Genomic DNA, 72,089 nt, shown 5'->3' on the forward strand with positions numbered 1-72,089 from the left:
GAATGGATGGTAGCTGCCTTGGGTCTCTGTTTCTTTAGCTTCCTTCCAGACAACTCAGATTCTCCCATGGTAATTAAATTTCCAAATATCAGCATTGGAAAGGACCTTGGAAGCTGTCTTCTTCAACTCTTAAATGAACAAGAATAACTTCTACACTACATCCTACAACCTTTGATTAAAGCTCTCTAGTGAGCATGATCTCAATCCCTCCTAAAATAGCCTATTTCAATTTTGGCACACGCAAAATAATTGGAGAGTTTTTCCCCCTTAAGTCAAACTGAAATGTACTTCTTAGTAACTTCCATCCATTGTTCCAGTTCTCTCCTGTGGAACCAAGAACACATGTAATCCTGCTTCCATATAAGATCCCTTCCAGTATATGAAGGCATCAATTGTGATAAATCTTTTTTTTTTTCTTTCCCCTTCAGGAGACATGCTCCCAGTTCCTTAAATCGCTACATGCTATGATTGCAAAGTCTTTCACCAGCCTATTACTACTCCTCTGTTTATCAATGCCTTTCCTAAAACATAAAGCACAGAATGGAACACAGTTCTTTGGATCTAGTCTGACCAGAGCAGAGTAATGTAGAACTAGTACTTCCTTATTTCTGAAAGCCACAGTTTTCTGAATCAACATGATATTGAACTAGAGTTTTTGGCCACCATATCATACTGCTTATTATGACTTGTAGATTACACAGAAGGCTCATGAATTATTTGAGAGAAGAATTGGTAGATGCTGGACATAACATGTAATTTCTGTCTGCTTCAGTTTCGTCATCTGTAATAGAAGGATAGTAGTATCACGTACCTCTCAGGGTTGTTGAAAAGATCACATGACATACCTGTAAAGTGCTTTCAAAACTAGAAAGTGTTATATAAATTCTGGACATGATGAGAATGAGGATTATAAGCACCAATAACATCACAAAAGCAAGATAGATTATATTTTTCAAATAGTGAAAGACTTGTTATTGGAATTATCCCTGAATGAGCTGCCAGTATACATTCGAGCCATATAATTGTCAGAGCTAAGATCAGAATTAGTAAAGAGCAAGAGGATAGAATAATAATGAGAAAGATATGCATGTGATAGAAAAAACCTCAGTGTTATATTACTTAAACAAGTAATTGAAAGCAAAAACAGAATTTGACAATTTAATGATATCAACAGCAACTATAATACTTTTATAGAAGTTTAAGCAATGTAAATTAATTGCCACAACAAGGAGTCCAAAAGAGTCCAGAACATCCTTAGTCAGCAAACAGTTAATTCTCTTGCCAAATGGAGAGAGATGGCTGCCAAAGGCAACAGTAGGTTAGAATATAAACTCATTAATAAAAATCCTACAAAGAAGCATGATGAACTATTATGAGTAGCATCATCTCATAAAACAGAATTAGGCAGAGAACAGCATAAACAGTTGAAAGAAAGGCTGGCAAGATATCTCACTAGGAAAGTCCTCCCAAGGTCATTTAAGAATATAAATGGAATAAGGACATCAAAAAGAAAAATGAAAAAGATGTATAAATATTATAATAACATGCTGTTTTCTCCAATATGAATATGGGACTATCACCTTTGGACCTGAACATCATGGTACTGTATGTGCTTAGAGGGGAGGTTAAAATGTCATTAAAGAGAATAAACATAGCAAAACAAAATGAAGCCAAATGAAAAAAGCAAAAAATAAAATAATAACTGGATTATAACAAGTGTTTTATAGAGGAGAAGAGTGCATGAAGTATTACAATATTGAGATCTGACTTGTCAGTATACAAGGGAAAGGTAACAACGAAAAAATTGAAAACATCTTAATACCAAAGGAAAAGCTACAAGTACAAGGGGAGCATCAGTGACTACAAATGTATGGATTTACTGCCCCATCTATGCAGAATCTTTTAAAGAGTCATCTATAAACAAAAGGAGGACATCCTCAATGAGGGAATTAGTAGGAAACAAGCAAATTTTCACAATCTATACTCATCACTGGACAACTTTACCATTTCAAAATTATGAAAAAAATATAGAGTGTATAATATCTCATTATGGTTGGGTTTTTTTTTTTATTTTGAGAGGAGAGCAAAATACCATCTTCTAGGCTACCTTTCAACATGGTGACTCCCAAACATAAATCAGTCATTCGAGATTCCTTGAAAGATATATTAACAGAAATAACACTGTTCAATGACCCCCTCACCATAAATTTCAGGTGAGCCATAGAGCAAGGAAATGTATGCTAGTCAAAATTATTCACAGGTGTGATGGAAGAAAAGCAGTTGAAGAAGCAGTTCCTCTGAACAGTAAAATCCTTCAGATGCTCCTCCCAATGCCTTCCTTTATAGAGGGAAGAAACCAGACTTTTGATCTCACTCCACATTTCATCTGCTGCCTTGACTGTTTTTTTCAACTTCACAGAATAAGATATCCCAACTCTAGATATTCCCTGGAATCTTCTCTCTTCTCCTGATTTCCTGCCTTCTTTAGCGTGCTGCCTCTCCCCATTAGATCATAAGCTCCTGGTAGGTAGGAATTCTCTTTTTATTAATAATATTCTCAGAACTTAGCACAGTGTCTGGAATATAGGAGATGTTTAATAAGTGTTTGTTGGATGGATTGGATTACACAATACTGTGCAAATTATATTATGGGGCCTAGAACATTACGTAACTGCCTTATGAAGATATTTTAACCAAGAATTTGGCTTGACCATCTAGATAGGAAGGACCAAGTAGGAAATGGCTGTCTGTTGCCCAGATTGCAACATGAATTTAAAGAGTTAAACTTTGAACCTTTTTCATTAATATGTATATCTGAGGGGGGCAGCTAGGTGGAGCAGTGGATAAAGCACTGGCCCTGGATTCAGGAGGACCTGAGTTCAAATCTGGCCTCAGACACTTGACACTCACTAGCTGTGTGACCCTGGGCAAGTCACTTAACCCCCATTGCCTCACAAAAAACCCAATTGTATATCTGAAAAAGACTATGAAGATGAATAAGGAATTGAGCCCAAAATTCAACAAAAGGAGAAGAGTAGTGGAAATTACCTTTGGGAAATTGTGAAGTTTCTTGATTAATCCCAAACTTCCTACAAAATCAAAAGCCTATCTTTTTAATGCCAACATTCAAATGACATTAATGTATAGGAGTGAAACAGGGAATACAACAGCATCCAAAGAATTAAAAATGTGGAGTGTAATGGAGAGGTGCATGTTAGACCTGAGCAGGCTAACATACAACATATAACATATAACAACCATGTCTAACATACAACCAATGAGTAACTTTTAATAGGGACCAGAATAAAAGATGCCATCAAGAAGATGTATGATAGGAAGAGAAGATGGGTGAAGAATAATGAGAGATAATAGGTACATACTTTAAGTGTTACAGTGATACTCTTACGTTGTCCAGAGAAAGTAAGGACTCCAGAATGTTGGACAGACTATGTGTAATGAATTTATGAGAGGAGATGCATAAGAGTCACACAGGATAGGCAAGCATAGATGAGTTGCAACCTACCTCAATAGAGTAATGAGGTTAAAGATACATTTTAGTATTATATACTAGTCTCATCTCCAGTGTTTGGTCCACTAAAATATAAGATCTTTTCCATGCAAACTGTTTAATCACAGATCCCTATCTTCGAATTCTATGAAGTTGGGGCAGTTAGGTGGTGCAGTAGATAGAGCACCTGCCCTGGATTCAGGAGGACCTGAGTTCAAATGTGACCTCAGACACTTGACACCTACTAGCTGTGTTACCCTGGGCAAGTCACTTAACACTCACTGCCCTGCAAAAACAAAAAACAAAAACAAAAACAGAATTCTGGGAAGTTGACTTTCTGAAACAAGTATAATTCTTTACATAGAAGCATCCAGGAGGTTCAGTGGATAAAGCACTGGGCCCAGAGTCAGAAAGACATGAGTTCAAATCTCTCTCAGACACTTACTAGCTGTGTGACCCTAGGTAAATCACCTAATATCTGCCTCCAATTCCTCAAATGTACATAATAATAACACATATCTCCAAGGCTTGTAGTAGAATCAAATGAGATTATATTTATAAAAAGTACTTAGCACAGTGATTGGCACACAGTATGCAAATGCTTCTTCCATTTCCTTCTTTCCTACATTTGTCACAATTGCATTTCATCTTATTAGAATCAATCTAATGTTAGAGCCCTTCAAGTTCTTTTTTGCATCCAGATTCACTCATCTTACGTGTTAGCTATCCCTACGAGCATTGTGCCATTTGCAAACTTGACAAAGCATGGCTTTATCCAAGTTGTATATGTGATTGTATTACATGCACAATACAACAAAGTGCAATGCTATAAACCAGTGAAAATTAAAAGCAATGGCAATCTGTCACCTCCATCCCTTTATTTTCACGTGTTGTCCCTCCTGCCTGAAGTGCATTTCTTCTTCATCTATACCTTCTAGATTCCTTATCTTCCTTTGAGCCCCAGCCCAGGTACCACCTGTTCCCTGACATTTTCCCCGATTCCATACCCCACCTCCTACAAAAGCTATCAATGTTTCTTCCCTCCTCAAATCTGCTTAGATTTTTTTTTCCTGTCTGATGTCTCCTTTGATCCCTTCACTCCCAATCCCGTATTATACTAAGCTATGTTAATGCTATATCCCACAAGTAGAGTATCATTGAGAGTAGTGGAAAAAATAGAGAGAGAAAAATGTGTGTGTGTGTGTGTATATATATATATATACACACACACACACACACACAGATATATGTGTGTGTGTATATATATATATATGTATATCTGTGTGTATGTATATATATAGTCTCTATCCTCAGAATTAAAGCTGAAGATCTGTCAAAGGCAAACAGAAAAGCATATGTGAGTGGGGGCAAACTAGTATTATTGACAAAGGATAAGATGTGCAATATGCTAGAAAAGAAATGAATGACTAAAAAATAAGATAAGCTGGGCATACGGCCAAGTTCAGATTTATCTGAGGAATGGCTCACATGCTCCATCAATATCTTCTCAATAGCAGAAGATCATGCAGAAGGCCCAACCTGTGGAGTGGGATGGTATTTTGGGGAGGAAATGAACACAGGTCACACAGAATGGGCATACATGGAGAGGCAGGCATTAGCATTATTGGAGGGAAGGCCCATGTTCTTGAGATCACAGATCCATTGACGTACTACCATATTCCCATTACATAACTCTGCTGAGTCTTGCATAGAGTGTGGACTGAATAAATGTTTTTTTTTTAATTTATTTTTCTTTTGGTGGGAAACCTTAACAAGTGTTTAGTTTTGTTGCTAAAGGTTCCATTTCTCTTTTCCAGAATGGACTTTTTTTAAAAAAGGAAAAATAAAACCTTATTCTCCACTTCTTAAGTGAAAAAGCAAGGAAGATTCAAAAAGGGATGGTGTACTTGAAAAGCCCAATTCCATTAAAAGACAAGGATCCTCAAGGAAATGAAACATAACATAACATAACAAGACCTGAAAAACAGGGAAGATCCCCCTTTAAAGAGAACTCAGCTCACAGCGAAAATAGAAGCTTCAAAAGGGAGAATGTATTTGTTTTCTTCAATGAACTCGTCCCCAACTAGAATCTGGAGAGGGACATGGTTAGTTTCCCTGTAGCTTTTGGGTCATCTACCTGAATGATCTCTCAAGAAGGCAATCATAGAAAGAATAAGATATTCCTTGACACATCAAACAACTCATGAGTGCTAGAGTTCTACCACAGGGAGATTGGACTCAAGTGTCTCACCCATCACTTCCTTTTAGCCCCCTCTGATTCAAGAAAAAAAAAGAATTTACATAATATTTTATGTTTATAAAACCATTTCCATACATTACCTCAGTTGGGCCTCACAATGACCCCAGTGACAAGCACTACAGATAACCTTATAAATGAGGAAACTGTATCTCAGAGTGGCCATGCCCAGGGTCTCACAACCACTGACTTCAAGCTTATTCTAATTTTTAAAAAAATTATGTTATATGGAAATAGGTGGGGGGTTGGGATAGGGGTTCTCAGGAATTCCTCTTTAAAGAATTACACCCTCTTGCACACAATCCAATAGAATAAGATAATAGTTTATTTAGGGGCTGGGGAAAGGAAACCAAGAGAGAAATCCTTGGACTTCTCATGGGGAGAAGGCATAGCACAGAGGTGTGGCTCTGAGATACCTATCTCCTCGAGCAGGAGACAGGCAGATACTTTTATAGAGGTCTGATGGTGGTCATGAGGTGATCCTCTGACTGGAAAGTTCCTCTATTGGGGGAGGACCATCCCCCACCGGTGGTGGCTGGGGGAAGTTGGGTAAGGGGTGGCTGCAAATCTCTCAAGCCATCTCTTTCTCCTCCTCCCACCACAAAGGCAGCAGCCACACCTAATCTTATCTCCCCAGGGGTGCAGGAGACTGGAATTAAGGGTGGTGGTCCGGAAGCTAGCTCAGTCCCCATTGGGTGCCACTTATCTCTTTAGGTGTGTCTGTCCTTTGGTTTAGTTTCTCAAGGAGAAGGTTCTTTGATGTACCCCAGAAAACTTCTGGGGTGCTAGGCACATAACATTTTTTATCTACTGCTTCTAGGATAAAACATAAACTCTGCTATCTGGCACTTCAAGCCCTCCAAAATCAGGCTCCTATATTTCTTTCCAGATTTATTTCATATTTATTTCCATAGTGTACTCAGTAACCCAGCCAAGGTAACCTCTTTGTTCTTCTACATGTATGCCATACCATCTCTTTATCTGAGTAGATGCAGAGGCTGTCTACCATGCCTGGAATTCATGCTCTCTCACTTCACTGGTATCCTCCAATATTTATTTCAAGAACCATTTCTTTCAAGGGGCCTTTCCTGAATCCTATAGTTATTAGTTCTCTCTGGCCCACCCCTATGCTCCTGTAAAATCTATATAGTTATTGGCATGTGCTATATATTTACCTATCATTGTGTGTCATGTTTTTCCTCAGTAATGTAAACATGTTGAGGGCAAGGCAGAGACTATTTCATGAGGAACAGCTCATGCATCTTTAATTTCTTTGTTTTTATTATGTATTTATTTATCATTGTCTAAACTTCTTGAGGGCAACAATTATTTCCTTTTTTACTCATTTTTATCCCCATCTATTATATCAAATACAATAGCAGGATTAGGGGCTGGGTCTATGATTTACTTGGTACTGGGAACTGTCATGTGAGGAAACTCCCTCTAATAATGTAGGTCAGGATCATCTCTCCAATTTATAATCTTAGAAGAAGGTTTCTTTTTTTTGTTTTTTCATTTTTTGTGAGGCATTTGGGGTTAAGGGACTTGGCCAGGGTCACACAGCTAGGAAATGTTAAGTGTCTGGGGCCAGATTTGAACTCAGGTCCTCCTGACTCCAGGGCCGGTGCTCTATCCACTGTGCCACCTAGCTGCCCCCAGAAGAAGGTTTCTTAACCTGGAATCCATGGATAGATTTCAGGGAGATATGTGATTTTAAAAAAATGATAACTATATTTCCATATAATTAGTTTTATTTGTAATTCCATGTATTTTGTTTTTATGTCGTTACATAGATTATTCTGAAAAGGAGCTCATGAGCTTCACCTGATCCCCAAAGAGATACACAATGAAAAGAAAAAGGTCAGGGCTGACCTAACGGAACTTGCCGCCCATTCCACAATCTGTATTAGAGACACGACTTAACTCTAGCTCTTTCTGACTTTGAGGTGAGCTCTCTATCCGCCATACTCCTTCCTCTCAGTAGTAACTACCTAATAAATGCTTTCTGGATGGGATTAAATTAAGCAAAGAGTTGCTGATGAAGACAGTCTTCAGTCCCACTCATGATGGTGACTATTAAAGTAGAATGTGGTTTAAATGTGACCTCCAGTAGTGCAATTAGCCAGGGCATGGAAGCTCTGATATGCACTTAGCATCTCGTTCCAGCCCAACTGGAGGTCAGATTGAGGGGGAAGCCCCCATGATGAGCTAAATGACAAGGACCCAAAATGCCTGGAGCAAGGGGGCCTGCATTTCTCCTTCCCCACTTGCAATAAATTGGCTCTCCTGCTTTCAATCCTCAATGGGGGTGAATATAGATTGGTTTTCTATTTAAGCCTAATGTTGTGTACACTACCCCTACCGGCTCACTGTGCTCCTCTTGCAGGGGGTAGAACAGCAGGAGACCAATTGACCACTTTTAGTACTCATTTCTTGGCTTGGTTCTTCAATTGAGCAGATGAAAATGTCAAGCTGTTGGGAGGGAATTGGGAAGTTCAGTGCTGGGAATCACGGGGCCAGTTGGAAAACACATGTTTGTCTTATTTTACCAGTAAACAACCAAGAACAAAGTCAAAATAATTTTGGCTCAGTGATGAAGTAGAGTGAGCTAGGGCAGGCAGCAATGACCTAGACTGAGGATAGAGTACATTCAAAATTGGACAAGATCAAGGCTGGGCTCCAGGGTCTTCCTATTTTCTCCAATACAGTGAACAAATAAATTGTTTTGTTTATTTTTAGCTTCTAAGTAAGGGTTTTTTTTTTTTAATCAGGAAAATTAAAGGATTTCGGGAAAAACAATAAAACTGAAAATCATCCAGAAATAAACAAACTACCTTTCTGCCACATGGATGTAAATAATGCTTTGAAAGAACCCTGTGATTTTATCAATTTTGAGATAGCAACCCACCTAATAGAGTCTAGGAAGTGGTTTGAACCAAAACAGTTTAAGAAACATCCATGATCACACTTCTGGTAAGGTACAGACAAATTTATACACATGTACGTTTTATGTATATGTACATGTATGTCATATAAAATTGTATATAAGTAGAAAAGAGATAATATAAATATCTATATGTGTACATATCTTTCATTAATAGTCCATGAGGGTGGGGACAATTTCACTTCTGCCCCTGTCTTCCCAGAACTACTTTGGGCAGGCAGGCGATGCAGTGGCTAAATTTTAGGGCCTGAAGTTAGAAAGACTTGAGTTCAAATTCTGTCTCAGACACCTACTAGCTTTGTGATCCTGGGCAAGTCACTTAATCCTATTTGCCTTAGTTTCCTCATCTGTAAAATGAGCTAGAGAAGGAAATGGCAAAGCATTCTAGTACCTTTGCCAAGAAAATCCCAAAAGTGGGTCACAAAGAGTCAGACATGACAAATCAACTAAAGAAAGCAATAACAATAAGTTCTTGTTCATTGATTTCAATTATTTTAAAATATTAGAGTATTAACAGAAGCTCCTGCTTATAAAAATTGAGGATTGAAGTATCAAATCATTCTAAAAAAGTGCAAAGAATTGATAGATAGGTTTAATAAAATAGTAGTGATTATTAACCATTCAGCAAGTAATTCTTAAGATGAAGAGGCCGTAGGGCCCTAGGTGAAGAGGAGGCCTGACAGAGAAGGCTGATTGAAGTATATCTATATGAAGGTTACTCCCAGATCTCAATCTCCAGCCCCAGTCTCTCTGCTAAGTTTCAGTCCCACATCACCAACTGCCTTTTGTATCTTTTGTATCTCTGATTGGTTGTCTCAAAGACAACTTATCTAAAACTCAATATGTTCCAACTCAAACTTATTATGTTTCCCCCCAACTCTCCCCTCTTCCACACTTCCTCAGTTCTGTCACAGACGCAACCATCCTTCCAATATCTCTGGCTCAAATATTTGCATTATCCTGGATTCTGAAATCTCCCTCATCCTACATATCCAGTCATTTGTCAGTCTTGCCTTTCATACCTTCACAACTTCTCTCTCATCTGTCATTTTTTCTCCACTCATACAGTTACTGTCAGCTCAGGCCGTCATCACCTCTAACCTAAAATATCACAGCAGCCTCCTAATTGGTCTTCCTACCTCTCCTTATTCTAGCCCAACCCATACACAGCTGCTGCTGCTATACTTTTCCTTAAATGTTGATCTGACCATCTGACTACCCTATTCAATGAACTCCAGTGGTTTCCTTTCACTTCTAGGATAAAATATGAACTCCTCTGTTTAACTTTTAGAAGCCTGGCCCCTAGTTCTCTTCCCAGCCTCATTATTATAGACCTACCTCCTCCAACAACACACTCTATGATATTGATGAACTGGCTTTTCTTACATATGACTCTCAATCTCATGTCTCCTTGCCTTTCACTGGCCATTCCCCATGCCTACAATAAAATCCTCACTCCTTATTTCCACCTCATAAAGTCCCTGTCTGCCCTTAAAATGAAACTCAGAAACCATCTTTTGCACGAAGCTTTTCCTGATCCTCCCCCCATTTGCTAGTGTCTTCCCTCCCAAGTTTCTTTCTTTCTTTCTTTCTTTCTTTCTTTCTTTCTTTCTTTCTTTCTTTCTTTCTTTCTTTCTTTCTTTCTTTCTTTCTTTCTTTCTTTCTTTCTTTCTTTCTTTCTTTCTTTCTTTCTTTCTTTCTTTCTTTCTTTCTTTCTTTCTTTCTTCCTTCCTTCCTTCTTTCTTTCTTTCTTTCTTTCTTTTTTCATCTATCTATCTATCTATCTGCACACACATATACATATATGTTGTGTGTGCTTATATGTATATGTATAGGCACATGCATATACACATGAATGTGTATGTGTGTGCATATGTACATGTACACATACATGTATATGTGTATGTATATGTGAGTTTGTGTCTCCCCATTAGAATGAAAGCTCATTACAAGCAGGAATTTTCTCATTCTTTTTATTTGTATTCTCAGTACATAGCAAAGTGCAAAGTGCCCTGGTGGTAGAAGAAAAATACTTCTTGATTGATTGATTTTCACATAAGCTAATTGATGAGTTTTAGAATTTGAGGGTTGGCCAAGACTGAACTTGAACTAATTTCTGAGGTGATACTCTTCTTATAGAATATGGTAGTTAAGAAGTGATCATGTAAAAGCTTATTATAAAATGAAGAGACTATCAGAATGACATGAAATATGTATATTACTACTGCTAATTTTCATTTAACAGATAGGAACAATTTTATATAGACATGTTATCTGAATGTTACATGTAATTAGATGGTTTTCATTTTATTTTTTTATTTGAAACTAGGTGTCCCTATATCTCACCCTCTTTGAATATGCATTGACAATAACAAGTCTGATTCCACTGCTGATAGGCATTGAAGCTTGGATCTGTTCTGTTTCCAGTGTAAATCAGTTTGCCTCTGCTTTGGCAGCATGGGAGACCCATCCTGCCTCACCCCTCCTAAGATGTCACCATATTGTTGGTGAACTTAGTTCATACTTCTGGATTCTGAAACCCTGCTTCAGAACTCCTGAGTACAAGTGATCTCCCAGCCTTAGCATCAACCTCCACGTTAGCAAGGATCACAAGTGTATACCACCACACCAGGCTAACCAGAAAATAAAACAATAACATTTCTACTGCTCTTTAAAGTTGTTAATGTACACAGAAACTAGGAGGTTGGAATGTAGACAAAACAGCCTCAGGAAATAGGTAGTGCAATTGTTAGAATGGGGAAGAAATTGAGGCTCAGAAAGGTTGGGGATTTTCCACTATCTTGTTCAGTACTTCTTTAAAAAAGAGCAAATAGGTGCATCTAGGTGGTACAGTGGATAGAGCATCGGCCCTAGATTCAGGAGGACCTGAGTTCAAATCCAACCTCAGACACTTAACACTTACTGGCTGTGTGACTCTGGGCAACTCACTTAACCCCAATTTCCTTACCAAAAAAAAAAGAGCAAATATACGAGCAAATGCAGCCCAGTATCCACTATCATCATCTGCCTACACATAACCCAAGCATGACTTCTTGTGTTTCGGCATGTGCTGGAGCCAGTCTCCTTCACAGAAGTCAGTTGTTATCTTTCCTATGTGCACATTTACACCTTGGAAATCAGCAAATACTTCAAAATAGGACTTGATTTACTGTTACATTAATTGTCTAGACTTAAAAAGTGATTGGGGAAATATTAATAATGCAGATTAACCTTAAATGTGTGTTCTGCATGCATATTTTTCCAGCAATCTGGTTGTTATACATATGCCAGCCTACTCTTACTTGTATTCAATCAGAAGTCCTCTTTCTTCCTGTATTTGTATTTATGCCTTTCTGCTTGTATTTGTATTCACAGCACTTAGTGCAGTGCTTGATTTACCACGAGGGGCTTGAACTAAATGATCTCTAAAGTCCCATGCAGGTGTGACTGTCTGTGAGTGGTTCCATTGACAAGAGTCTTGAGCTTCAGTGAATGAATCATCAGCAGAAAACCTCAGTCACTGGATACCAGTAAGAGGAATGATCTGTGTCCTCTCAGAAACAGGCTAGGGTGCAGTTTGTTAATCCATGGCAGCTCTCCATTCTTGCCAGTTTCACAAAGGTCTAAACCTATAATCTCATTCAAGTGATTGATCTGAGCTGTGGGAGGAACAGGGCTCTGGAGACAGAAGACCTAAATTCAATCCAGGTAGCATGGAAGACATAGTATTGGGGTTGGAGTGAGGAAGACCTGAGTGTGAACTTCCCACATTTTCTAGTTTTGTGATCCTGGACAAATCACTTAATCTGAGTCTCAATCACCTCCTCATGACCTCACTAAATGGGTCCTCTATGGTCCCTTTCAGCATTGTCTTTGATCTTATGATCCTGTCAGTCAAATTCTTTTACTTTCGGTTTTTTCATCCATGAAAATGAAGGAAGGGAGTACTACATGTCTTCTCAGCTTCCTTGCAGCTCTAGAGCTTGGATCACCCCTTCCCTTTAATATGTTGTTGTTTTTATTATTTTAGCTTATGGAATGAAGGGCATGCCTCATTTGGCCACTCTTCCTTGATTTATCTCAGTGTGGTAGTAAACAGCATGGGCTGAATGAGTGGGAGGAGGGCCCCAGGCCAGAAGATCCAACACTTTGCCCAAAGGGTTCAAGTCCTCTCTTTGATACTTCCTCACCATCTGTGACCATAAACAAGTTGCTTAATTTCTCCAGGCCCCAGGCATCTCTCAAAAATTATAAATTATAGATAAATTTGGAATTTTCATCAGTGGAAGAAATTCCCACCCTGAGATTTCCCAATATGGAGAAAATCATGGATGTGGATTGAAACAAAAACTCAGGCACAACAGCAGTTTAATTTCACTAATTAATTAATTAATTCATTCATTTATTCATTCATTCATTCATTCATTCATTCATTCATTCATTCATTTAATTTTGTGGGGCAATGAGGGTTAAGTGATTTGCCCAGGGTCACACAGCTAGTAAGTGTCAAGTGTCTGAGGTCAGATTTGAACTCAGGCCCTCCTGAATCCAGGGCCGGTGCTTTATCCACTGTGCCACCTAGCTGCCCCTCAGCAGCTTAATTTTTAATGTGCCTTCATAACAATCACCCCCCCTCCCATTCCTGACATCTTTGTTCCTCTTGCTTTCTTTTGTTTTCTTTTGTTTCTTTATTTATTTTTGCCTCTGGGAACCAATTTTCCAACAACAGTGTTGTAAGAAGGCTGTATTCTCTTTTAAACAAAGTCAAAGTTATCCACAGACTACAGTCAATCACTGTGAGAAAGGCAAAGAAAAAATAAGAAAGACTCTCTATCCTCAAAGAGATACCCCCACACACACACACACAAAGTGGGAGAAGAAATGCAAAAATAAAAACTTAAGTATGAATCTAAGTCAGAATGTGACTGAGGGCCCCCAGAGGCACAGTCACAGTCAACTTTGGGGGAATTTGTAAAAGGGAAAGATCAGACAGGTACAGGTAGAGTGTCATTATTGGATAAGACAACATAAAGAAAGAGAGGAGGAGAGAGAGGAAAATTTCATTTATCAAGTACCTACTATAGTCCAGGTGCAGTGGAGAGATTGCTAGGCTAAGTCAGGAAGACCTGAGTTCAAATCCTTAGAAACTTCCTAGCTATGTGACCTTAATCAAGTCACTTAACCTCTGTTTGCCACTAGAGAAGGAAATGGCAACCCACTCTAGTCAAGAAAACTCCATGGACAGAGGTCCACAGAGTCACAAAGATTTGGAAAATGACTAAATAACACCAACAAACAACTTGAGCCCAGAACTGTGTTAAGCCCTTTTAATAAAGATTGTGTTATTTGATCCTCACAACAACTCTTCGAGGTAGGTACTGTTATTATCCCCATTTTTACAATTAAGTAAAAATGTTTCCTGAGGCAGACACAGATTAAATGACTTTTTTCAGAATCACACAACGAGTATGGATTCGATGCCAGATTTGTACTCAGCACTCTACCCACAAGGGGACCTTGGTTTGAGTCCTGATATAAATTTATCAAGAAATCCATGTGGGGAGACAGCAAGAGAAAACATTCAACTCATCAACAAAACATTTTTTAAAAGCTCAGAAGAAAATAAGCAAACAAACTAAAAAGGGACATCAGCAGGGTACTTTGGTCACTACCTTGCTAAATTGAATATACCCTTTAAAAATTGTATGCTTTGGGGCAGCTAGGTGGCACAGTGGATAGAGCACCAGCCCTGGAGTCAGGAGTACCTGAGTTCAAATCCTGCCTCAGACACTTAACACTTACTAGCTGTGTGACCCTGGGCAAGTCACTTAACCCCAATTGCCTCACTAAAAAAAAAAAATCGTATGTTTTAACAGAAATTCATGTTTTCATATATGGTGTTGTTATTATTGTCCAGTCTTGTCTGACTCTTCATTATCCCATGGGTCATAGCAGGTCAGTTCCTTCTACTGTCCACTATTACCTGAAGTCTGCCCGAGTTTATGTTCATTGTTTCAATGATGCTATCTGTTCATCTCATCATCTGATGTCCCCTTCTTTTGCCTTCAATCTTTCCCAACATCTTGGTCTTTTTAAATGAGTCCTATTTTCTTATGATGGGGCCAAAGTATTTCAGTTTCAGTATTTGGTCTTCTGGGGAATAGCCTGAAACAATTTCTTTAAGTATCGACTGTTTTGATCTCCATGCTGTCCAAAGGACTCTAAAAAGTCTTCTCCAGTACCACAATTCAAAAGTGTTGATTCTGCAGTGCTTGGCTTTCTTTAAAGTCCTCCTCTCACATCCATGCATTGCTACTGGAAAAATCAAAACCTTGACTATATGACTATTTACTTTGTAGGCAAGGTGATGTCTCTGCTTTTTAGTAAGTTGTCCAGATCTGCCGTACTGTTCCTTCCAAATACCAAACATCTTTTAATTTCATGGCTGCAGTAGCCATCTGCCATGATCTTTGAGCCCAAGAATATAAAATCTGACACTGCTTCGATTTCTTCTCCCTTTACTTGCCAGGAAATGATGGGACCAGGTGCCAAGGTCTTAGTTTTGTTTGTTTTCGATGCTAAGCTTTAAGTTGGCTTTTACTCTCTCCTCTTTCACCCTCATCAAGAGACTGCCTTCAGAGAGTTGTCATCTGCATAATTGAGATTGTTAATATTTCTCCAGGCAACCTTAATGCCAGTTCTGGATAACTTAAGAGAGTTTTCATATACAATCCTCTTTTAAGTTCTCCTCCTCATATTGAAATTCTTTGCATTTTTTGATGATTGTTAACAAAAAAGAATTTGTTCTGGGGCGGCTAGGTGGCACAGTGGATAGAGCACTGGCCCCGGATTCAGGAGGATCTGAATTCAAATCCGACCTCAGACACTTTACACTTAACTAACTCTGTGACCCTTGGGCAAGTCACTTAACCAAAATATCCACACCAAAACAAAACAAAACAAAAAAATGATTTGTTCAGTTTTGCCAAGCCCAAAAGACTCCCAAGTAGAGGTAGAGTGGTAGAGTGCTGGATGTGGATTCAGGAAATCCGGGATTCAAGTCTAGTTTCTAATATTTACCTCTCTGAACTTGAGGCTCCTTATCTATACAAAAAGGACAACAATGTGATTATACAGGTCATCTTGGGACTTGAATGAGATAAAGTTGTTAAAGTGCTTTGAAATTCTTAACAAACGACATAAATGACAGTTATTATTGTTGATGGGATATGAAAGGAACAATGTGATAGAAGGAGTGTATTTGAATTTGGGAATAAATGATAATTGGAGGCAAAGGCTCTGTCAAATCACCATCATCATCATTATCAAATGTTTGTTAATTAAGTGTGCATACTAGATTCTGAATGAAGAATGTCTTAAAAGTAAGCTGAGGGGCAGCTAGGTGGTGCAGTGGATAGAGCACCGGCCCTGGATTCAGAAGAACCTGATTTCAAATCCAGCCTCAGACACTTGACACTTATTAGCTGTGTGACCTTGGGCAAGTCACTTAACCCCAATTGCCTCACCAAAAAAAAAAAAAGTAAGCTCAGTTTGTACTTTATTTTCTGGGCTACTATCCTCTAAACATTTTTTAAAATTATCCTACCTTATCAGTTAAAAAATACAATCTCAATATTTGTATATTTAATTAATCAATCAATTAAAATGTATTAAGTGCCTACTATGTGTCAAGCACTGTACTAAATGCTGGAGATACAAAGAAAGGGGGAAAAGGAACAGTCTCTGCTCTCAAGGGTCTCACAGTTTAAGTATTTGTAAATTATTTACATGCAGTATATAATAAGTAAATAAATATGTACATTATAAAATTTGAACAAAAATATAAACTCAAGTTGTTTATGTAAAGAACAATATTTGATCCTTTTTGTCAATAGGAAGCCACTGAAGTCTGTTGAGTGAGGAAGTGATATAGTTAGGCTCGCACTTTTAAAAAATTCACTTTTTTCTTTAGTGGACAAATGGTCAAAGAAAGGCCATGAAGAGGCAATTCTCAAAGGAAGAAATACAAGTCCTTAATACATGTGACAGATTTCCCCAAATTGCTAATAAATACAGAAATACACATTAAAAACAACTCTGAAACTTTGCTTCATATCTATCAGGTTGGCAAAAATGACAAAAGATAAAATAGTCAATGTTAGAGCAGTTGTGGAGAAACCAACAAATGGATGTTGATGGACCTGTAAATTGTTCCAGACATTCTGGAAAGCGATTTTGAACTATACCCCAAAAAGTCACTTAATTGTGAATATTCTTTATCCCAAGTGATACCAGGATTAACCAAAACCCACAAAGGATTGAGCAAAGAGACTTATACAAAGGACTTATACAAAAATGTTTCTAACACTCTTTGTGTAGTGGCAAAAAAATGAAAACTAAGCAGGTGTCCACTATTGCCAATGGCTGAAAAAAATTCAGCTTTTGAATGTAATGGAATATCATTGTTCTATAAGATAACATGAAAGAGATCTTTACAGAGAAACCTGGGAAAGTTTTCATGAACTGATGCAAAAAAATTAATAGAACCAGGAAAATGACTTATAAAATAGCTGACTAATTTTGGGACATTACCAAGGTTTAGGTTGGTTTTGTTTGATTATGGTTATTTGTTACCAAGGTTTTATTTATTTTTGTGGTTGTTATTGTTGTTCAGTGGAAACTGAAGAGGTGGATTGGTATTTAAAAAAAGAAAGAAAAGAAGATCACTGGAATACTTAAAGAAAATCCAAAAAGAAATCAGAAGGTAATCCAGAATTTAACTCAAACAAGTCAAAGAATTTTAAAAAATATATTGAATGTGTTATATGCCTTTTAAAAAAGTAAGCAGGGGGACAGCTAGTTGGTGCAGTGGATAGAGCACCAGCCCTGGAGTCAGGAGGACCTGAGTTCAAATCTGGACTCATACACTTGACATTAGCTGTGTGACCTTGGGCAAGTCACTTAAACCCAATTGCCTCACTAAAAAAAAAATTAAGCAGTTTTTAGTGGTTTACAAATTCATACATAGTCATTATTTTTGTTCTACTATATTAAGAGATACAGGCATATGGAAATGCTACTTTTTTAAATTTAAAAAGTAGTGGCAACTGAGTGGCATATGGATTGGAAATAGGAAATTTAGTCAAGGAAATCAATTAGGAGGTTATTGCAATATTTCAAGTCAGAATTTATGAGACCAACGGCGGTGGTTTTGTGAATGGAAGGTTGAAGGAAGCAAGAGTTTTCCTGGAAGAAGAAATGACAATATTTAGCAACCGAATGTGTATGGGGGTGAGCTGGGCAGGATGACACCAAAGTTCTGAATGTAGGTTAGTGAAAGGATGGCAGGACCTATTAATAATAGGTAGGTTTGGAAAGGGGAAGGTTTTATGAGATCTACAATGCAGATTGCAACCCATCCATGACTACAAAAACAAAAAGTGTTGCGAAAAGGATCTTACTGCAAATTGACCTAGAATATGCTTCCACATTCATGGGAGGGGAGAGTTTGGGGCATTAATGGGTAAAAACAATGTGTGGCTATATTGGTATATTGGAAATAAATTCAATAATTGGATAGCACTTGGTGGGTTGAATTGAATTGAATTTTTTTGCCCTCTGAATTAATTCTATACATGAGTCATTCCATGGTCTTCCACTGAATGGGACTCCCAGTTTGGAGGTCTCTGCTCTAGCCAATTGAATAGGCATTGAAGCTTTCTGATCTATGGAGGGAAATGTTTTACAAAGTGTTCAGGAAATTCAGATATATGGTTTTAGATGCCTTAAAGTATTTGAAGAGTTGTCACATAGAATAGAGATTTGTTTCTATTGACTTTTCCCCAGAGGATAGAACTTAGAACTTAGAACAATGGGTTGAATCTGCAAAAAGGCAAATTGAGGCTTCAGGCTTTCAGGCTTTCAGGCAGAAAATTCCTGGATTTTAACTCTGCCCCAAAGTGGAATGAGCTATGACACAATGAGGTAGTAGTACCTTTTCCCTTCCCTTGAGGTCTTCAAGCAAAGTTCAGAGAATTGCTTACTAGGTTTGTCATAGAGAGGATTCTTGGTAAGGTACAGTTTGAACTAGATGTTTTCTGAGATCACTTCCAACCTCAGGATTAGTAATAGGTCATTTATAAAAGCACTTTAAGGTTTCTAAAGTATGTTCTATGAATTAGCTCATCTGAGTTTTTTGACAACCCTTTAATATAAGTGCTATTATAATGCCCATTTTTTTTTTTTTTTGCTGAGGAGATGCCCACATCTAGAATGTATCTGAGGCAGGATTAAAATCCATGTCTTGCTGACTTGACCTCTGATATGGTATCCACTATTCAAAACTGCCTGTAAGTAAATGATCTACAGACCTTTACCTATCAATTGGAGTGGGCAGAGACTAAATGCAGGGAGTCAGTTCACTGGCCAAGAACAGGATTTGGTGACCTGTTGGGCAGAAGGTATGAGACAAAGTGATGAATCATGTATCTCAAGCATAGTTAGCTTTTGTCTTGAGGCCATATATTTTATTCCCTTTAGAATTCAAGCTCAATGAATTCCACTTTGAAGACATCTGAAAAATGGGCATTCTGAGTGTTCAGTATAGTCACCTTTCTCATTTGTTCCTTTTTTTTTAAAAGTAAAACAAGTACTATCTTTACATGTAACAGAAAAAATAAAATACCTCATACATTAAAAAAAAAAGTAAAACAAGTGTGATGACCCCAGTAAACTTTATAAATCAATCATTGATTTTTTTCCTTTCTATTTTTCTTTCTTAACCTTAAAAAGATCCATCCCCAGAAGACCTCGAAGATCTTCATATGTCTATGCATCAGCGTGAGCCCCGCGTACAGGTCCAGCATCCCTGATTAACTCAGGTGGCCTGGGCCTCCTTCTGCTACAAACAGTATCCAAGGAGACAGAGAAGGAGTACTTGATGAAAATCCCAGTACACAATGAGGACACAAATATGTGGACACCTGCAAGGGAATCCAGGTACCAAGGTATTCCTAATCTGACAAATGTCCTTCAAAAACAAACTAGAAGGAGAAATACTAATAAGAATACTAGTCTGTGAGTGTTTCCACAGATGAGCTCAGAGGATTCGTTTCTCTTGTTGGCTCAGCTCTACACATAGAATTCCCACTGTAAGAGATTGCCAGAGGGATCATTTCTTTGTGAGGTGGAAAGCAGGCAGAGATTATCCCATTTAGCAGACGGGGAAAGGGGGGCCCAGAGGGTTTTACTTTACTTGGTCAAGATCAACTAATTAATCACTGGGACTAAATCATGGGTTAATAAAGCTGTGTGTCTGTCTATGGTGCCCAAACAGCCAATTGACAAGTGAAAAATTGAGTGAATGAGCCAGTTGTTTTGTCTACTGGATGGCATATCTTTGGAATGACAGTATGTCTATATTGGCCAGCTGTTTTGGTTACATTGTAGCAAACAATGGGTATGACAATTAACCCATTCTTCCTGCCAATTCTGTTCTCATGCCTTGTTAGAAATGGAAAAAAAGAAAAGATCAGGGCCATTGCGCCAGGATCATTAAACTGTTGTCTCTTTTAGCATTTGAACCACAACAGTAGAAAAGCTCATTCATTCTTAGCCATACATCAAAGCTAAGATATGGAATTGCCAGTAGTATTCATCCACTTTAGTATTTTCATATTTACTACCAATTATTAGAAAGACATGGAATCTAAGGGCTTTTCATTTTGCAAAGATTCATTGCTATGCACCTCTCTATTCCTTCATATCTGTAGTCCCTTTATGATAATTATCTCCTGGACGTTGGTTGGAATTGTAAAGACTGGAAAAAACACCAAAGAGACATTGAAATGGGAGCAAAATTTGAAGATATATGTGTGTATGTTTATATACATACACACACATATATGTATATATATATGTATATGTGTGTGTGTGTAAATCTATTATGTGGAAAGACTCATTAAGCCATGACTTCTTGTTGGTTCTCCAGCCAGAAATAGATGAGATCCAGAACATACTGGGCAGAGCAAAGCCTCACACTCAAGAAAAGCTCCATACTCACATATTCTGGGAGCCAGCTAGGTGGCGTAATGAATAGTGAACCAAACATGGACTGAGGAAGCCTCATCTCCTGAGTTCAAATCTGGCCTTAGACACTCACTAGACATGTGACCCTGGGGGAGTCACTTCACCATCTTTGCCTCTGTTTCTTCATCTGTAAAATGAGCTGAGGAAGAAAATGGCAAACTATTCTAGTACCTCTGCCAAGAAAACCCCACATGGGATCAATGAAGAATCAGACACAACTGAAAAGACTGAACAATAACAAAACATTCTGAATTCAGAAAAAGAGGTGGTTGGTTTTTTTGGGGGGGTAGGGGGTGGGGTGGGAAAGAGCAGGAGAGAAATGGTAAATATCCATTCATCTTCATAGTATTCTTATTTGGAGGTTGTTTTTACCCCATAGTATTCGATAATACTGGTTCTGGCATATATTTCTTGTGTATATAGCTATTTAAACTCTCCAGGTCTCAGTTTCCTCTTCTGTTCATCAGAGGTGTCATCCTCATTAACTAACAGTTATATGGCATTTACTATGTGCTGGGCACTGTGTTAAACACTTTATAAATATTATTTCACTTGATCCTCACAACGACCCTGGGAGGTAGATTTTATAATTATTCCCATTTTATAGATGAGGAAACTGAGGCAAACAGAGGTTAAGTGACTTGCCCAGGGTCACACAGATAGTGAGTGTCTGGGGTCAGATTTGAACTGAGTCAGGTCTTCCTGACTCTGGCTCTGGTGCTCTATCTACTATATCACTACTTCACTTCTCCAACCATGACCATCAGTCTCCTAATCTTGATATTACTACTAAGTCTCAGATCTACGTTGGGATTCTTGTTTTTATAAACAATGACTAGTACTTGGAGCTTAAAGTATCAACAAAGCACAATTCTCTGAAATTAAGAGACTCTGAATTATAATAATTTGGGGATTCTGACTCATGGGAAAAATTAATCAATGTTCTTCACTTTGCTTTGCCAAATTAGTAAATGGATAGAAGTGCTTTCAAATATTCATTGAATGTGTTTTCTCCCATTCTGAATTTTAAGCCAATGTAGTTTTCATTTTTTATAGCAGTATGGATGCTAAGGAGAGTGTGGGGTGTATGGGATCTGGGTTCTCATTCCATCTTTTCCATGACTTTACTAACCAATTTCCAAAAAAGCAAGTCACCTGTCAGACCTCAGTTTCCTCTTTGGAAAAGTGTATGGGTTAAACTAGATTATGCCTAGGTGACATGGTTTGGTGTCATGATGGCAAAATCTGAGAAAATGCAGGACCTCTATCTTAGCAGGTCTTTTGGAGGCTGATGGGTAAAAACAGTCTATAAACATTTTGTCTATGTAGTATTTCCAGGCCCTGTACCAGATATTGGAAATATAAAGGCAAAAACTAAACACTTCCTCTCCTCGAAGAGTTTACATCTTATCAAAGGAGAAAACCTGCAAATTAATACATTTCTACATACAGAGCAAACAGGAGATGGGAGTGAGACTGGTAGTTTGAGGGATCAGGAAGGGCTCGTTTAGATTTAGGTGAACTTTCAGGAAACTAAGGGTTCTAAGAAGCAGTGGAAAGGAGGTGCATTTCAGGAAAAGGGGATGGCCCAGACAAAGATGCAAAGAAGGAAAATGGAATGTCATGGGCATTTGGCCAGGCCATGGAATGCACAGAAAACAGTGACAGTCAGTAAGATGAGCACTGTGCTAATTGGTTTAGAAGATTTCTCTACCTGAAAAAAAGAGGGACAGACACTATATCTAACATCATTTCTAGGTCAATGGTTCTAAAAATATTCTAATGGGATCATAGATTTAGAGGAAGATGGGACATATCTGCCATCTCTAGATCTATGATCCCATTACCTTGGGCAAATCACTTAACATCCATGGGTCTCAGCTTCCTAAAGAGGGAGTGTATAGAGCAATGGGACTTGTATATAGTAGAGACTTCTTCCTCCCTCTCTCCCTTCCTTCCTTCCTTCTTTTCTTCCTTCCTTTCTTCCTTCCTTCCTTCTTTTTCTTTCTTTCTCTCTTCCTTTTCTTTCTTCCCTTTCCTTCCTTCATTTTTTCTTCTTTCTCTCCTGTTTTTATCTCTTCCCCCTCTTTCTTTCCCTCTTTCATTCTTTCTTTTTTCCTTTATTTCTTTTTCATTCCTTCCTTCCTACTTTCATTCCTTATTTCCTTCCTTTCTTCATTTTTCTCTCCTCTTCTTTACATCCCTTTCTTTCTCTCTTTCTTTCCTTTTTTCTTTCTTTTTTCCTTCTTTCCTTTAGTTCTTTTTTCTTTCCTTCCTTTCTTTTTTCTCCTTTGTTCTCTCTTTTTCCTTCCTTTCTCTCTCTCTTTTTTTCTTCCTCTCTTTCTTTCTTCTTTTACACAAGAAGGATAATGCCAAGAACCCTGCTCTCTCAGGGAGTTCTGCTCAGCAATGCTGTTACAGGAGAATGAAAGCACCATGCTTTGGGGAAGTTGCATTTTGATGTTAGGAGCTGCTCTATCAGGTCACTCTGTTAAAGCCACAGCTCCTTCCTCGGGGTGTCCTTGTCTGCTTCTGTAGAGAGGGTTTTCAGTCAACCCCCCAACTGCAGTGTTCTTTTTATTCATATAGATGAATAGTATTAATTTAGAGAGGGGTGGGGTGGAGAATGGAGCTGTGAAGAAAGCTTGCCTCTGTGATTTTTACTAGTGGCTGGGGGAGAAAAAATTTTAATCTGATATACAGAAAAAAGAGAAGGCGCTAATACATCATGTTCTGATAATTTCCAGGAGGGAATATATAGATAAATAAGGGTTTCAAAGAGTCCTACCCAGAAAGCTGCCAGCTTGCTTGTGTTCCCTTTTAAAGGACTGACGATTACAAGGGAAAGTATAAGAATGGCAGATCTACCCTGGAAGATGGGAAGACTAAAGATTCCAGTACCACAAATGCTATTTTCCTTTGTTCTCATTCTTACGATGTATTCCAAATCCCCAAGAGATGAAATGTAGTGGGGGATTGGGTTAAAAAGGGGTGGGACGGGGGTAGGGCTTGATTTTCTTCTGTCGCCAAATTTAGACCACATAGATATTTTCCATTTTTCCAGTACAGAACAAGAAAATATAAAACATCATCTTGGCTTTCTTCAGGAAAATGTCAAAGGGAGTTTCCTCTAACCAAACTCCATTTCCCTACTTCACTTAGAAATGGAATTCAGGCTGAAACTTTATTCCCTTGACGGTTTACTAAAAATGCAGGGGCTTTGTACAACTGTCCAAGGTTGATTTTCCAGTTCTACATCTTATTTTTTTAATGGACTGTTTCCTTGACATTGTTAAGTCAATCCCTGCTTTGTTTATTTCTGTACTTACTTTTTATTTCTCTATTTATTTGTTTGTTTCATTTTCAAGCTTGACTATGAATGTTATTAGTCAAACTCTTCAAAAGCTGTCCATAATTTCACTTTATTGGAATTTTATTGAAAATTGCTTGACTTAAGTGGGCCATTGCCTGGGACTAAAAGATCATAAAATCATAGACTTAGAGTTGAAAGATCTATTAGAAACCTTCCATTCCAAGTCATGCCTTTATCGATGAAGAATTGATGACCCTGAGATGGAAGTGTCCTGCCCTGTCCTGTCAAACAGGTAGTAGGTAGCAGAGGCTGACTCTGAGCCTGGGTCCCATCCTCATCATCTTACTCTAAAGCCAGTGTTCTTTCCATTATAGAATCTTGTTATTATCATTCAGAGATTCTCCATGTACCAATGTTGGCTGTGAGATCATCGGTCCATATTCTGGATTCCTAGTACTAAAAAGCTTCACCTTTTCACTGCAGATGAGCAGGATCAAGCAATGTCAGGGACCAAACTCCCATCTTTGAGGTACAAAGGATTTTTTTGTAACACAAAAGGCATTATCTAAGAAAGAACTATTCATAGCTCTCTGATCTATGAACAAAACACAAAATAATTAATATATGGATATTATATTCAAGTCAAGATAAAAACACAAATAATTTAATGCTAATTTATGGTATTCTTAACATATTATTTTTCCCCTCAAGAATATCTTTACGGTTATTCTAGCATAGCCATACCTCTTATATGTTGCAATTTTCATCTGTCATCTACTGATGATGGTGACCTCAAACAATGTCCTCTGTGCCTCAGTTTTCATTTCCTTTAAAGAGATAAAATAACAGCTCTGACCTCACAGGTGTAGGGGCCAAAATTTAATATATGGAAAGTTAATTGGGTGACTCGCTGAAATTTTGGCGTCCCGGAAATAATGAGGGACCTTTAGGTTCAAAACTCCCTCCCCTCTGAACTGCCCTTTTAGATATTTCTCCCTGGCCAATAAGAAAGGAGCCTTACAGCTTTATTTTCACAAAAAGATCAGATTTTATTACTTGGGAATTAATTAAACAACAAAAGTGAAATTAATAAAAATCAAAGATAAGGAAATAGGGAAAAAAGAAATACAAATAAATTCTCTTAATTCTAAACTAAGTATGCAATCCCCAGATCATTTCCAATTAAGCTAATTCAAAGGATTTTGTGTTCACTCACCACACCAGGGATGTCTGCAGTTGCTTGTGCCACTGAAAAGGCAGAAGAGAAAGAGAAGCATTGTTCTGGAAGGCCTTAGCCTCCCCTCAGGGAGTGTTCAATCTTCCTCCCCCAAAAGGGGAGGTCCTTCAAAAACTGCCTATGGAGAGTTCTCCTTCTGACCTCAGTAGCATAGTAACTTCAGGGTGGGCCAGGTGTGGCTCCTCCCAAATGAGTCAGCTAAATTCCAATAATTTTTACCACACAGGGTTGTGACCACTGAGATAAAGAAATAAACTGAATCACAAATCTTAAATCAAAATAAAAACGTTAGCAGAGAGATGGTAGTATATAGTAGGTAGATAGACCCATCTCTGATATATAAATACTGTGAGACCTTGAGCAAGTCACTTAACTTTTCAGTGCTCCCAGGAAACTTTTTCTTAATGTATTCTTAATAGTTAGCATTTACATAGTGCTTTAAGTTACAAAGCACTATGTATGTATGTATGTATGTATGTATGTATGTGTATATGTATATTTGATCCACACTACTACCCTGTTAAGTAGATGCTGTTATTATTTCCATTTTACATTTGTATAAAATGAGACTGAGGAGAGATAAAAATGACTTGGCCAAGATCAGAAACCTATTAAAGCATCTGAGGTAGGATTCAAATACAGGTCTTCTTGATTCTAAGTCTAGTGTTCTATCCATCCTAGTGGCCTTCTTCAAAAGCTATAAATTACTGAAGAGTTGCTGATTCATATTGGCAAAGGGTTTTTTCCACAATATGAGCTCCTCTCATGGAAAAATTTACACATTTAGACAAATTTTAGAAAGTTACTACTTATAATAACAATACTGAGTCTTATCTACGTACCTTCTATGGCTAAGTTCCCACTCATTAGAGACAAGAAATACTTGTCTTTTTCTGTGCAACATGTTTCCTAGAATTGGAAATCCTATTGGATTTTAATCTACTATTGACTATGCTTATTTAGTATGTCAATGGATCTATGATCTTGTTAATGGTGGTACCTATTACAACCCATCTACACGTAAACATCCTTTGTGATTCTTGCCCATATCTACCCATAAATCATCCACAGGTCATCTATTCATCACAACAGAGACCTTCTCATAGGATATTTAAAACCTTCTGGATACCAGAGAGGTAGCCAAGTATCTACTTCTTATCCTTTGTTTTCATTATGTCACCAACTCACCTAGTTTTCAAAGCATAGAAATGTTTGAGGATATGTCTTGTATCACTTCCTACATTTAAGTCATCACGGGCAAAATTTTGTAAATGATTTATGCTTACTCTATAGTTCTTCATTCCTTTGTGCCCACAATTTTGATTTTTTAGGAATTAAGACGTTTCATGATTTATTAGCTAAATGGCATCAAAGGAGGAACACTGGTATTTAAAGAATGAGTTGTGTTGTTGTTTTGTTTTGCATGAGGAAGTACAGGGTGAGTTAATAACTTTTTAAAAATTATTTTTCTCTATTTTGTTTACCATTTAAGAGATTAGATTTTTCACAAATAATATAAATTAATTTCACACACACACATACACACATACATATATGTAAAGACACACACTGCATATGATGCTATGGTATTGTAAATTAAAAACAAAAAATAAATGAGTTATTAAAAATTGAAACAGCTTCATGACTTTTGGCCCACTCTGTAGTTTGGGATCTTTGAACATGATATAAAAAACCCAAATGTATTAAACCTGTTCTCTTCCTCTTATTTGACTCTGGAATCAATTAATTTTCCACCCACAATACCTGTACAAGAAAGATGTATTAAAGAATCAATTCAATGGCTTGTCCATTCAACAGACTAGGTTGAGCATTGAATAGAGCATTGAGCCTGTATTCAGGAAGGCCTGAGTTGAGATCTGTCCTCAGACATTTCCTAAATGTATGATCTTAAGAAAGTCACTTAATTTCTGTTTGCCTCAGTTTCTTCAACTGTAAAATGGAGATAATAAAAGCAACTACCTCTCAGAGTTTTTGATAATGAGATGATATTTGTAAAGGGCTTAGCACAGTTTAGGCACTATATAAATGCCAGCTGTTGTTTATTGTTGTTGTTATTGTTGGTGTGGTTAACAGGATGTCATAAATCTGGGCAATATAGTCCTCATAAAATTGTTTTATTCTGTATGGATTGGTATGTTGATCTTTTTGAGTGGCTGTGGAATACATTGAAAAATCCCACAACATTATGAGGTTTGATAAATACAACACATCAGACACAGAAGCATCATGAATTAGGACCTCAGTTTCCTCATCTATAAAATGAGCTAGAGAAGGAAATGACAAACCACTCCAGTACCTTTGCCAAGAAAACCACAAACGGGGTCATGAAGAGTCAACCATGACTGAAATGACTGAAGAAAAGCAAAATCAATAGAGAGTCCTTCTTGTATTTGAACTCTACCTACGACATACACTGTTACCTTTTTTGAGTATATTAATCCGTATGGTAATGCCTGGCTTAATGTTGATAGGGATTTTCTGAATAAAATCACCTCTGTGGTTCCATTTATCATAACACTTTGTGTGATTTCGAGATATGCACTGGGACCACCTTGTTGGGGAAGAGTGTTTAGGGCTGCATTTTTTAACAGAGATAAATTAATATTTGTAACCCACAAATAATACATTTAGCACCATATTTTATTTAATTGCATTCTTTATTCAATGAATAAACAGTATTCTGTATAGAATCATTAGAGAAAATCCATCCTTCCCTTCTCATATTTTCATTTTTAAAATGCCTCGGGGCAGGTAGGTGGTTAAATGAATAAAGCACCGGTCCTAGATTCAGGAGGACATGAGTTCAAATCCAGCTTCAGACACTTGACACTTACTAGCTGTGTGATCCTGGGCAAGTCACTTAACCCTCATTGCCCAACAACAACAACAACAACAAAATGCCTCAATATGTAATTAATCAATCATCACAATAAATGTATAGATGAGGCAATAGGTTAGTAAATGCTGATGTCTTCTCAGTCACTTTGTTGTTCTTTTTGTTAGGGCACAGGGCAGTAATAATCCTATTCCTGATGTTTTCCCATTATTTTTAATATGGTCACCTCTTTGAGACAGTTTGGAATGCATTTCCTCAGTATATTGAAAAGGGAGTTCCTTCCCTTATCCAGCCTTCTATCACCATTGCCTTTAGTGCCATTTTGATTTCTTCACTTAGCATATCAAGGAACGATATTTTTCAGGCCTAAATCTTCTGATAGAGGTTACTAAATAAAGGATGACAAATCTGGCATATCTTGCATGGTTTTTTTTCTTCTGTAAATGCTATTTCTCATTTCCCACTCCCACCCCCTACATCCTTGACACCTCCTTCTCTCTCTGAGCTGGACTTTCATGGCATGCTTGTTTCTTGGTCCTCTACCTATCTGTATAACCAGAGCTTTTCAGTCTCTCATGATTGAGCATCATACACTCCCCATCTCCCAAGTAGGTATTCCATAACACTTTAAGTACTTGCCCTCCTTCTCTGCAATTATTTCCTTTTATGACTCCATGGGCTTCCATTAATTCAATTATCATCTCTACTCATGTGACTCCCAAGTTAATATTTAGTTTCAATCTCTTATGTGAACTATTATCTCATATTGTAATAGATGAACCATTGACATTTCAAGCTCAGTACATCCAAAAAAAACCACCTCATTATCTTCCTTGTTTGAAAATCCTTTATTTCTGTTAACCACCATCCTCCTAATCACCCAGATTTGGATCTTTGGAGTCAGCTTGGATTTTTCTCTTTTCTTCTCGTTCCACCATCCAGGACATCCCATCTGTTACTGGCTTATTGAATCTTCCTTTTACATGTGCTTCTTTTTTCCATTCACAGAAGTTCTAATAGAGTTCAGGCCCATATCATGTCTCACCTGAGTAAATGTTATAGCCTTCTAACTATATAAGTAGGTCTTCCTACTTCTAGTCTTTGTTCTGTAGACTGTTCACACAGCTGCCCAAATAACCTGAAGGAACAGGTCTAAATATTTCATTCCCCTGTTCAAAACCAGTAACACCTTATCATCTACTGAAGAACGAACCTGCACATACTCTAAAAATAATTCTTTCAATATGTGGCAACCCAAATGTAGTGATTTGCATAGATGGTATTTGGAGCCAATCATCATAAACCTAATTCTTTCATTGAACCTATTGATCACATTTCCTGGCTTTGTTTGAAAAACAAGGCTTCTTGTGTTTTAATGCTGCTATCCCACAGGGGTTTGCATGTTTAAAAGTGCAAAAGCTTTAGAAAGTTTTGGGGTTTTTTCCCCACATGGTGAGCAGGAAGCCCCACTTAGCATATCGATTGTGCACTGATTTATATTAAACAGAAGACTGCATTTTAAGAATCAACTCCTAAAATATTCTAAATACAAGTCCAGTTACTTGAAATCAGTCTTTTCTTTCTATAGATGTCACAGCTTCTCTGTGTTAAGAGAACATTTCAATGATTGTTGACCATAAAAAAATAATAATAACACACAATTGAATTTTGTGAGGCATCAGCTGAACTGAGGCTAACAATGCTTTGAATCATTACAGGGTATGGACTACTCATATTTGTCCCTGTATGTGAGAGGGAGAAGTTATCCCTTTGGGAGTTTGCGTAGCTTATCTGTGAGGCCAAATCCCTCTTTATCATCCCTCCATAACAAATACACATTTATGGCTATCTATCTATCCTTCTATCTATCATCTATCAATCTATCTATCTATCTCTTCATTTATTTGCTCACTCATTTATCTATACATTTATCCATCTATCCATCCATTGATCTATCTACCTGTCATCTATCTATCTATTCATTTATTTGCTCACTCATTTATCTATACATTTATCCATCCACCCAACCATCCATCCATCCATTGATCTATCTATCCATCTATTCATTCATTCATTTATTTTTATCTGTTTATTTAATTGTTTATTATCTAAAGATATGTCTTAGCTGCTATAAGGGTGGTACAGTTGCAAAGAATGGTTACCTAGTGATGGACTATGTCAGGGTATTTGCCCAGCAGCTTCTCTTAGAGATGACATTAGTTAGATTTCCCTACCTTGTTTCCTTGTCTTGCCTCACCCCTTTTATCAGGTGATGTGTCACTGGTGCCTGAATTAGGTGACTGAAAACTAGAATAATGACAACATACATTTACATGAGGCTTTTAAGTTGGCAAAGTATTCTACTTTCATTATCTCAATTGTGGCACATAATAATGATCATGTACTATTTTACTTTATATGCCATTTCCCCTATGTTACAGATTAAGAAATTGAAATTCAGAATCTCTAGGTAATTTGCTCTGGGTCACACATTTATTGAATGTTAGAAGTGTCATTTGAACCCAGGTCTTGATAAGTCCAAGTAAACCACTCTTGGTAAATTGTATCCTTCTTGACATTCTTTGGGGGGGGGGAGGGCAGGGATTTAGTGCATGAGTGAATTCTAGTGAGATTTTGAGCTCAGTGTACACGTTGTGGGAAATCCTCCAAGCTGGAAATCTCTTAACATGCTAAGAAAAATGCAATTCACCCTTCAATTTGTGTTAAAATTAAGCCTATCCACAATCTCTAACTGGCCCCTAGAGTCTAGGCAATTTCAAGTATTCTATGACAGAGAACACTGGAGAACCACACGAATGGAAAGAGAAAGGAGAATGGGAGGGAGAGGGTGCTGGTTAGAGAACAAAATCCATTTTGGGAATGGGAAGGGTTTGGTCCGTAATCTTAGATATTTAGCAGGCAGCTGAATTAGAGGGTTTCCCATGATCTAGTTGCCTTAACTCCACACTGCCAGTCCCCATAGCCCCAGGAAGAAAATAAATAGTTATCAGTTCTCTGGCTCTTCCCACAGGAAAAAGCAAACACAAGATAATCATAGAGATCACCTATTTCGTGTGTTGATAGTGCTTCACATGTGTGATATCATCAGACCATCACAACAACCTCAATAGGTAGACATCACCTATTCTTTTATCCCCATTTTTCATAAGAGTAAATAGAGTTTAAAACTAAACTCAAAATTTAAAATGATTTGTTGCTGGTCATATAGCTGCTAAATGTCAGAAGCAGTATTTAATCCCAAGTCTCTCCAGACTCCATGTTGCAAATATGTTCAACTATACCAATTTACCACCATAAGACATGCTTCCAGAGCCTTTTTTAGCCAGCAAGATGCTGCAGAAGGTCATAGAGAGGGTACCCCAAGCTTCATATGCAGGAGTCCTCAATGATACTTATGACCTTGTCAGTTTGTTGGTAATAGAGATTCTCTCCCATCCTCTCCTACACTTCCGCACTGTTTCACTGGGAAAACAACCCTGATCATTGTGGAAACATCAGCATCCCTCCCCTGCCAACATGTGTCTTTAAATAGCCTGAGGTTAATGACCATCCCTGACACTTTTCAGGACTAGCACCTGCTCCTAGTTCCCCTGCCTGTTCAATGCTGAGATACATTGGATCAAAGTTTAGAAGGGACGTTAGAAGTCAATGAGTACAATAGCAACCCCCCAACCCCAACCATTATGGAGATCAGGAAAGTGAGACACAAAGAGATTAAGTGAGATTTGCCCAAAGTCACCAGACTAGATCTTGTGGTGACAGTCAAACCCAGGTCCTTCTGCCCTATCAACTACATTAGGTCACCTTCTGTCTGCTACGCCAGCATCTCTCCATTCTTTGGGCTCTCCGCTCTTCCTTTTCCTCACCCCCTCCTAATGTGATGGGCAGGTGCTTTCCAGTTGCCTGTGAAGGAAAGAGCTTATCAGCTAAGAATTTTACAATTACTGTCTCATTTGATCCTCACAAGAAGTGTGGGAGGTAAGTATTATTAGTATCCCCATCTTGCAGATGAAGAAATTTAGGCATGCAGAGATTGACTTTACACAGCTAGTAAGTGATTGGGGCCCGATTTGAACTCAGGTCTTCCTACCTCCAGGACTGTATCATTATAAATGTCCCTCAATACTGAGTTTCCAGGTTCCGAAGGGCCTAAAATAATTCCTGCAAAAGGTAGGAGTTGGGCAATACTAACTATTTACTTAGAGACAAAACTGGATGGCTTAACTCCAATATGCCCATACAACATCTCACTATGCACATGGTAATGCAGCAGCAGAAGCATCTAAGTTTGTAGGTTACAATGATACTCAGTTTCTTGCCTCTAAGAGGAGAGTCTTAGTTCTTGACTAACTGCTATTGTCATCTCCAAAGCTGCTCTGCTGCTCAAAAAGCCTTCTGCACCACCTGAGCCCCCATTCATGGATTATGCTCCCAGATGGCCAAGGCAGGCAACTGCTTAGCCTTCAGCATATCTCTTGGGGTGGCAAGCACTACTGGCACTTGAAACAGTGAATGGAGACTTCTCTAAGATCGAAAGCACTGCCTTGTACTTGGAAAAGTCTTCTGTTTGGAAAATTCTTCTATGGGCTACTGGGATTCTTATTCTGACTTGAGATGCATAGGAACAGTTGGATGACTTGGCTGCTCCTTCTTTCTGCCTCCCCATCAACTCACAGATGGTCTGCAGTCATCAGCAGGAATTGCACCCTAACCCTGTTTCTTCAGGCCTCTCCAGAACTTGGCTGTGAGTTGCAGGCCCTGGGGTGAGATGATTTGCACCATGGAGCCATCCTACATCCTTCAAACAAGAGCAGACCATCTGTGGAGCAGATGGCGGGTTTGGGCAGGGGATCAAATGACACCGTCTGTAAAAGTACTTTACATTTCATAGATTTCAAGTTGGAAGGAAATGTGGCGACCATCTAGTCCAACCCCATCATTTTAGAGAGAAAACTTAACCCAACCAGAGAAAGGAAATGACTTACCCAGGGTTACACAGGTGGGCATTTGCAGAGCTAGGTCATCCGAATCCAAATCCCGTGTTCTTCCCAGTATGCCTTACTGACTGTCCTTCATGAATGTGCTGGTATATTCCTAGGATTTGATTCAATTCTGTTCAACACACATGGATTAAATGTCTGCTTATACACCAGGAATTATGGCATATAGTAGAGAAGTAAAGACAAACCCTAAAAACACCCAGTGGTTCAGAATAATCTCTCATGGTTGACCCTTGCCCATTGAACGAGGATGCCAGTCATGATTCCTTTAACTTACAATTTGCCTTTTCTGTCCTCTTCCACCTCACAACTACCTTTTCCCTATGTAGGTACCTCTATTGCCTACCTGTGGCTCCCAGAAACTGTAGCATGTGCATCAGCCACACCACACTAAAGCTGTCTAGGCAGGTGACTAAACCAGGTTAATGGTAATAGGTCTCAAACCCGACAGTGAGATAGAGAGATGTCTACTTCAAGCATATGAATACTTCACCCACTGGAATGGGAAGATGAGAACAATGTGTTCCAATGGTCATGAAGGTGGCTGAAGCAAGCATTGTGAAGTGCTTAGAGCTTAGTCAGACATCAAAGATACCAAGGTCATTCACTGCACCCTAGGCCGACGCTAGTCATCTTGACTTTTGTCCTACCACCAGATTTTAATGACTCTGCAAGAAAGGGTGAGGCTGATGACTTTGTGCAACTGTGCCTCACTCAAATCCATTTCACCCAATTCAAGACATCACCTGTGATGACAAAGGATAAACAAACACAAGTTCTCTGAGGGTAGAGAGTGTCTTGTTTTCTTCTATTTGTTTTCACAGCACTTAACACCATATTTGTCACATAATAAGTGTTTAAATTTTTCTTTCTATCTTCCTATCCATCCTTCCATCTAGCTGTATCTAATTACCTGATAGCTGCAGGAGTCTCTGTCATCTCCTCAGGGTCTTCTTTGTCAATTGACATTGGTTTCACCCTTATATGCAATACTAGACATCTCAAGTTCAGACTAGTCTTACTATGTGCCAGGATACCCATAGTAATACCTGAATTGACACAGGATGCCAATTACCACTGAGGAGCATTAACATTTTTGTGTCTTTTGGAAGTAGTCTGATGACAGAACTTACTTTATCCTTCTATCAAGTCCACACATATCAGATACACACAACAGCTTGGGTTTTGTTTTGGTTTTGCTTTTTGTTTTGGTTTGTTTTGGTTTGGTTTAGTTTGGGGTTTTTTGTCTTTCTATTAGCTCCTGTGGCTATTATCTATGGAATGAAATGCATAGAAGCAAAAGTGAATTTAGCAGCCATTTTTTTTCCAATGAGAAAGCTGAGGTAAGCAGAAAAAAAATAAATGACTTATCCAAGGTTTTAAAAACAGTATTGTAAGTGTGCCTGGATCTATATCATTATTTCATTGACATAAGTAACTTCCGGTGAGGATCCTTTTGTCATGCTGGTCATTATCTATTCTGTAAATGACAAACTTATAGCATTACTTGGGACCCTGAGAGGCTAAAGGGCTTACTCATGGTCAGACACATTAGAAGCAGGACTTGAATCCAGGTTTTCCTGACTCTGAGATCAGCCATAGAACCATGATACCATGTTGCCTCTATTTCTTCCTCATTAAATGGTGAAGTCTACCATTCTCTTTTTTATAACACTTTTTTTCTTTTTGCTTTGTTTTGTGGGGCAATGAGTGTTAAGGGACTTGCCCAGGGTCACACAGCTAGTAAGTATCAAATGTCTGAGGCAGGATTTGAACTCAGGTTCCCCTAAATCCAGGGCCAGTGCTTTATCCACTGTGCCACCTAGCTGCCCCCTACCATTCTCTTTTAACTCAAAATTTCTTGATGTTATATATTGTCAGTGAGCTGGGCCCAGAATTCAATAGTACGAAGAAAAACAGATGCTAGAAGATAATATTTCACTGGTATATACCACTTCCATGGGAGGAAATTCATATTATTAATGCAGGTTGGTATGTTCTCTATGACTTATAGTTTTAGTGTTTTGCCTAGAGGATTTAGAGGTTGAGTGATATGCCTAGTGTCACACAGCCAGTATGTGTTAGAGGGACACATGAACACATTGCTTCTTTGCTCCAAGGCTGACTTTCTATTCACTGTGCCAACCCATGTAGGGAAATTTAGAAAATGTAGCTCTATGATAGTAATCTGTTGGCTGCTGTAAAAAAATAAATCTTTTTTAATATCATATTCTGAGAGTGATGCTACATGTCTGCAAATAATAAAACATCATGATTATGAGGGGAAAAAAATTGCCAGTGACCCAAAGAGCAATTGAAAAAAGCAGTACTGGACCAAATTTAGCTACAGAAACTGACCAGGGATAGGTGGGGGAATAACTCTATATTTATTGTGATGTTCCCTTTTGGAAGAAGCACTGTTGTACTAAAGTAAGATGATGAATGGATATAAATTTGCCTTTTCTACTTTCTTGTGTATGAAGAGTAGAGAGGTGGCCTGATGACTTAGAAACCATGTCCATAGGTTGGCCTCCACATATTCCTACAATGCCCCTAATTCCATCCATTTAACTCAAAGATTAGGTCATAGGAGATGAAGTGCCTAGTCATTCCTGGGCAGATTTTATCAAAGGAGTTCAAGTAATCAAGGGCAAATACTTGTACTCCATCAATCACCAGCATCCCACAACCCTGATATGTGGATGATATGTGAGTCTGTGTTGTAAAATCTATTTCCCAAACTCATCACTGATATATTCTTTTGGTCCAACTGGTGTGTAGGGTAAGTCAATGATAGTATCCCTTACTTTATGCCTCCATCAGTTTCCACCATGTTTTCTAAGGATCCCGAATTTCCCCACCTGAAAATATCTTCTTAACATCAGAATAAGAGTCTCATTTACTACATCTCACTGAACCCTGATTCTTTTGTTTTGCTTTGGTTTTTGTTTTGGTTTGGTTTTTGGAACACAATGAGGGTTAAGTGACTTGACCAAGGTCACACAGCTAGTAAGTGTCAAGTGTCTGAGGTCAGATTTGAACTCAGGTCCTCCTGAATCCAGGGCCGGTGCTCTATCCACTGCACCACCTAGCTGCCCCCCTGATTCTTTTATAAGGTGAGAAAACATCTCAGAAATGGATCAATCAGAGATATGAACTAGGTCTGAACAAGGCCTGAACCTCAACCAATCCAAAAATATTTTCAACTAGGTATGATGGATTGGTTGAAGGACCTGTGTGTCTCCTCAAAAAGAGCAGATAGCTTCAGAATCCTACAATTTCCAACAAGTGGGGAGACAGGAGAGAGTGTTCCAGATGTGCCTATGAGAAGGAATGCTTTGGGGAACAGCAGAAGAACCCCGGCCCCGTTGCTAGTCCCAGTTTGTCTTCTCATCACCTCCACCACCTGGACTGAAGGAGGACCGTGTGAGCATCGAAGGCCCAGATGATTTAGCCTTTTCATCAGCATCTCAGAGGAATCCCCTCCTGGATAGCAGTAGTTAGCGGCTGTAACTGCATAGAGCACCAAAAATGGACTGATCTGGATGAACAAAGGCAAATTCAAGGCCCTCTGAGTATCCTGGCATAAAAATATTGTCACACCTAACATGACAATCTTGAGGACTCCAGCACAAGGATTTCTGGGGAGCTGTGAGTTTTCACACTTGTTTTAAACTTGACACTGCTTTCCTTTGGTGTCTATATGTCCTTGTAGCAGAGCTTCTGAGGATTATATGACAACTATACTGCTATAATAAGTAGCCTTTCCTATGGATAAACATGGGGGAAGCGCACTACCAAGGATTCATGAGTTATAGCACTATAAATGACTCTACTCTAACCTAGAGTCCTGAGGGGATATATAGTGTAGCCAAGTTCTGAGTCCCCAGCCTGCCAATGTGAGTTGGAAGAGTAGTTGCATGAATATAAAATATTACTCAGTCCTCTTTTACCTATTTTCTATCTGTCTTCTCTTTCCCTGGCTAAATATCTCCACTGTTAAAGTGGACCCTTAAATGTCATGAATTCGTACTCCTTCACCAACATGGTTGATATACTTTAGACATACTCTATTACCAACTTCCTTTCTTTTTCTTTTTCTTTTTAAAAAATGTTTTCTTTGGTTGGACAATGAGGGTTAAGTGACTTGCCCAGGGTCACACAGCTAGTAAGTGTCAAGTGTCTGAGGCTGGATTTGAACTCAGTTCCTCCTGACTCCAGGGCCGGTGCTCTATCCACTGTGCCGCCTAGCTGCCCCCAAACTTCTTTCTTAAATGTGACAACTGGAATTGTGTAGGACATACCAGATGTGCCATAACCAGAGGGGATCAGGGGGACCAACTCCTGGTTGCTATGTTTTTCTGAAGATTTCATTAACCTATTTGGTTATATTGTGCTTTAAGGTTTGTAAAACAGTTGACATATGTTAAGTCATTTAATTAAGACCTCAGATGTGCCAGGAACAATGGTAAATACTGGGAATACAAATGGGAAAAGGGAAAGATTCCCCACCATCTTGGAGCTCGTATTATAAGAGGAACAAATAATACATGGAAGGATGTGGTGGCCAGAGAGGAACAGTTGGTCTAGGGACTGACAGGTATGATATATGGGACAATCAAGTGATACACCCTTACCAGAAGTAAAGTTAGTCTTGATTTGATAATTGTGTCCTTGGACAGAAAAAGGGCTGAGGCTGTGAGCATGTGGTGGGGCAAATAGAAAAATGGCCTTAGTAGGCAGATTGGATGGATGTTAGACATGGTCTGGGGGCTGAAGCCATAGAGTCATTAAATATAATACAATAAGGAAGCTAGGCAAGTCTGCCCTTCTTCAGCCTCCAATCAAAATAGCTCAATCCCAGAGCAGAAGTTCCAGAGTTAATCAGCTAGCATTTGTGAAGCAGCCACAATGGGCCAAGAACTGTGCAGGGATATAAGTAAAGACAAGAAAACAGCCCCTGCTCTTAAAGAGTTCCCCGTGGAATGGGTGAGAAAACATGCAAACCATTATGTGTAAATTAGATGTATAGAAAATAAATTCTGCTATGTTTACAGAAGACTGGGAAAGGAATCTTACAGAAGGTGGGACTCTAGGTGGAACTTGGAGGAACCTAGCAAAGGAAGAAAGCAGAGATGAGGAGTGAGAGAATTCCAGGCATGGGGGACAGCCAGTGAAAATGTTCAGAGTAGGAAGATATAGTGTCATGTATAAGGAATAGCAAGGAAGCCAGAGTTCCTGGAGCACAGAACATTTTCAGGGGAATAAGTTCTAAGAAGAATGGAAAGGTAGGAAAGTGCCAGGCTGTATGAGTTTCAAAAGCCAGAGAATTTTACATTTGATATTAAGGGGCAATAATCATTGGAATTGTAAGTAACATGGTCAGATGTGTCCTTTAGGATTCTTTTCATCCCTTTTCAAACCTACAATACTTCCCACTCCCTCTACCCTACCAGTTGTGAACCTTCCTGTATATTTCTTTTTCTTTTTTTTTTTCTTTTTTTGGAGGCAATCATGGTTAAATAACTTTCCCAGGGACACACAGCTAATAAGTGTCTGGGGCAAGATTTAAACTCAAGTCCTCCTGACTCCAGGGCCAGCACTCTATCCACTGTACACCTAGCTGCCTCTCCTTCCCTTATATTTCAGTGGAAAAAAAATTGAAGCTATTTGGAGAGAGCTCTCTCTTCTCCCTGTTCTTCCTCTCACATCACTCAGATTCCTTGTTCCACTATCCCCTCCTTTCACCCCAGTCTCACATGAAGAGGCAGTCCTTCTCCTTTCCAAAACAAACCCATGTACATACATGTACAATTGATTCTATTCTATTCCATCTTCTCCAGAAAACTGCCCCCTCTATTATCTCTGCTCTCTCACTAATATCCAATTCCTCCTTGTCTCCTGTTTACTTCTCTACTGCCTACAGATATGCTTGTTGCAACCCCATTCTCAAAAAATCACTCACTTGATACCTGCTAGAGACCCTTCTAAATATGCTCTTCCTTCCCCCCCTCCCCAATCCCATGCTCTTTTGTGACTAAACTCTATAAGAAGGCTTTCTACAATAGACAACGTGTCCTCTTCTTTCCTCTTTTCACCGACTTCTGACCACATCATTCAACCAAGACTGCTCCCTCCAAAGTCACTAATGATCTCCTAAAATGGCCTAAGCTAATGCCTTTTTCTCAATCCTTATCCTTCTTAACCTCTCTGCGGCCTTTAATACTGACAATCACATTCTTCTCCCTAATGCACTTTTCTCTCCAGGTTTTGTGATATTGCTCTCTCCTGGTTCTCCTCCTATTTGTCTGACCACTCCTCTGTTTCCTTTCCTTAATTCGGACCATGCCCAATAACTGTGGCTCTGCTCCAATGCTCGGTCCTGAGCCCTCTGCTTATTCTACACTATTTCACGTGGTGATCTTATCGGTTCACATGATTTTAATTATAATCTTCATGCAGGTGATTATTAGGTCTACTTATCCAGTCCTCTCTCTCCCAGTTTCTAGTCTCATATACTTAACACATGTTTCAGATTAGACATCTCCAACTGGATGTCTCAAAGAGATATTAAGCTCAACATGTTGAAAACTGACTCTAAAACCCCCCAAACCCTCTCTTCTTCCTAACTGCTCTATTACTATGGAGAATGTCACCATCTTCAGGTCATCCACTCATTAAGGATGATAGCTTAGGTGTCATTCATCTTTGACTCCCCACTCTCTCTCACTCCTCTTCCAAAATCCAGTCAGTTGCCAAGTCCTGCCAATTCTACTTTGATTGCATCTCTGGTGTGTGCTTCTTTCTCTCCCTTGATACTGTCACCACCTCCCCCACCACCACCACCACCCCATTCAGGCCCTTCTCACCTCATACTTGGACAGTTAAAATAGTCTCTTCTATAGAACTACTTCCCACTCCAATCTACCTTCCACTACTGTCATAAAGTTGATCTTGCTAAAGTGCAATTTCAGAGCTGGACAGATCAATTTCCCTAGGAACTAGGGGCATTAATTCTGGAGGTTTAATATGGAGGGGGCTGGTCCACAAATAAATAATCAAGGCTGATGACAAGATGGTTTGGATGAATGGCTACGTGGAATGCAAATCCTGGTCTGGTCAGGGCCCAGTTGGCTATAGTGATCCAGGTGAGTTTGCCCTCACTCATTTACCTACCATGACAATTCAACCCTAGACCAGAAGTTGTAAAGCTGAATCATAGTGGAACTACCATAACCCTTGTGTCTTTGATTTATAGGCATCATTCCTTGCTAGCCAACACATGCCTATGATAGTATTTTGCTGACTTACAAAAGCAGCATTTAGAATAGTCACTTTAAAAATTGACTTACACTGGAAGCCACCTTATGGATTTTTACAGACAACTGATGCCCAGATTTGAAAATAGCACAGTGCTATTTTAGCAGAAGAAAAGAAGGTCTCACTGTTCATACAACCTCAAGATCCATTAAACCACAGAGATGCTTTTAAAATAGATTCCCCCCTACAAATTTAGCTTGGAAACAAACAAGCATGTTATAGACAATAGAAACAGGTGACCAATTCGCATCTAAAGGCTGGAAAGAAACAGGGAGCAGCTAATGTGCATTGCTGCGGAAGGAGGTGAGCTGGCTAAAGCTGGGTATGTCAGACCCTACCAAGCTTGCTTCCTAGGATGCCCTTTACAATCCCAGCTGCACACAGCAAGAGGGTTAAGGCCACAAATTCCAAAAGCAGCAGAAGCAATGCAGAACAGATTTAGGCAAGCTTCCTATGACCAGCTGCCCCAGTCCATTCCCTGTGAATTGAATCTGGTATACTAAGAAATATGGCTTCCAATTTATTAACTGGTAATCCTTATCATGGGCACTCTTGGACATCTAATGGCATGCTTTTAGCTTCCTTCATCATTTTAACCATTGGGTCACTGTCTTCCAATCTCTCCTGTCCATTCCCATCATCTACTTGGATGTCAGTCTTCACATGGTCATAGATTTAGAGCTGGACAAGACCTTGGGGATCATCTAATTTGGCTTCCATTTTACACATAAGAAAACTGAGACCCTAGAGAATTGATGTATCTTGCCAATGGTCAACCACGTTGCCCTTAGAAGAACTAGGATTTGAAACCAAATCCTCTGACTTCAAACTTAATTCTTTGCCTCTCTGAACTTTTACTTTTTGTAAGGGCCACTTTCCAGAAGGTGATGGCTATTCTTATTCTCCTCTCTCCTTCCTGATAGAATTCTCACTTCTCAAGCATCTGGACAAAAAACTCCTTTAAGTCCACTCCCTCCTTGCTGCTCTCAGAAAGTAATAGCTTTACCCAAGATCTTTTCTCCTTTCCTGGGATGATGAAGAACTGGTACAGCACCAATTTTTGTGTGAAGTTCTAGTCTCAGACATGTGAAGACACAGTTCCCAGAGATGACTTCATTCACATGGGACCCAAATAATTCTGGATATCAAAACAAAAACACTGCCTCAAAATCAGGTGTTTGCTCCAAGAATGGTTTCTTTCCCACCTGGGAACACCTACTCATAAGTCCTTTTCTGTTCGTGTGAAGTTGGAATTTGGAAGATTTGGGAACTGAATAGTCTTGGAGGTAGGGTGAGGGGCATGAGAACTAACTTCAAATAAAGAAAACTCATCATGTGAAAGGAAGATCAGGCTTGTTGTATTTGGTCCACCACCACCACCACAATGATAGGTACTGTTTTCATAGTGTTTTAAGATTCACAAAGCATTTCACAAATTTTATCTCATTTTATCTTCACAGCAACCTAGGGAAGTAGGTGCTATTATCTCCAGATTACAGATGAGTAAACTAAGGCAAACAAAAGTTGAGTGACTGCCCAGCTGTTGTTGTTGTTATTGTTCATCCTTCATTCTCAAAGAGGACCAATGACATCAGGAGGATGATGTTTTGACTTGTAAGTGAATTGGACTTAAGTGAGGCAGAGCTGTGCAAAGTCATCAGCCTTAATCTCTCCTCCAGAGTCGCTGGGGTCTGGTGCCAAGACATTGATCAGGACAACTAGTGATGGCCCCAGGTACAGTGGAGACCTTGATCTTTGTAGAGTAAGGTCTTTCCCTGGTCTATTTGTCTGAGGAAATAGCCATTTAGTAATTAAAGGCTAGGTAAGAACTGAAATAAAAGATGACCTAGTTTGCCTTCACAAAAGAATCAGTCTGGAAGGGGACTTACACTGCAAGTAAATATAAGCAGGATGTGAGGTCAGATTTTCTTTATTACAAGTCTTAATTACTCTATACCCTGTTTGACCTAGCTGCCTCAAATCAATGTAAAAAGACAAATTTAAAATTGTTTAAAACTTTTTTTAAAACTTCATAATAATAACTACTTACAAGTGAAATTCACTGTGGTCACATTGTAGGTTTTTTCTCACTGAATGTCTTCATGGAAAGGTCAAACAGTTATATCTTGTAAAGGAAACTGCAATTCAGGACTAGACAGGACTAGACAGACACTGAGAATTCTGGTGATTGCTCATCTAAATTTTTGTTGTAGTTCAGTCACTCAGTTGTGTCTGGTTCTCTGAGATCCCATGGACTGTAGCATGTAGACTCTTGAAGTCTATCTCAGATCATGTTCATTGTTTCCATGACAGTATCTACTTTGTGCCTCTTTTGTGTATATATTATATATACATAATATATATTGGTTACATTTGTTATCACCAACACACACACACACACACACACACACACACACACACACCATTATAATGTGAGTTCCTTGAGGAAAGAAACCATCTTAACCTTTTCATTGACTCCCTTGTGTATGTGCTAGGCACTTGGTACACAGGGACCGGGACTAGAACTTTGATTTCCTTGGCATAGAGAACTCTTAGGTCAGGGAAATCTCCCTACCAATGCCTCCTTTTGGACTTGTAGATTGGAAGGATGGCCTAGTGTTTTGTCAGGGGTCAGTAGGTGTCAGAGGTGGGATCTAAGCCAAGGCCTTCCTCATAAGTTTTTTATTCACCATGACACACCACCTCTGTAGGTCTTAAGAGAGTCACCTGGGGCCTCTTAAGAGAAGTTAAGTGACCTGTCCAGAGTCACACAGTCAGTATGTAGCAGAAATAAGACTTGAATCCATGACCAGCACTCTATTCACTTGTTGCTGTTGTTCAATCCATAGGCTGTGTCCAACTCTTTGTAACCCCATCAACCACAGTACACAAGGCACTTCTATTCGCCACTGTCTCCCGCAGTCATTATTCACTACCCCATCCTGAATTTGCCACATTTTAGGAAGGATATTTATAAGCTAAAGTATATGTCAAGGGGTCTGATGAGATTCAGGTGTGGGAGTACTTCCCACTAGAAGGCTATTGTAAGAGTCCAGAAAGATGATGGAGGAGAAAGGGAAGGAAGAAAAGGAGAAAGAGAAAAAAGAAAGGGAAAGAGAAAAAGGAGGAGGAAGGATATTGTAAGGAGGAGAAAAAAAAGGAGGGGATGGATGAGGAGAGGAAGGAGGACAAGAAGCAGAAGAATGACAAGGGAGGACAAAGAAACAAACTATTATTTCTCCCACACCTCAGGGTTGTCAATATTTACTTTATCTCATTTCAGCCTCATAGCTGCTCTGCCAAGGTCAGTGGCAAATAGGACCTGGGATTTGGAAAAGAAAGGAGGGAACACATGGGAGAAATTCTGTATAGGTGGAATTCAATGTCTCGAATATTTAAGCACCAAATATGTGAAAGATTTTGATTTATACACTAGAGACACAGACATTTTTTTAAGCACGTGCATGTGTATGTGTGTGTCTGTGTGTTCACGGTGCTTGTCCAAAAGGAGCTTCCAGTAATCATTTGCAGTACTTATCAAGGAGCAGATAGGTGGTTTGCCATGGACAGAGTTTTGACCTAGAGTCAGAAATACCTGACTTTAGCTATAATCTCAGACACTTACTAGCTATGTCTGGACAAGTCATTAAGTTACTTAACCAAGGGCTTCTTACAAGTTTTCCACTAGTGACTGCTTTTCACCCAAGAATTTTTTACGTGATTCTAGGTTTATAGGTATATAAAACATATACATAATCTGTTACTGTTGCCAAATTTTTCTCGGCCACACATGATCCCATATGGGGTCATGACCCACAGTTTAAGAAGCTTTGACTTAACCTTTGCCTCAGTTTCCCTGGTTTTGAAAATGAGAATAATAATGGCACAAACCTCACAGAGTTGTTGTGAGGATCAAATAATATATTTCTCTTCTTCTTTTTTGGTGAGGCAATTGGGGTTAAGTGACTTGCCCAGGGTCATACAGCCAGTAAGTGTCAAGTGCCTGAGGCTGGATTTGAACTCAGGTCCTTCTGACTCTGGAGCCAGTACTCTATCCACTGTACCACCTAGCTGGCCCTTAAATAATATATTTCTAACATACTTACTCAGGTATATAACAGGCACTAAATAAATGCTCATTCCCTTTCCTTTGCATTTCTGGAGTTTGAGAAGGTTTACAAGGTACTTTTCTGACATCAGTCTTTTGAGGTAGCCAGTAAAATGTCGTCATTGTTCATTTTAGTTCAGAGCCAGCAGAAAGACATAAGTGATTTTCACATTATTACAGTGTCAGAGCTGGGTTTTGAATGCAAGCCCGAATGCCAGGTTCTCTGTTCTTTACATGATATAGTATTGCCTCCTTTTATATGGCAGACAAGAGGGGGATACTACAAAAAACTCAAATATAATGTAGCATGTAAGTGTGTAGAAAAAGTGGAACAGAGAAGTATGAGAAACTGTAGGAAAGAACCCATCCAGACAAGGGAAGAGAAGGGGAATCATCATACTTCCCCTATCTGTGGAATTTAAGAGTTTTCAAAGTACTTTCCATCTCAACCACTCTATGAGGCAAATAGAGCCAAAAATAGTATCCCTATTTCAAAGGTAAGCAAACAGAACTCAAAGAGATGATCTGATTTCCCAGTTCCTCAGCTTGTAAGTGATGAAGAGAGGTATTTCATGGGGTCTTTGGGACCAGATGTGAGCTCTGAAGGAAGGAAAGATTGTCACAAAATCAGATGTCTAGACCTGGATGAAGACTATATAAATCACTGATGTATATATAAAATGTCTGTATCTGCAGACAAAGCCAGTGAGGTCCATGGCGTGAAAGTGATCTCTGATGGCCAACAATGACAGTACACAGCATTTGGACTTGAGTTCAGGTCTTCTCACTCCAAGTCTAGTCCACTTTCCAGGATACCAAATCATAGAAGAGTAGGGTAAAGGGTGTACTCCCTCTCTCGTTCTGGATAATTGGCTTTTGTGAATCCAATCTAAGATCAAATTACCTTTTGGAGCAGTACATCACATTGCTGACATATACAGAGAAGGTATATGACAGAGACCAACAAATCTTTTGCTACTTGGAGCAAATAAATTTGATGTTTAACCATATATCCCAACCTGTACTAATGAACCTTTAAACAGTCACTTAAAACAAGACCTGAAGATGACTGTGGCTCAGATCATGAGCTTCTTACTGCGAAATTCAGACAAACTGAAGAAAAAAAGGAAAAAAAAAAACATTAGACCACATAGGTATGAACTAAATAACATCCTTTAGGAAAAATAAATCAGAAGTCATGAAAGATTTAAGGTATTAGATCTGGTAGATAGAGTGCCTAAAGGATTATAGACAGAAATTCACAATATTGGGGGCAGCTGGGTAGTGCAGTGGATAAAGTACTGGCCTTGGATTCAGTAGGACCTGAGTTCAAATTCAGCCTCAGGGGCAGCTAGGTGGCTCAGTGGATAGAGCACTGGCCCTGGATTCAAGAGGACCTGAGTTCAAATTCGGCCTCAGGCACTTAACAATTACCAGCTGTGTGACCCTAGGCAAGTCACTTAACCCCAATTGCCTCACCAAAAAAACAAACAAACAAACAAACAAATTCAACCTCCGTCACTTGACACTTACTAGTTGTATGACCCCAGACAAGTCACTTAACCCCCATTGTCCTGCAAAAAGCAAACAATCAAACAAACAAAAATGAGTATGAGAAATTCACAATATTATATAGGAGACAGCAACAACAACAAATTCCAAGAAAAAGAAAAGTAAGGAAGCAAAAATGGTTGTCTGATGAGGTTTACAAATAGCTGAGTAAAGAAAGAAAGCAAAAGGGAAAGAGGAAATGGAAAAAATTACTCAGAAGAATGGAGAATTCCAAAGAATAGCAATGAGATAGGAAGATAGGAAGGTTTTCTTAAATGAGTAATGCAAAGAAATAGAAGAAAACAATAGAATGGGGAAAGCAAGAGATATCTTGAAAAAAGTTTCATTTGAAAAATGGACATGAGAAAAGATAAAAATGATAGGGGTTTAACAGAAGCAGAAGAGATTAAGAGGTGGCAAGAATAAGATCTATGCAAGATCTTAAGAGCACTGATAACCATGGTGGTATGACTAATGATCTAGATCCAGATACCTAGTGGGTCTTGGGAAGCATTGCTTACAATAAGGCTAGTGGGGTAAGGCTGATGGAATTCCAGCTGAGGTACTTAAAATTCTAAAAGATGATGATGTTAAAGTGTTGCACTCAATATGCCAGTGACAGTATTCACTGGATTGGAAAAGATTTGTTTATGTCCCAATCTTAAAGAAAAGCAATGCCAAGGAATATTCAAATTATTGAACAATTTTGTGCTCATTTCACACACCAGCAAGGTTATGCTTCAGATTCTGCAAATGAGGCTTCAACAATATACGAATCAAAAATGACCAGAAATGAAGACTGGTAGATGGGGTTTTCAAAGAGGCAGAGGAACTAGAGACCAAATTGTCCACATTTGCTTGATTATGGAGAAAGCAAGAGAGTATCAGAAAAAAACCATATACTTCTTCACTGACTGCACTAAAGTCTTTGACTGCGTGGATCACAACAAAATGTGGCAACTCCACAAAGGGATGGATGTGCTGTATTATCTTAGTTGTCTTTTGAAGAACCTGTATGTGGGTCAAGAAGCAAAAGCTAGAACTGAACATTTAACAACTGATTGGTTTAAGATTGAAAAAGGTGTACAACAAGGCTGTGTATATTGCCACCTTATTTAGTTACCTCATATACAGAATATCATCTGAAATCTATACTGTAGGAATCAAAAGCCGGGAATTCAGGTTTCCAGGAGAAATATCAACAATCTCAGATAAGCATATGATACCAGTCTGATGGCAGAAAGTGAAGAGGAATTAAGAAGCCTCTTGATAAGGGTGAAAAAAGAGAGTGTAAAAGATAACTTAAAGCTTAACATTAAACACACACACACACACACACAACTAACATCTTGGTAACTGCTCCCTTCACTTTCTGGCAAACATAGGGAGAAGAAATGGAAGCAGTATCAGATTTGACATGCTGGGGGTCAAAGATCACTGTAGATGACAACTGCAGCCATGAAATTAAAAGTTGCTTGCTCCTTGGAAGGCAAGCTTTGGCAAATCTGGACAGCATACTCAAAACGGAGACATCACCTTATTGACATTAAGTCCATGTAGTCAAAGGTATGGTTTTTCCAGTAGGAATGTATGCTGTTAGACTATAAGGAAAGCTGAGTGCTGCAGAACTGACACTTTTGGAATTGAGGCTGGAGAAGACTTCTGAGAGTTCCTTGGACAGCAAGGAGGTCAAATCAGTCAATACTTAAAGAAATTAGTTCAGGCTGTTCACTGGATTGTCAGCTGAAGCTGAAAAACTTTGATCCCATGATGAGAAGATGGGACTCTTTGGAAAAGACCCTGATTTTATGAAAGATTGAAGGCAAAAAGAAAAGGGGATAGTAGAAGATGGGATGGATAGATAGTATCATGGAAACAATGAACATGAACTTGGATAGACTTTGAAAGATAGTGCAACATAGAAGGGGCTGGTCTGCTATGATCCATGGGGTCACAAAGAATCGGACATGACTGAAGGACTAAACAACAACAAGGTAGAAGATTCTTCCTTTTTTCCTTTTTTGGAAATTGAGATAATTGTCTATCTTAAATTCTTTTTGCCTTTCTCCATAATTCTTCCAAGTTAGCAAACAGTATCTCTGAAATCAGAACCATGGATTCTTTCAGTAAACTGAAATAACATTCGTCAAGGTCTGGTAGCTTGAACTCATTTGAAGGCAAGTGAACATTCTCTTTACATCTCTTCCTTTATCTTGGGTTTCAGTTTCCTGACAGTAACTGGTTTTATACTTTCTCATCTGGAGCTCAATCTTGCTAGAAGACAACAGAAGCAAAAGTGGAGTTAAGTTGTTCTGCCTTCTTGCCACTGCCTGTTATCACTGTCCTATCCTTGAGTTGCAGTTCTATTTCTTGTTTACTCCCACACTATCTCTGGACAAATTCTTTCTTGAACCTCAGGGTTCTAATTAAACCAAAAGGTATTCAAATATTGGCAAGCACATCTTGGAAATAAGGACTCAAGAATGTATCTCATTAGCTTAAGCCTATTGACTTTTCCATTACACCACACTACTACTCAACATATTTAGTTAGTTTGCCTGATCCACAACTCCCTTGAGAAGTTTCCTATCATCAATGGAGCCCTGCATTCTTCTTCTGTAGTAGACACCAAGTCACATCAGAAAGAGTTGGTTAGTTATCCAATATGTGATTACAAGCACTGGTGTGAATAAACCTGGATAGAACTTTATGTAAAATCAGTCTATAATTAGAACTTGAAATCAATACACAGTTTACAGAATTTTTCTGGTTCACTCAGCCTATTGACTCACAAGATGGAGGGAAATGCTCAATTCTTTCTTCCTCTCTAGTCTATCAATATTTTTAGGATCGATGGATTATCATGGTGCCCTCAAACATATACAGCACTGGAGTATGATTTTAAAAAGAAATTTAAAACAATCACAATGATGAAAAAAACAAATATTGTGAATAGCAAATAGGTTTATATACACTGTGGTAAGGGAGAGAAGATGGAGAAGAGAGAAAAAGAGAATGTGATTGTCAATTTTCTGGAGTACTTAAAAATTCTATCTTACATGCAACTCTTCTCTGATATTTTAAACTTTATCCTTTTATGAAATGAAATTGCTATCTCTCAGACACAGAGGGAGAAAGCACTTTGTGCCACTTAGAAAAAGGGAACTACCTAAATCCCAGGCATCGACAGCAGTAGTATTGACTAAAGAGACTTACATTAAGATAAAAATAATGGAGAACACTACCTGAAAAAAGATAGAATGCTTCTATTTATAGGATCCTCAGCTACTTACGTAGGATATCGAGAGAGATGCACTTGTTAATACTTGGTGCAAAGATGGAAAGTTTTCATCAAATAAGCTATGTTTGAAGCATTATTATTTACTTGTATGAACTGCTCACTTCATCAAATGGAATAACAATGATAGTAATAATAGTAAAATGTAATAATAATAACAATATTAATATTTAACAACAACAAGAATTGATGTATAGTTCTGGACAAGTTACCTAGGCATCTTTAAAACTATAAATTGCAGGGAAAGTGCTAATCTGAATTGGTAGACAGTTTCCTGTTATGGCCCTCCTTACACCAATGAAGTCACAGGTCCAAGGGGAAAAATAATAGACATTTATTTGTTGGTTTTTTTTTTTTTTTAAGTTTTGAAAAGCAGTCAGACATGGTAGTGCACTCCTATAAACTTGGCCACTGGGGAGGCTGACGCTGATGAATTATTTGAACTCAGGATTTTTTAGCTATAATAAGACTAAGGCTGCCTAGGTGCCCACATTAAGTTTTGTGTGCCCTAGAAAGGGGCTGGGGCACCAGGCTGTTTAAAGAGGAATGAACCACCCTAGGTCAGAATTAGAGCAAGTCAAATCTTCCCTGCCAACCAGGAGTGGGATGAGGCTTGGGAATTGCCACTACAGCCTGGGAGAGAAGTGGAGACATCCTCAAAATAAAACAAAAAAATTAAAATGAATACACACATGTATGTATATATGCACGTGTGCACATGCATGTATATATACACATGTGTGCGTGTGTATATGTATATATGTGTATACACATATATTCTTTAATTTAAACCGTATAACATTCTTTTTGTTTTGTTTTGTTTTGTAGTGAGGCAATTGGGGTTAAGTGACTTGCCGAGGGTCACACAGCTAGTGAGTGTTAAGTGTCTGAGGCCGGATTTGAACCCAGGTACTCCTGACTCCAGGGCCAGTGCTCTATCCACTGCGCCATCTAGCTGCCCCTAAACCTTATAACATTCTAATGAATTAAGATTGTTGTGTTTTTTTAACAGATGAGGAAACTGAGACCTAGTGTCATCTGGGAAATATGAGAAGGAGAATTTGAACCCTCTTTCTCTGATTTCACATCCAGTGTTCTTTCAGCCATAGCATACTTCTGTGGCTTAAAAATGGTCCATTTAAAGGATAGGCATCTTTCTTTTTAAAAAAATAACAAAGTTTTGAGTTCCAAATTTTATTACTCCCTCCCCCTCCCTGTCCCTTAGGCGGTAAGCAAACATAGGTTATACATGTGCAATTATGTAAAACATGACCATATTAGTAATTTTGTATAAGAAGACTCGAACAAAAGAAAAACATGAAAGAAAGAGAAAAATAGCATGCTTCAGTCTGTGTTCAATCAATATCAGTTCTTTCTTTGGAGGTAGATAGTATGTTTCATCATTGTCAACTATTGTTTGATAATAGTTTAAATCATTCATAGTTCCTTATCAAACAATATTGCTGTCACTGTGTACAGCATTCTCCTGATTCTGCTCTCTTCACTATATATCAGTTCATCCAAGTCTCTCCAGGACTTTCTGAAATCATCCTACTTTTCATTTCTTATAGCACATTGTATTCCATCACAATCAGATACCACAATTCATTTAGCCATTCCCCAGTTGATGGGCATTCTTTTGATTCTAATTCTTAGCCACCACAAAAAAAGAGCTGCTAGAAATATTTTGGTAGAAATGGGTCTTTTTCTGTTTTTCTGTGGGGAGGTCTTTTGGATATATACTGAACAGTGGTATTGCTGGATTAAAGGGTATGCACAGTTTTATAGTCCTTTGGACATAGTTCAGAATTGCTCTTCAGAATGGTCAGATTCATTCACAACTCTACCAACAGTTGATTAGCATCCTAGTTTTCCCACATCCGCTCTAACATTCAGTGCTTTCCTTTTTTGTTATATTTGGATTAGGCAACTTTCATCTGATACTTGAGAGTATACTTGAGTGTTGCTCAACCCAATGAATGAGAGCCCATGGCCTTCTCTGTCCTGCCCTTGTCCTTTCTTGGCCCCTTTTCCTCGTGACTCTAGTTAGCCTGGATGTCTTCTGTGTCTAGAATGAATACAATGTACCAAAACAGACAGAAGACTTCATAAACTTTTGGTCTCTTCAACCAGAATGTTTGGAATGACCTTGAAGAAGGCTCTTCCTTAGATCAAAACTCCATATAAATGAAAGTCAAACAAAGCTGTGAATTTATAGTACAATTAATGGAACATGGTTTTGATTAGCCTGACAATTCAGTAACAGACTAAGGTATATTATAATTTTCAACTATAGACTATGTGATGCTTTGAGTATAGAAAAAAGATGACTTTCAAAAACACTGAAAACTTCTAGGGAAAGATTACACTGTCTCTTTGTAACAAAGACTGACTTTTCAAGATTTTTTAAACCATTATAGAAATGGGCTTAGATATATAGTAGGGAACTGAACATTTAATTCATTTTTGAGTATGTACTTAATTGAGCAAAATAAGAATTTTATTTTTCATATATTACTTACCAGCTTCTTCATTGGATTGAAAGCTCCTTGAGGGCGGGGACTATCTTTTCCTTCTTTTGTGTTTGCAATTATTCACACAGTGCCCCGCACATACTTAATGAATATATGTTTACTGATTGATTACATATATGTATGTATATATACATATATATTTACATAACAGGGTGAGATTGCAATTACAATCATAGGAGCATGAATTAATTTTATTTTCTCATGGATTCTCTATCTGTCCAGAGTTGAAGTTTGCATCATTTCACAAAATAACTCCCCATACCTTTTATTCTGCCTAAACGCTTTCAACCTATATATATTTTTAATTTTTTTAAATTAATTTTTTTTTTGCCAGGCAATGGGGGTTAAGTGACTTGCCCAGGGTCACACAGCTAGTTAGTGTCAAGTGTCTGAGGCCGGATTTGAACTCAGGAACTCCTGAATCCAGGGCCGGTGCTTTATCCACCATGCCACCTAGCTGCCCTCAACTTATATATATATATATATATATTTTTAGTGAGGCAATTGGGGTTAAGTGACTTGCCCAGGGTCACACAACTAGTAAGTGTTAAGTGTCTGAGGCCAGATTTGAACTCAAGTACTCCTGAATCCAGGGCCGGTGCTTTATCCACTGCACCACCTAGCCGCCCCGTCAACCTATATTTTTAAAAAAGATTTATTTATTTTAATTTTTCTTAATTACATGTAAAGATACTTTTTGAGTTCCAAATTTTTCCAACCCTCCCTTTTCTTCCCCCCTCCCGAATCCAGTAAGCAATTTGATTATACATCACAATCATGTTAAACATATTTCCACATTACTCAGAACAAAAGAGGGAAAAAACGCAAGAAAAAATAAACAAGAACAAGAACAAAAAAAGCAATGACAAAAGTTAAAAGTAGTATGCTTTGTTCTGCATTCAGACTCCATAGTTCTTTTTCTGAATGTGGAGAGCGTTTTCCACTGTAAGTCTTTTGGCATTGTCTTGGACCTTTGCATTGCTGAGAAGAGCCAAGTACATCACAGCTGTTCATGACAAAATGTTGTTGATACTGTGTACAGTATTCTCTTGGTTCTGCTCATTTCACTCAGCATCAATTCATGTTAGTCTTTCCAGGTTTTTCTGAAAGCCATCTGCTTATCATTGCTTACAGCACAATAGTATTCCATTACATTCCTACAGCACAACTTGTTCAACCATTCCCCAATGAATGAGCATCCCCTCAGTTTCCAATTCCTTGCCACCACAAAAAGAGCAGCTATAGATATTTTTATACATGTGGGTCCTTTTCCCTTTTCCATGATCTCTCTGGGAGACAGACCTAGTAGTGTATTTCTGGGTAAAAGGGTATGAACAGTTTTTAAAGTCTTTTGGCCATGTCGACCTGTACTTTTTTAACAATTAAAATTGATTTTGAGAGGTATCTTAGCATGGTAAATGGAGCATGTGATTTAGAGTTGGAAAGACTTCATTCAGTTAGAATCTCACCTCAAACACTAGCTGTGTGAACATGGGCAAGATATATAGGCTTTCTTAGCCTTGGTTTCCTCCTGTGTATGGTGGAGATAACAATAGCATCTACCCCACAGGGTTTTTGTGAGTATTGAATGTGATAATTAAGGCAAAGGGATTTGTAAACCTTAAAGCATTAAGTATTATCTATTATTTGAGATCATGTTGATTTGGGAATTTTAAAAATAATTTTTATTGATGCCTTTTGTTTTTCCATCATAGACGTTTCTGGATATATTCACATTCTCTTCAACTATCATCAATGAATCATTCCTTGTAACAAAAACAACAATAATGGATGACCAAACGGATTCATCCAGTAATTTTCTGACGGTGTTTGAAACACTCTGTACCTTGTCATTTCTGACTTTTCTATTGATCCAAAGAAAGAATTTTTAAAGATTTATCCAACATTGGTCATTTTGAAATACTCTTTGATATATCATAGAATTCTGGTATAGAGAAGAAAGTGCACTTGGGATATCTGATAAAGTAATTAAGATGTACACTTGCAAAACTTCTTGGAGTCAACACTTTAAATTGCAATGGACACCATGCATACAGTTTCTTTCCTTTAAAAAAAGTCTTTTCTCTATGTGGAATGCATCAATCCATCCTTTTCAGTTAGCTATAAATTATGCTAAGTGCTATAGAGCTATTCCTTAGATCCAGTCTTCCAAAATATGATAAACAGGCTTGACATATGACATAGGTGTGAATATATTGTTGAAAAATAACAGCTCAAAAAAAGCCTGGTCCTTTATGACTGTCTCCAAATTCAAGCTGAGTCAGTCATGTTGAAACACAATGTCCTTACCTCCCACAAACATGCCTAATACAAATCAGCTCTGCTGCTGAAATTAGTGTCCCAAAGTCGCATTTTGCTTAGGCAGTTACAGTATTGCCTCCTCTCATCTTCTGCTTTAGCAACAGGTGATCTTGTGAAAGAAGGAAAAGAATCTTTCTGCATTAAGTAAGGTAGAACATTGAAATGGTTTCTTTGAAATGAGAAACAGTGGAAAAAACCCAGAGGACTGGATTTCAAATGCTACTTTGAACTGTGATATTTACCAACTTTGCGATGTTGTGTAAATCACTTCACTTGTTAGTTTCAATTTCCTCATCTGCAAAATTAAGGGATTAGATTAGATCAAAGCTTCTTAAACTGTGGGTTGTGACCCTATATGGGAATGTGTAACTGAATGTAGGAGTCACAAATAATTTGGCAGTAAATGTTTGGTTTGTATACCTATTTAATATACCTAGATACCCAAGGTCCCATAAAAGTTTCTTGGATGAAAAGGGTCACAAATGTAAAAAGTTCAGTAAACCTTCAAACTTTTAGTCTTATTTTGACCTCTAAATATATGGCCTGCCATCCCACAAATTGGTTTATTTCAACAAATAATAACGCTGTGATAGAATGAGAAGCAGCCTGGAGTTTGAGAAGTCAGGATGATTCAGTAGAAAGAACACCAAATTTAAAATCAGAGTGCATGAGTTCAAATCCCAGCTTTGCCACATAATACTAGTGTGACCTTGGATAAGTCCTGTGATCTCTCTGGGCCTTGGTTTCCTGATCTGTAAGTTGAGCAGGCTGTGGTAGCCGATCCTTTTTTCAGCACTAAGTCTGTGATTCTATGTTCTGAAATAAAACAAGCATTTTCATAACATAGTTTAGAAAAACAATGATGGCATGTGAAACTGCAAATCTATTACATACTACTTGATATTCCTTTGAAATATATAATAAAGTTAACGTTTAAAGTTCTTTTGTTTCTTCCCCTTCCCAACCCCATGCCCTAGAGATGGCTGCCTTTAGACAGAAATAAGTTTGTGTGTGTGTGTGTGTGTGTGTGTGTGTGTGTGTGTGTGTGCCTGTGTGTATATAATTATTTTATACATACTTCTATTTATCACTTTTTTCTCTGGATGCAAATACTATCTTTCTTCATAGGTCCTTTATAGTTACTTTGGATATTTATAATAGTCAAAATGACTTGGTCACTCAAAGTTGTTTTTAAGACAATTTGATGTTACTCTATACAATGTTCTCTGGTTTCTACTCATTTTGCTCTTCATTATTTTGTGCAAGTCTTTCCATATCTTTCTAAGATCATTGAATTCATCATTTCTTGTAGCACCACAGTATTTCATCACAATCATATACTACAACTTGTTCAGTTGTTCCCCAGTTGATGAGCATCTCTGCAATGTCCAGTTCTTTTCCACCACAAAGAGAGCTCCTATAAATGAGGCATCTGTGGCAGAGGGTGGAGAACCACATTTGTAGTCAGAAGACCCGAGAGCACACATTGACTAGCTACATGTCCTTGGGTGAGTCCCTTCCCAAAATCTGTGCTTTGTTTTCCTTTTCTGTAAAATGGAGATCATGGTTATTGGCTGCTCTTGTGGAGTTGTTGGTAGGGTAAAAGAAATAATGCATCTGAAGTGCTTTGTAAATGGTAAAGCTATTAATAGTGTGTGTAAACTATAGCATTAAAGACTATGGGATACATTTTGTTGTGTGAAGGGAATTGTGCACAGCTATAAAGTTGATGTAGTTTAATCATTATGGTGTATTCAATCTATTCTGCACATTGAATAGCTCATCCCTGCTGTCTTAGCTTTTAGCCATTAGCATTAATTAATGATATATTTAAGAACTCCTTGGCAAAGAATCATCTTTTACAACCTACAGTATGACATTTAATGGAGGTTGAATCTACACATTTTAATTCAATATGTATTTGTTTATTAGCCCCGCCTCCTCTAATTCCTCCAGCACAAAGTACTGTGCTAGGTGCTAAGGGAGATGGAAATGTGGGACCACATTATTCTTCTGCTCTAGAAGTTTCAGCAGTTCCCTGTTTCCTCTGGTCTCCTCTCTCCCTCTTTCTGCCCAAACTTCTGTACATGCCTTCAAAGTATTCTTTCCTTCCCTCATCTTCTTAGAAATATCTTCCTTCAAAACTCAGTTTAAATACTCATTTCTACGTAAGGTTTGTCTAGATTCTCTTATCTGCTTCCCCCCCCCCAGATATGTCTTGCAATTATTTTGTATACATACTTATATTTGTATGGGTTTCCTTATGTAGGATGCAAGCTCTTTGAGGGCAGGCACTATTTCAATCTTTGTCTTTGTACATTCAACATTTAACTTATTTCCAGCCACACAGGAAGTGCCTATTAAATGAGTGAGTGAGTAGAACCATACATGTATACGTATATACACATATGTATAGGCATGCTTATATATGTATGTACATAGATGTGCATGCACCTATACATACACACATGTATATATACTTATAGACACATGTATATATACTAATATATACTTATAGACATGCATGTATACATGCATACATATGCATACATGCATACATACATACACACATACATATTCATTCCTTGGTCATTTAGTCCCCTTTACAATTGGACTCCAACTCATTTTTTCTAGATGTATTTCCTGCTACTCCCCTTTATACCCTCCTTGCTTAGCTCTTCAACTCCATAGCTCCTTTCAAAGCTGGACTCAAGAACCTACCTGATTTCCTGATTCCTCCATTTCTCACTTTGTATACGCTTTGTATTTGCTTCTCTGTGTACGGGTTTTCTTTCAAATGGGATGCAAGAAGCTTAAGGCACTATGTTGAATTGATTTGAAAGACAATTTGGACATTGACATTGCCCTCTATAGATTCAGAGCAAAGCCAGTTGACTGGGCTCAAAAGCATTTTTTTTTTGAACCACACCAGATCAAATGGCATGAAATTGTCCCCAACATTTAAAAATAATTCTGACTTGACCAAGTTGTTGTTTTTTTTTTTTCTCATCTTGGTCCCACAGCCTTTTATTGGCCATTTGGCTCTTGGGTTCATCCAAGGGTTAAGCAATCTACAGCAAAAGGCTTCATTTCTTGAAGCAATCTTATGTCTTTTCACACTTCCCTTAAGATATTTCAAGGTAAGGGTTAACCCATTAGCAGTTTCTATCTCCCCACTTCACCTCAGGGTTTAAATTGTCTACTTGCCTTTGCTTGGAAATGAGGATGGGAGATTACCTCTTGGTTATACGGTGACACCCTGAACTCACTCTTCTCAAGCAACACTAGATGTATCTCCCCCTCAGGATCCCACGGATTCCTCAGACAGGTGGGGAATGACTTCTTGCCTTCTTAATATTATTGGGTTGAACCCTCATAATAGTGTATGTTCCCTACACTGCTTACTGTCCTTAATTAGTATCCCCATGCCAATTAACATCCTTTTTATTTTATTTTTTTTACAAAGGGACATTTACTTTAAAGATATAAACCTTTCCCTCTACAAATGAGTGGAAGGGTGTTTTCTCCTAAATGGCCTTGCCCCCTGGGAAGAGTGGGAACTAACTATCTATCTATCTATCTATCTATCTATCTATCTATCTATCTATCTATCTGTGTGTATATATATGTGTATATATCTCTATCATCTATTTATCTATCTATCCATCTATCTATGTATTTATATGTGTAGATATGTGTGTGTATTTTTATGTGTATATATATCTCTATCATCTATGTATGTATGTATGTATGTGTATTTAGATGTGTAAATGTGTGTATATATCTCTATCATCTATCTATCTATCTATTTATCTATCTATCTAAACATTTACCCCCTCTGAATTCGCTTCCAAATATGTAAAGAATGTTGCATGCTTGAGTTTATGTCCCTGCTACTGCTGGAATGGACCAGCCAAGTCACTGTGTACTGATTTCATTTTTCAGTTGCCAAGTATTGTCTGTACTATTTATACATCATCTCTTACATCTGTCCCCTTGTCCCCACTTACAGCTTCTGCCCTAATTTTAACCTTTATCACTTCTCACTTTAAAGGAAACTAGGCATTTCAAGAGGTGAGGAAGAAGGCCAGGCATTCCAAGAACGTGGCACAGTATGGGCAAAGGCTCAGAAATGGAGAATTTGATGCTGTGTATGAGGACCTACTTTTCCAGTCTTATTTCATATTATCTCCTATTCTAAATTAGACTGCTAGCTCTAACCTGTACAATGAATGAGCTTCCATGATTTTCCTCCATTCTTTTTGTAGCGATAGTTCTCTACTTCCAAAATGTTCTTTTCCTTCTTTTAGAATGCCTAGCTTTTTCTAAATCATACCTTAGGTGTCACTTCCTACCAGAGGCATTTCCTGATTTCCCTAGAGGTTAATCTCTTTCTCTCTTTTTCTCTCTTTGTCTCTCTCACCCATTTTCCTTTTTCTTCATCTTTCCTTTCTGTCTCCCTCTCTGTTTCCTCTCTTCTTTTCTTCTTTACCCTTTTCAATCTCTTCTTCTCTCTCTTTTCTTACCCCCTTCTCCCTTTTATTTTGTATCTTCCCCAACCCAATAAAATGTGAACTTGGGAACAGGACTCATTTTTTTTTTGTCTTTATGCCAAGTGACTGATGATCAATAAATACCAGTCAAACTGAATTGAAAGGGAGAAAGTACACTAAATGTCATATAGTCCAAATTGTTATTAATTTTTTTTTACAAATGAGAAATTGGATGGAAAGAGTTGAAGATGAAACCCAAGGTCACAGAATCTATCCAGCAACATGCATTAATAAAGCACTTATTCTGTGTCACGCATTATACAAATAAAGGGGATAAAAAGTAAAAGAAAGAATAATAGCTATTGCCTTTGAGGGATTTAGACTCCCTCTTTCATCCTTTCTCCCTTTTTCCTTCTTTACTCCCTCCATCTCCTTCCTTCCTTCCTTCCTTCCTTCCTTCCTTCCTTCCTTCCTTCCTTCCTTCCTTCCTTCCTTCCTTCCATCTTCCTTTTTCAGCTCTTTATTCTGCAAACAAAAAGTATTTGGTCAAAAAGACCAGTGAACATGACATCATTCAACTTCCTTGGGGTAATCTTTCTTTGCTTCCTTGTTCTATTCTTTGGCAGAGGTATTACTAGCAGCTGCAACAGGTCCAACAACATCTACATTACAGGTAAGATTTTTATTGCTTTCACTTGATCAGATGATTGCAAATAATCCAGATTCTTAGGGCTCAACATTTACATATTAATGTTAATTTATATAATTAATTAGAATAGTAATAAGTATATTCATTTTAATCCCTGGACTCTGAAGGGTAAGAGCAGGGTAAATGCAGGTAAGGGCAAGGGGGGCAAAGGTGTTTTGTCTTGGTGCTAGGAGCCCATAGGCCTCAAGTGGGCATTGATTTAACATGTCTACCCCAAGCATGCGAAGACTTTTCCTGGCAGAACAGCCAAATGAGAACGATTTTTTCCATGGCCAAGAAGGTGGATGAAATAGCTTATTTTTCCTCTTATTTTCTTTCTTCCTTCTTTCCTTCCTTCCTTCCTTCTCTGTCTGTCTCTGTCTCTGTCTCTCTAACTTCTTTCCCACATCTGCCAGTTTCTCTCCCTTCTCATTCAAATTTTCAACTGGAAACTCCCCTTGACCAAAAAGTTTTCACATCACCTAAAGACGCCTCTTTCGTGAATAAGGCTCTGATATAAAGATAACAAATAAAAACAGAAGCAGGCACCAGAATGAAAAGAGAAACGAAAGAAACAGGAGAGAAATGTTGATCTCTCTTGGAATCTTAAGCCCTAAACTCCTAGGAGTGGGTGGGAGCTCTGCTATTAAGTAACCACTTTGGCTCGGATTTTTTTGTAGACTGGGCACGTCTGGGTTAGGGCCGCATTTCGCTAAAACTAAGTGAGTGCCGAAAGGCAGGCACATCTCTCCACCATCCCAAGGCACCAGAATTTAGCCATCTGGCATCCCTTCCAGGAATCCAGCCCACTCATTTTTGTAAGGAGTTTGATGACTCAGCCTCTGGAGATGTAGCTTCAGGAAGACTGTCCTTCTGGCAAAAGGAGCCCCTTCTCATTCAGGGGAATGGGGGCCCCGCCACTTCTGATTTCATTCGGGGCCTCTGCATGTCCGTGGTTGTAAAGAAAAAGTGACACGTCCTTTTGCCTAGGGGGGTTCTTTTCTATCCGCTGCTGTCCATCCCGAAGCCCACTGGGGGCCTTGGCCAAGGCCAGTCCACTGGGGCTTCGGGCGCTCTGCGCGGGGGACTTCATGGAAGCTCGCCCCCATCCCCATCCCCCTTCCCACGCCCCGCCCCCTCCTCGGCTCCGTGCTGGAGACTGGCTCCCTGCCTCCTGACTTTGGGTACCCTGCCCCACCTCCTGCTCCTCGTGGCGCTGCCCCCCACCCAAATCCCGCCCCCGGCTGAGATGCCTCTAGTTCTGACTCAGCGGAACTCTCGCTTCCCTCCCTGCCAAGCGGCCAGATGAGCTCGCTCGCTCTCTAGCTCAGCTAAGAGGCCCGCCGGCAGTTGAGGGGCGAGGGCTCGCTCCTCACTCGCTCTCTCCACTCTCTCCCTCTCTCCATCACTCCGTCTCTCCCCCTCTCCCCCTCTCCGCTTTACGGCTGCTGAAAACCCCATGCAGAGCTCAGCAGCCGTACCGCAGACAAGCCCGCTCCTGCCAAGGTAATGGGAGTTCTCTCTGTATTTTCAAAGTTTTGCAGAAGCCCGGGCTGGGCGCGCGCCGGGGGGCGGCGAGCAGAGAGCGGAGCAGACGCGGCCGCAGAGGCTGGTGGGGCTGGCTCTGCTGTGGCGGCGGCTGCTGCTGCTGTCGCTGCTCCTGCTGGTGATCTAGACTCCGGTTCCGCTGGGGCTGCCCGCGCCTGGCGTCCTGCGCCCTGCTCCCCGCTCCTCGCTCCCCGCTGGGCGCGTGCGGTCGCCCAGACCCGGGATGCCCCCTCCGCCTCCGCGCGCCCCAAGCCCTGGGCCGCCGTGGGCATCCCGGGCTCCGAGGCCGGACTGGCCGGGGGCGCGAGAGGGGGGCTGGTCTGAGCCGGCCCTAGGTCCAAGCCCGGAGCCGGGACTCCCTGGGGGGCGGGGGCCTGGGGACCCCGGGCTTTGAGCTGGGTGTATCCCCGTTGGCTGTTCCTACCTCGCCAACTCGGGGTGTGTTTCCTGGAGGGAGGGGGGAAAGAAATAATAATAAAACCACAACACACTTTGGCACAAAGCCGATCCCCACACCGCAACACTCTCCCCACCTTCACCCCCCCCACCCCGACCCCCACACCCTCCCTTCGGAAGACAAAGCGTATTATATAAGAGCCGATCGGAGCAGCTGGTGCTATGGTCCGCCACTCTTGACACATGTTTACTGAAGCAGTCCCCAGCCAGCCGAGGGGATGCCTGACATTTGCACCAGCGAGGCGGGCGGGGGCGGCGGGCGGGGTTGAAGGTCAAGGCGGGCTGTCAGCCCTGACATTGTTCAGCAGAGATGGATCTCACTGGAGGGCTAACGCAGCCTCCCTAGCCGCTTTCCCGTGGTCTGGATGGGGCTAACTGGGGAAAAGGCTATTCTAATTTCACCAAACATCTTTGAAACAGGACCAAGCCGCTGGTTTATGTACTAGGGAAACAAAAGCAAAAGTCTAGTCCGAAGCGCTTATATTCATTCCCTTGTGTTGCCATTAATACACAGACCAGGAAATACAAAGACCATACCAAAGCATTACAGACGTTATGCAAGGGATGCACAGTAATTTCAAGAAGCAGTAATGCCCTCGGGATTAAGGAAAGTCTTCCATTAGGATTTAGGGGGATAAAGCCGCTTTAAAGGAAGTTAAGGATGCTAAGAGTTGGAGGTGAGGAAGTGAATTCTAGAGGTAGGGCTACTAAGGGTTAGAGGTTAAGAAGGAGTCAATTCCAGGCACAGCTTGTGCAAAAACATGGAGGCAAGAAACGAGCTGTTCTGTGCACAGAATAGCCAGTGTACCAGTTTGTTTGGAAGGGAGAGGAATATGTCTAGAAAGGTTGATCGGAGCTAGCCGATGAGAATCTTTAACGTCAGGCTGAGGACTTAAAGGCTGCGGAAAGAGAGCCTCTTACCTTTGCAACCCACTTTGTAGATTGTGTGTCAGTGTGTCCGTAGAGTATACTTTGTTTCTTCTCAGTAGAATGCAAATACCTTGAGAACAGGGACCATTTCATTTCTCACAGGGCTTTACATGTTAGATGCTTTATTGAATTAAAAGCAGAATAGGCTGTTTGGGAATTACCCCTCTCTTAAGATTGCTCAAGGAAGGCTGGATAACCACCAATTAGGGATGTTGTAGACCAGAAGAGATTGTGGGGCAGGGAGGGATTGGGCCAGAAGGCTATTGAGGTCCTTTCCAACACTGAGACAGTAATCCTGAGTATGTGGTCAATCCAACAGGCTGAAATTAAGGAGCTGCCTGCTTTGGAAAGACCCCTAGTATTGCCATCCTCCCAGGTCCAACAATCATGTGCCCATTCTTTCTCCCTCTACCATATCTTTCTCTTTCTTTCTTTTTGACTCCCATATATAGTTTTCCTCTTTCATCAGGACTGGGATTCCATTTTCTTCTTCATGCTTACTGCCATGTCCTCTCCTTTCTTAGTGCTTTTCTTGTCCTAAACAATTCCACAGATGTTAATCTTCCCATTTCCCCTTTCTCCAATCTTCAAGCTTCATGTTCCTGGGCCTTGGTTGCAATACATGGTTACTGAGGAGTTGTAGAGACAGCTGAAGAGTTATGTAAGCAATTCAAGCTTCCCTTGGGATCTCTCTCTCTCTCTCTCTCCCTCTTCTAAGTGGTCAATATCTACCTCATTGCCTCCTTTAATTTTAAAAGTATGGTTTGGTGGGGCAGCTAGGTGGTACAGTGGATAGAGCACCTGCCCTGGATTCAGGAGTACCTGAGTTCAAATCCGACCTTAGACACTTAACACTTACTAGCTGTGTGACCCTGGGCAAGTCACTTAACCCCAATTGCCTCACTTAAAAAAAAAAGGGAAAAAAAAGATATGGTTTGGCTGCAGGGGAGCTCTGTTACCCTAAAGGAGGGATAAGGGACTGGGGGGTTTCCGGCGTGAGGATCCTATGGTCTGGAAGGTTTCTTTTGTGGTTTATGCCTTCTTTTCTCTTTTTATCTTTATTGTTCCCCCTTGTTGGTTCTCACTCTAAAGCACAGGATTTCAAGGCTAGAAAGGACCTTTGAAATCCTTTAGTGTTATCTCTTCAAGCTAAGGAGGAGGTACCAGAGGCCCAGAGGGTCCTGGAGCTTTCCCAGGTCACAAAGCTGTTGTTTATTCTTTGTGGTTTACTCCATTCCCCCCCACCCCCACCCCCACACACCGGTCTTTCAGACATAACATTAGCCTCCTCAGTACATATTTTATCTTCATCATGTGTCTATCCTGCTTCCTACAACCTTTCAGGCTTTCTTTAATAATTTGCCAAGTTGTATTATTTCTACATCCACAATAACTCTCACATCTTTCCCTTTCTCTATACTCACAGACACCAGCCTGGCTCTGGTCCTCATCACCTATCACCTGGCATATGGTAATAGCCTGCTAAATGGTATCTATGGAGATTACCGTGGGGATCTCCACAGGAGAGTTCATGGTACAGTGGAAAGAACACTGGTGTTGGAGTCAGAATTCCCACTGCTGTTACTTATTACCTGTGTGTGACCTTGTCTGGGCCCCACATTCCTCTTTTCTAAAATAAAGGGGTAGGATAAGATGGTGTCCAAGGGCCCTTCCATTGCTAAAACAGATTTGCTCAAGTCTTTCCCCCTGGAATCCATCCTTCACATTGATGTCAAAGTGCTCTTAAATGTACCGGTCTGACTATGTTACTCTACCATGCTTAGTAAACTCAAAGGGCTTCCTGTCCCTGTCCCCAAAGTCAAGCATGGACTCCTGTGTTTGCCATTTGAAGCCCTTTGCACCTGGTTCCCTCCTACTTTCCTAACCTTCTTTCACATTCTTTCTTTCCCTCGCATATCACACTTAATCTCCTTATCCCTGTAGCTTTGTATAGACTACCCGCCATACTGGGAGTGCCCTATCTCCCCACTTCTGCCCCTTAGATTCCCTAGTTTTCTTCAAAGCTTAGTGTGCTACTTCCTATGAAGCTTGCCTGGAATCTTCTCGATGCTGGCGCCTTCCTCTCAAACGGATTCTTTATATTTATTTATTCATCACATACACCCATATATTTATCAACACATTATACAACTACCTGAGGAATTCAGAAACCCTATATACATATGTGCACACGTGTGTCCATATATGATATAAAAGTAAACAAACATACACAAATATAAACTATGAAAATATATAAAACATATGCTATATATTTATTACCATGTTATTTTATTAAATATGTAAAATATATAATATACAATGTATAAAAATATACACACATACATATTATTTCCCTCAGTAGAATTTAGCTCCTTCGTCTTTTGTATCCCTGGTGCTTAGCACAGTGACCAGCTCATAGTAGGCACTTAATAAATACTAACTGAATAATTGATTGTAATGACTCAGCATAGCCCCCATAAACATTCCCTAATTCTTCAGTTTCTTATGTTTTTCTTTTGAATTCTTCTTCTTTTTCCCCCTTCCCCACTTTGACTTGGCACTCATCTTTTCCTGTTTCTCAATTGTTTGTTTTGTTCTCCTTTAAACAGGGCTCCTGTATCACATGAAACTTAAGGATATTAGGGCCTCTTTTCCTCCCTATGACCCAACTAGATCAACAGGTTTTGGCCTTCCTGGAGTCAGGTGTGAGTCCTCTTCGTGAGGAAGTTTGGGGTTGTGGAAAGAATGCTAACCACACAGTCAGAAAAATTGATTTCCAGGCCCAACCCTGGTACTCACCAATCTTGTAATCTAGGACAAATCTGAGGACCAGAGAGATTTGATTCATTTCAGTTCAATTCAGCCACAAACGTTTGTTAAATGTCTGCCACACAGACACAGATTTCAAAATGAAACAATCTCATTTTACAAGGAATTTACATCCTTTTGATAGATTTGGAATAACCTTAGCTGATTATATTGTCCTAGCTGATCACTGCTCTGCCCTTTTAGAGGACTCCATAGTTACCTTCTCGGTTTTCATTTATTTTTAAAGTATGGTTTTGCTTCATGGGAGTTGTTTAAAGGAAATGGGAAAGACTGATCCTCTGAGTTTCACCTTCATCATCTGTCAGGAGGAGGCATACCATCTGCCTTACAGGTAGAATTAAAAAAAAAAATCATAGACCTAGAATTAGAAGGAAACTCAAAGGGCCCGTCATGTGACAGATGAGGAAACAGAGGCATAAAGAGGTGAGGTGACTTGCCCAAGGCCATTCAAGTAATAAGTTTCAAAAGAGAGATCAATCAATCAATAAACACATATAAAGCACCTACTATGTGCCAGGCACTGGGATAAGTGCTGGGAATATGAAAAAAGCATAAGAAAATCCCTGCCCTCAAAGACCTTGGCCCCGGATCCTCTAGCTCTAGAGCAGAGGAGTTCTTAGACTTTTATATCTGGTGAAACCCACAAACCCCCTTCTCAGAATGTTGTCTTTAAATGCGTAAGATAAAATATTTAGGATTACAAAGAAGTCCTATTGAATAAATCCTATTGAAATAAAGAAGTACATTTTTCCCATCCAAATTCATTGATATTCCCTCTTCCAAAATCTGTCCATGGACCCCTGGGTGGTGGTGCTAGGGTCTATGAACCCTACATTAAGAGCCCCTGCTCTACAGCTAGTATTCTTTCTTCTGTCTCAGATATCATGAGATAAGATAATGCAACTCAAGATGCTTTGTCATCTTTTACATGTTTTAAAAAATTTTTTGCAGGGCAATGAGGGTTAAGTGACTTGCCCAGGGTCACACAGCTAGTTAAGTGTCTGAGGCCGGATTTGAACTCAGGTCCTCCTGAATCCAAGACCAGTGCTTTATTCACTGCGCCACCTAGCTGCCCCTACATTTTTTTTTTTAGTGAGGCAATTGGGGTTAAGTGACTTGCCCAGGGTCACACAGCTAGTAAGTGTTAAGTGTCTGAGGCCGGATTTGAACTCAGGTCCTCCTGACTCCAGGGCCAGTGCTATCCACTACATTTTTTTTTAATACCACCTATAAGGCACCAATTTTGTAAAGAGCTATTGTTTCAGTTGTGTTAAAGGGAACTTAGCTATAAGCCTCCTGATGTTTCTTCTGGGTATGGGCAGCCATTATTAAGCAGCATTCTGTGAGGGCTCCAAAAGCTGTAATTAAGGATCTTGTGGGAAGATTTAAAATAGAGCGACTATTGCTGAACTCCCCTCTGCCATGCCCACATCTCTTTCAGGGGAGGAAGGTCCTGCAGAACCATCCCCTTTTCTCACTATACACAGAGATTTTATTGTTAGGATTTAGAACTTCTGTCAAGACTTCAGGAATATGAAAAGTAGTTTCTCCCTACAGAAAGGGTAGGAACTCATTACCTCAATCTGCTTGGTGCTGACGTAAAAAAAGGAAAGCAGCATTATAAGTACAAAGAGCCCTTTATTTAGAATCAAATATGTGCATTCTAGTCCTTTCTCAGCCACTTATTATCCATGTGACCTTGAGCAAATGAATGAATGGGGGGAAAAAGCTTACTACATGCTAAACAGTGGAAATACAAGTAAGAGTCCCTGTGTTCAAAGAACTATCATTTGAATGAGAGAGAAAACGCTTGAAGAAAGTTTCAGTTGCAAATTGAATATAAGGATTCTATGGTTCATTGGGGGCCAATTGGTAATGCCTTGGTTAATGTCATTTCCACTATAAAAATCATATCCGTTTCCTATGTTGAACCATTTGAAGGTGTCAAAAAAACTTTGGTTGCAAGAACTTTCTTTTCTTTGTCTTTGCTAGCTATGGCTGCAGCACCTACAGAAACAGCTGTTTACATGGCTTCATTGTATTTCCCAGGTGATGGTTGAGAATGATGGACCAGAAATAGGCTCGGTGGTCTGGAGGGCACAGCTCAATCCAAAGCTCTTTGGTTCAGGATCCTAGGCTATCTCCATTGAGATCCAAGGAGGGGTGGTCGTTGAAGTGATGGAGGCAGTTTGACTTGACTGGCATATACTGCCTGCTGTCTCTCCTTCAGCAAGCCTTTCTGCTTTTAAGTAGTCAGATTATTTAACCTCTCTAGGATGCAGTTTTCTCAAATGTAAAATGAAGGTGCCTAACTAGTTGACCTCAAATAATCATTGGATCTCTGAATCTCTGGTTCTGATTAACCCTGAAAATGTTAGAGTCACAGAATTCTTAAATAGTCCTTTTCAGGACTGTGAGCTAAGCAATTGTTCTCATCATTATTGTTGTTGTTGTTCTAAGTAATTGTTCTCATTATTGTTGTTATTGTTGTTGTTCTAAGTAATTGTTCTCATTATTGTTGTTGTAAGTAATTGTTCTCATCATTATTGTTGTTGTTGTTGTTCTAAGTAATTGTTCTCATTATTATTGTTGTTGTTGGTGATGATGATGAGGATATGGCACTTACCTTAGAAGTTTGCAAACTCCTCTATTTGCAGAAGAGCTATAAAGTAGATAGCATTAGGAGAACCATTTCTATTTTTACAAATAGGGAAACAGAGGCTGTTGAGTGACTTGCCTGAGGTCACACAGTTAAGTAATATCATAGTTAATATTTGAACCCAAGTTTTCTGAATCTAAGTCCCATGGTCTTTCTACTATACCACAAAGACTCTGATTTAGCACCTATCAAAGAGGAGCATGATTTAATTCATGGTTTCCATGGCCAAAGAATCAAGCCTCCTGGAGAGCAATGTCTCCATACTTTAGACAGGGTGATCCTCCCACAGTAGAGTTTGTCTCCAGAGTGGCATTGAAACCTTTCCAAATGGTTGGTAGGACCTGCCTGAGCTTGTGTTCTGCTGGCAGAGCCTTCAAGAACTCAGGGCCATGTCTATTCTATGATGTGGCATGTAAGAAGGATTTTTTATGAAATGAATTTACTAATTAAACACCAAATATAAATAGAGGGATTGATGCAAATGAAAGGTGCATTGACTGAAGATGAAGAGAGAGAACATTTGTATCATTGGTTTGTAAAATGCTTTACGTGTATTATCTCGTTTGATCATTATAAAACCCTGTGGAGTAGGTGTAAATGAGATATTTCTGTTTGTTCAGTGCTATGGTATTAGCTAGTATTTGGTCTTCAGCCATATGATGCTAGAGAGCAACTTAATCCAAACTCTGCCACAAACTTGTTCTTTGACCTTGAACAAGTCACTTTCTTTCTCTTGGCCTCAAATTCTCTCATTTACAAGAAATGGAGAATTTGGCATAGATTAACTTTAAAGTTGATTCTTTTCTGCAGGTTTTATGAGCATGGTTCCTAGAGTCTTGGAGGTAGGAAAAGCTGGGTTCAGGTTTTGCTTCTGAAACATACTGGCAGAATGAATCTGGGCAGGTCACAACCTCTTGGGGATCTAGAAAACTCTGGAAGACTAGAAGTTGAAGAGATGATACTGACCCTCTTTAGCAGAAGTAAATTCCTAGAATCTGGGAGTTCTCCAAACAAATGAGTTCATTCCTGGTCCTCTTAGTTGTTAACACTACATTCAAATTATTTGGCGTAACTTTGAATTTTCTTGTTTTCATATATATTATATCTCTGCCCCTCCCTGAATAGAATACAAACTTCTTGAAGGTAAGGAGTCCCTATTACTATAGCTATAATTTTATGTGTAAAGCTCAATTCAATCCAGTGATGATTTATTGATTACCTCGTATGTGCTGAGCTCTGTACAAGGTATTGGGGAAACAAATACAGAAAGGAAACCATTCCTGCCCTTAAGAAACTTACATTCTATGTCAAAGAGGTCTCATTGATGAAGAAAGCCCATTGCACGTTGGGCAACTTTCTTCTGATGGATTCATAGGGCACAGTGGAAAATAGTCACACATAATGCTGTGTGATGCACCTGTGCAGAGGAAATACCCACATCAATGAGATTTTGTCTTGTTCCAGTGGAGTATTTGAATATGGTCAAATAAATTATTAGTACGGAAAACTGGAAGAATTAGGCTTACAAAGACAAACAAAAGTTAATCTCCTCCACCCCCTTTCTTAGTACATACCTAAGCTGGTGGATATAACCTAATAAGATAGATTATTAACTGCAGCTTAAGGCAATCAGTCATTGGTTTGTAGTTATACCTACTTAGTAGATGAATTTCTATACTAATATTTAAGTATACAAGTATACATATATGTATGTAGAGATTTAATGAAATAACCATTTAATTACTTTTATTAAGTGTCTACAATATTCAAATACTAATCAAATAAAACACCCAGTATAAATAGAGGGACTGATGCATATTAGGTGTGAATAAATAGAGTGAAGGTGTACCCTTGTATGTCATTGAATGCCAAGTCTCCTCATTTTTCATTAATTAACTGTATAGAAAGGGTATACTGGATATACAAAGACAAAGTTGAAGATTTCATACACTCAAGGGGGTATAATGCCTGTATTCTGGAATGTCTCTTTCCCCTCAATATAATTTCTTCACATTGTAACCGCCCCCAACCCCTGAAAAGTGAGCTCAGTGGCAATGTGGGAATTTTTGTATTCACGGTGATTTTTTTCTTCCTCTTCTTAGAGAAAAATAAAATGGCAGCTCTTCCATACAAGACAAACTGATGAATTATTACCTTCCAGTCCTAAAGAAATAATTTAATTTTTCTTATGGAATACAATTTGGAAATAGCTTTGGGGGAATCAAAGACTGGGGGAATGGAAGCACAACTAAAATGGTAGAGGAAAGGCAAAGACTCATCTAAGGTCTCCCAAATTCCCCACTGAGCAGCTTTAAACTTATGTCTCAGGTCAAATTCTGGAGTGGCAGAACCAATAACAGGTCAGGGTCAGATAACATTTTAGCCAAGGACACCTTAGGAGGTCTCAGCTGGGTGGTGGTCAGACATGGGGCACAGCACATTCCATGCACCACAGGCCTCTCCAATGTAACAGCAGCAGACATTGGAGGAAATTCATTAATGGCAGCTTTGGTAGCTGTCAGCCACAGAGTGTAAGGGGGTTGGACAACTGGTCAAGAGATTACAGGGGACCCTTTGCTGATACTGGGTGAAGGACTCTGTCACATTGCCCATATGCATTTCTGGGTTGCAGTCTTAGAGCTAAGAGCTAGATACAAACTCAAAAGAAAACTATGAAGTGAAAACAGCTAAATGCAAAGCTTCAGAAAAAAAAATGTGAATAGGTCACAGGCCCAAAAGTAATTCCTGGAAAAGCTCAAAAAGGATTTTAAAAATTAAATGGGAGGTAGAAGAAAAAAGGGAAAATGAAAGAGATGGAAGAAAATTATGAAAAGAGAGTCACCAGATTTGTAAAGGAGACACAAAAAATACTGAAGAAAACAACACTTAAAAAACCAGAATTGGCCTAAAGGTAAAAGAAGTACAAAAATCCACAGAAGAGAACACCTTAAAAATAAGAATTGGCCAAATGGAAAAAAAGATATAGAAAAAAATAACTGAATGAAATAATTCCTTAAAGAATGAACTAAATGAAAATGAGTTACAAAAGGTCATTGAAAAAAAACATAATTCCTTAAAAATTAGAATTGGGCTGCATGAAACAGTAAAACAAAAGCAAAAGAATAAAAACAAAATAGGAGAAATGTGAAATATCTCATTGGAAAAACAACTGACCCAGAAAATAGATCCAGGAGGTAGCAGGGTAGCAATCATTATCTCAGACAAAGCTAAAGCAAAAATAGACCTAATTAAAAAGGATAAGCAGGGAAACTGCATGTTACTAAAAGAAACCATAGACAATTAAGTAATATCAATTCTAAACATATATGCACGAAGTAGTATAGCATGTAAATTCTTTCTTTTTGTTTTCTTAGCATCTAAATTCTTTTTTATTTTATTTTTTAAATTTTTGTGGGGAAATGAGGGTTAAGTGACTTGCCCAGGGTCACACAGCTAGTGGTGTCAAGTGTCTGAGGTCAGATTTGAACTCAGGTCCTCCTAAGTCCAAGGCTGGTGCTTTATCCACTGCACCACCTAGCTGCCCCAGCATCTAAATTCTTAAAGGAAAAGTTAAATGTGCTACAGTAAGAAATGAACAATAAAGGTATACTAGTGGGGGACCTCAACTTTTCCTGTCAGAACTAAATAAATCTAACAAAAAAATAAGAAAGAGGGTAAGGAGGTGAATAAAATTTTAGGATAGATAGATAGATAAGATAAAACTCTGGAGAAAAGTGAATGGGCAGAGAAAGGAATACACATTTTTCTCAGTAGTACATGGCTTCTACAAAAAAATTGACCAACTATCAGGGAATATAAACCTTCCAACCAAATGCAGAAAAGCATGAATATGAAATGCATTTTCCAGAGCATAATGCAGTACAATTTATGTTCAATAAAGGGATATGAAAATATAGATTAAATTTATTTGGAAATTAAATAATCTAATCTGAAAAAAATAAGTGGGTCAAAGAAAAATAATAATTTCATTAAAGAGAATGACAAGAATGAGACAATATACCAAAATTTATGGGATGAAACCAAGGCAGTATTTAGGGAGAAAAGTATAGAGAAAGAACAGATAGATGAATTAGACATGTAAGTTTAAAGAAAAAAAAAACTAGAGAAA

The sequence above is a fragment of the Dromiciops gliroides genome, chromosome 3 (genome assembly GCF_019393635.1).
Source record: "Dromiciops gliroides isolate mDroGli1 chromosome 3, mDroGli1.pri, whole genome shotgun sequence".
Taxonomy (NCBI): Eukaryota; Metazoa; Chordata; class Mammalia; order Microbiotheria; family Microbiotheriidae; genus Dromiciops; species Dromiciops gliroides.